Source organism: Castor canadensis, chromosome 17 (genome assembly GCF_047511655.1).
Source record: "Castor canadensis chromosome 17, mCasCan1.hap1v2, whole genome shotgun sequence".
NCBI classification, from domain to species: domain Eukaryota; kingdom Metazoa; phylum Chordata; class Mammalia; order Rodentia; family Castoridae; genus Castor; species Castor canadensis.
In genome coordinates, this window is record NC_133402.1 from 44,445,945 (window position 1) to 44,506,892 (window position 60,948).

General features: G+C 38.8%; 1 protein-coding gene across 3 annotated transcripts; it reads left to right on the forward strand.

Annotated features, from left to right (window-relative positions):
• Positions 1 to 6,162: 6,162 nt before the first annotated feature.
• Snrk (SNF related kinase) lies at positions 6,163 to 55,989 on the forward strand. 3 transcript variants are annotated; one of them, XM_074059956.1, is made up of 7 exons: positions 6,163 to 6,302; positions 18,786 to 18,847; positions 22,285 to 22,976; positions 44,095 to 44,236; positions 48,554 to 48,766; positions 49,720 to 49,854; positions 52,168 to 55,989. In XM_074059956.1, the coding sequence occupies exons 3-7, from the start codon at positions 22,388 to 22,390 to the stop codon at positions 53,384 to 53,386; spliced, it is 2,298 nt and encodes a 765-aa protein (XP_073916057.1). In that variant the 5' UTR covers positions 6,163 to 6,302; positions 18,786 to 18,847; positions 22,285 to 22,387; the 3' UTR covers positions 53,387 to 55,989. The 3 variants fall into 3 exon arrangements, with proteins under 3 accessions (XP_073916057.1, XP_073916058.1, XP_020041892.1); XM_074059957.1 differs by lacking the exon at positions 6,163 to 6,302 and adding an exon at positions 6,413 to 6,435; XM_020186303.2 differs by lacking the exon at positions 6,163 to 6,302 and adding an exon at positions 6,639 to 7,067.
• Positions 55,990 to 60,948: the final 4,959 nt, after the last annotated feature.

Here is a 60,948-nt window from a genome sequence, read left to right on the forward strand (position 1 = left end):
TAGGTTCAGATGTCCCGTATTCAGATCTCCCCTGTATTTGGAGATGTGGGCTTGGGTGTAAATGGAGGCGAACTGGAGGACTTCACACTGGCTAACAAGAAGAATATGAAGAGCCACTGCTCAGCTCCAGCAGATGTTAGAAATTTAAATCCCAAATAACAAAATCTTTCATCTTTCAGGAGAATCTAGAAATCTTGGTTTTATTTTTCAAAATTAAGTCTTGCAGGAGGCAAGACTATGACTATTAGTTTTCTAATGCTGCAAAATAAATGCCCACCTATTTGGCAGCTTAAACAATACACATTTATGATCTCATACTTCTATAGGTTGGAAGTCCAGTGGACTTGACTGGGTTCTCTGCTTAGTGTCTCACAAGGCTGAAATCAAACTGTCCACCAGACTCAGGTCTTATCTGGAGGCTCTAGGAAATAATCTGCTTCCAATTCACTCAGCTGTTGGGAGGATTCAATGTCTTACAGCTCTATTTCCTGGCTCTTGGCTGGGAATCACATAGCTTCTAAGGACTTCACTGTAGTCCTTTCTATGTGGCCCTTCTGTCTTCAAAGCAGTGACACAGTGAATCTTTCCTATGCTTTACTGATGAATTTCTCTGATGTCCCCTCCTGCCAACAAACCAGAAAAAAAATTCTCTGCTTTCAAAGGGCTCATATGATTAGAGTAGGCCCATTATGTAATTTTTTTGCTACGTTATATAATCATAGGAGTGACATCTCATATAAACAGTTTTCACCCACATTCAAAGGGGAAAGGGATTATACAATGATAAAACAAGTATCATTATCATTTAGAAAACTGAAATCATGTTATCTAAAAATGACAGAAAAAATTAAAACATCAACCTCAGAAATAACTTTGTGAAATCCCCAAATATTAGGAAATTCAACAACACACTTCTAAATAACCTATGAGTCAAAGAAAAATACACACACACATACACACACAGGAAATTAGACAATACTTGAAATGAGTGGAAATCAAAACAGAACCAAATTCATGGGGTGCAGCTAAGCAAGATTTCAAGGTAAACTCATAGCTTTGAATGCCTGATTCAGAGAGAAGAAAGATCCAAAAGAAGAGAAAGTTAAACCCCAAAGAGATAAGAGATAATAATAAATGCCAGAGTGGAAATTAAAAAAACAGAAAACAATAGAGAAAAAACAATGAAAGCAACTGTTGATTCTTGGGAAAGAAAACAAAATTAGTAACTCTTTAGCCAGAATGACCAGATAGAGTATAAGCATGGGACAAAAAGAGAGGAATAAAAGAAGGTATATCAGCATCAATCCAACAGAAATTTAAAAGGCTTATAAGAAAATGCTATGAGCAGTTTGTGGCAACAAATTAGACATCTTAAATGAAAGATGTATGCTCTGAGAAACAGATCATGTGTCAAATCTAATTCAAAAAGAAATAGAAAACCTGAATAGACTGATAATAAATAAAGAAATTGAATTAGTGATTAAGAGTCTTTCCATTCAGAAAAGTCCAGGTCCAGATAGTTTTACTGATGAAGTCTACCAAATATTTAAAGAAAAAATGACATTCACAAATTTTTTCAGAAAATACAGGGACATAGTTCCTTCTGACCTTTGAGGCCAAATAAAGACATTACAAAATACCACATTAATATAAACAAAAAATTTCTTATGAAGTGCTAACAAGTCAAAGGTAGCAACACACACACACAAAAATGATCTGCTGGGCACCCATGGCTCTCAGCTGCAATCCTAGCTATTCAGGAGGCAGAGATTAGGAGGATCACTGTTCAAGGTCAGTCTGGGGAAATAGTTTGAGAGACTATATCTCAAAAAGTACCCAACACAAAACAGTACTGGTAGAGTGGCTCAAGTGGTAGAGCACCTGCCTAGTAAGCATGAGGCCCTGAGTTAAAAACCCTGGTACTGTCAAAAACAAAATTGATATCAAAAAACAACAAAACCAACCAACATGGATTTATCTTGGGAATGCAAAGTTGGTTTAGTAGCTGAAAATTAATGCAATACACTCTTCATAATAGAATAAAGGACAAAATCCACATGGTTGTGTCAATACATGCAGAACAGGCATTTGGCAAAATCCAACATTTATTCATGATAAAACTCTCAACAAACTATGCATAGAAGGCAATTTCATCAACTAGATAAATGGTATCTACAAAAAACATACCGTAAACAGCATACTTAATAGTGGAAGACTAAAGACAGTGTCCATAGGTTTGAAAACAATGAAAAAATGTCTACTGTCATCCTCCCCTTTTTTTGGTGGTACTTGGGATTGAACCCAGGGCCTCGCTCTGCCACTTGAGCCATACTCCCAGCCCTCTCACCACTTCTTTTTAACATTGTATTGGAAGTTCTAGACAGTCAATAAAGAAAAAGAAATTAAAGGCATCCAAGATTGGAAAAGAAGAAATAAAATTCTTTATTTGCAGTTATAAAATGATAAGTGGGATGTGAAGAGGGTATGGGGTACCAGAGAACGCCTGGCTTTAACTAGAGTAAGCCAAGTAAAATTGAGATCACCCTGAGCTGGGATTTGAAGGGTAGATAGGAACTCTAGAGATTGCAAGTGTAGGAAGTAGAGAAAAGAAGTAGTTTTTATTTCCTGGCAGAGGAAAAAGAATGGGCAAAGACTTGGTGGTGTGAAAAAGCAGTTCCCTTTCCAAGAACTGGGAAGGTCGAATGTGAATAGAAAGAGCAGAACTGGGTGTGGTGTTTCATGCCTGTTATCCCAGCATGCTCAGGCAGGAAGATCTTGAGTTCAAAGCCAACCTGGGCAAGATAGTGAGTTCACACCAGCCTGGGCTACATAGCAATTCCTTGCCTCAAAAAAAATAATAATGAAGGAAGGGAGGGAAGGAAGAAAGAGAGGGAAGGAAGGAAGGAAAAGAAAGAGCAGGAAAGGAAGGCAAGATTCAGAGCATGAAGAATTTGGTTGATGTATTGAAGTCTTTGAACAAGGAATTAAGCAGGATTTATTTGTTAGAGGAAAAAACTGGATATGCTTCTTTTGACCTAAAGCAAACTTTGTATATTTTGGCAACATTATTTTGTACTCATTAAAAACATTCATTAATATACTGCTTGCTGTGTACCATGTACTGTTCTAGTATTTTATATAAATTCACTTAATCCCATCAACAGTGGTTCTCAAACTCTAATCTGCATCAAAAGCACCTGGAAGCCTTTAAACAGAGAACCTGGAATTTCTGATGTAGTAGACCTGAGGTGGAGCTGAAGAATTTGCATTTCAATCCAGTTTCCAGGAAAAGCTGATGCTGCCAATCCAAGGATCACACCTTGGGGAACCACTGCTTTACATCAACTTTTATTTATTTTATTTTATAAGAAAAATACCCTTCTTAACAGCTTCATTCCCATTTTACAGAAGGGGAAACAAACGGAAGGTTATGCAGCTTGCCTAAGGTCATACAGCTTTTAGCAGTGGATCTGAGATTCAAAGCCAAATGTCTGGCCCAATGCCTGATTCACTGGTTGCAAACCGCAAAGTTAAATTCTAGCATTTTCAATTCTTGTGAGCAACCATTAAAAATATCACACATACACACACACACACACACACACACACACACGGCCTTAATTATTGACATCTGAGATAAAAGAGTTTGGGGGGTGTTGATGGAGTCTTTGAGGAACTCTAGGCTATTCCAATGAAGTATTATTTTGCTCTTATTGGGAAGAATTCAGGATTTAGAAATGCACAGCTATTAATGTACAAAATGACTAATTAAAAATGTCAAAGAAAAAGCACATTGAATAAAATATCACAACTCAAAATGGAACTTTATGTGAATATTCAATATCTGTTGTTTTAAACATTTTATCAATTATGAGAACTAACAATATCTAGTGAAGATAATCCTGTCACACATGTTGCTTTTGAGGGTCCCAAGATAAAAATGGCAATTCTTTCAGGAATCTGCTTGATTTCACATCTCTATCTAATTTGTAGCACCTCCCCTGGTTTCCTTCCAATAAACAACTTCTTTAAATTGGTGGCATTATGTTATTTCTGAGATCTGAATCACAGAGACTGTAACAAGCCGGCATGCTCCATCTTGTCATTTTGTACAGTGCTGTACATCTAATTAAAGATTCTTACAGGTCCATAAAAAGACTTAACATTAAAAAAAAAGCAATGTGTGTTAGAGAAAGGCTGAAGACAGATTGGAAAAGGGGTTTCTTCATTATAACAAGTAGATTTGCTTAAAACCAAAGTAAAGTAATAAACTTATTAATTTGTACTTGAATATTTTTAAATATTGCCCAAGCATAATCAGATCATGTTAACACATTCATGGTGTGGAACTGAAAATGGGTCATGTTCTTGCCAGTAGCACTTTAGTATCCCAAGAAATACTGCAGATGAATAAGTGATTTACCTGTGGCCTGCACTGTATCTTCCTCAGTGCAGAATTGGAGCTGACTTTATTTAAATCAATTTATTATTTTGCCCCTCTTCATTTATTGTTTTGCTCTTCTTATGTTCTTGTTTTCCTTAGAGGATTTATTCAACGTCTGAGTTACACAGCACCCATAGAAACACCCCATTTTTTAAGGGCTTATAGACTACGGTCATTATTCTGTGGTTGCAGTTTTTTCTTAGGGGTTACAGACCTGGGGGTGAAGACCTTTAACCACTGGATTTCCCTTGGGAAACTATTAGAGTGGTATTTTCTCCATTTAGTTGGCTACCAGGTTTCCTGACTAGTGTTATCTCCCTGAGGGGAAAAGTGAATGGAGTGAATGGTCTTCCAGCCACAAAGGAATTAACTCCACAAATCCAAGTTAGGAGCTCTTGCTTAATATGTTGATAAATTAGAATTTGCATGTCAGATTGAGATTATTCTTTCAGTATCTTTTCAAATTAGAGTGATCCCAGAGGTAAGGCCTTGAGGAGCACAAGGCCTAGCACGAAACCTTCTCTGGTGTACACTGTTAAGGCATTAGGGTAACTGAAAGTCCTTCCATAACACAAAACCTTGCTATTACCCAGAGAGTCAAAGGGTTTGCACATTCCAACTATCTGCCCTGTTTCCCAATCATCCTCAGGCAAGCAAAGTTGAATCTGTCTAGAAGAAGAGGCTTTTAACATTGGCAGGTCAAGAGGGGCATTTGCTAAAGCTTTCTAGATTTTTCTGTCCAGTCAATTCAGGGAAAGTTGGGTGTCTAAATAGCTATTTTTGCTTGTGTCTTTCTTTGCTAGGAGTCTTTTCTTAGGGTGTAGGTTCACAGAAGCCAGAAGAGAAAGGGAATAGCAGGTTGGAGAAAAATGACTTCTGGTTTGCTGGAGTTCCTTTTCAGAAAACCTAGAGCTGATTTCCATGGTCCACCATACTTCCAGGAATAAAAGGCCCCTCCACCCTGACCCGCCATTGCTAAGTTCTTTTCCTGTGCCCCCTGGCCTGGTAATCATGCTCCTGAACCATGCAAGGCCAGGGTTAATGCCTGGTGTGTTTTGGATCCCTGAATTCCCACACCTGTCTCCTTTTTTCCCACAGTTTCCAGAGGCCACCTAGTCTGGCCAGTGCATCATTCAGATGTTGGGATTTTCCCCTTTTGCGTAAAGTGCAACAAAATAAAAAAAAAATTCCTTCAAATTGGGCTCCTGGAGAGAAGAAACTGTAAAAAAAAAAGTGTGTGTGTGTGTGTGTACTCACATACATATATATATCCATATCTCTCTCTATCTATCTATCTACACGTTCATATATACATTTAATTTTTTTCCTGTCCTTGCTTAAACCTGGGCGGGAGATGGGGTAACCTTTAAAGGGTAAATAAAGTGCATGAGGCTCCTTGTGCCCCATACCGAAATGCAGTCAGGTGCAGACGCTGTCCCTTCCCTGAGATTTCCCCTGACAGCTCAGTTACTTATTGTCCCGTATCCCTGGTGTTTCCTTCGACACCACACAGTCCCTATCCTCCTCGGGCGCTTGGTCTGCTTCCTCCAACCAGTGCACCGCAAGCTCGCTGGAGCTTACGCTGCTGCCAGGATGCACTCCAGCAGCTCTCCTGCAAGGATGCACTCCAGCAGCTCTCCTGCAGGTGCGCTCGGCCCGGACCCGCCCACAGGCCCGCCCCGGCGCTTACGTCACAGTGACGCGCAGCCCGCGCAGGCGCAGCTCGGTCCGCACCCCCCTCCCCGCGGCTGGCTGCCCGCTCGGTATTATGATTAGCGCTGGGTGCGGGGTTTCGGCGGCCGGGAGGGAGTTGTCGGCGCCGCGGCCGCTGCGGACGGACGCTCGCCTGCCGGCTGAGGTAGGGCGAGCGCGGAGCGCGGCGGGGCGCGGCGTCCGGGGGGCGGGGGCGCGGGGCTGGCCTCGGTCGCCTCAGTGGCCACCGCCGTTGCGGGGCTGGACACCCGGGCCAGGGCGCCCGCCTCAGGCGGAAAGTAAGTTGCGCGCTCCGCGCTTTCCGCGCGGGTTGCAGCGCGCGGCCCGGAGGACGCGGGGCCCGAGCTGCGGCGGCCCCGACTCCGCGGCGCGGCGCGGCCTGGCGGCGGGGCGGCGGCGGGCCCGGGCGGGAGCCGGCACTGCGGCGGCGGGCGGCGGGCGCCCGGAGGCCCTGCCCTTGCGGCCGCGGCGGGATTGCGGCACCTCGGGAGTCACCCGCATTCCCGCGCCCCGCCCCGAGCGGGCCGAGTGCGGCGCCGACCTCCCCGCGCCCGGGTCTCTCCGAATTTGCCTTCTTGCAAAAGCGATTCTAGGGATGCGGCCGCAGACGGGGTTCCTCGGTCAAACTGCAGCTTTACAATAGAATGGGGGATATCGTTGTCTGGAGAGAAAGGGCAACGGGGTGAGGAAGGAGGAGCAGTGCCATTCCCGAGGCAGAGCTAGAATTTTTCGAATTGGGAAACCTACGTGCTTTTCCACAGTCATCGCCTGTTGATTTCTTTCTGGACCATTTTACAAAAGCCCTCCTCCTGCCCTTTGCTTGGACTTGGGATCCAGGAAGGTGGCAGCCTTTGGGGTTCCTGGAGCTGTGCTGGAGCAGTTGGATCGGATACAGTCGAGTAGCTTCATAGTAAGTTTGGGTCAAGTGCATATTGGGAGAATTTAGCCTGGGGTTCCTAAATCTATAGACGTCCGAGGTTCTAGGATCTTCCAACTGTCAGATTACTTCATTCTCCAAGTTTGAGGAGCCTGGGAAGCTCACTTAATGCACTAAGCATTTTCTATGCCTTGCAAGCAATGGAGCTGGAAGTGGAGCCTGTTGAGTCTCCACCAAATTCCTGCCAAACATTAAAAGGCTCAGTTTGAGATTCCTGGAGGGACTGGGTCCGTATATCCCAAACAAGTCTTTAGCTTATCAGAATCTATATCAATGTACTCTAAAGCCTGGGTTGTCAAGGCTTATGTAATCAACTTGTTAATTTATAATCTTGTTACATTGCTTTCCAGATTTATAAAATCATTCCCTTAAGGAAATCTGCCTTCAACGTCTGCCTAAATATTTTTCTTGGAATTGGATTCCTGAAGAGGAATGTACTGTACAAGTGGTGATTAAACCGTACTAATTAGACGAGGGTCTTTTTTAAAAGAACACCAAAATACATACGAATTCTTTTATCTGGCTGTGTAATTGTCCATGTGAGGAAGCATCCCCAATTTTACAGAACTGGAAATGAGAGAAATTGCATGACATTTCCAAGGTCACATATTGATAGTGTGGAAAGTCAAGTGTGCAGTGCTAACTTTTCTTAATACATCTTCAAGGCTTTTGAAGCCAGAAACTACCACTTTCCAGTTTTTAAAATTAGCATAATCAGTTATTTTGTGCACAAATTACCCTCACCCTATTAGTTTTTTCTTTTTCCTGTTCTGAGTAAAATTTTCTCAATAAGAAACATTAGTCTAAAACTAGAACTCCGAAGTTGTATTAATTTTTATTTTTACTTATGTATTTCTAGACCAAGAATACAGATTTAGTCACAAAATCCTAAAAGAAAAGCCTTTAAATGTCTTTATTTAAATTGAAGGGCATTCATGATATATTTACTGGTCACAGAAAATATTCATCTAAACTTCATTGTGGGTGCTTCCTTCATATTGAAAGTGAAACTAAATAGAAAAAAAGTTATTTTTGGAGATACTGAGCAGCCATGGTTCTCAAAAATGTCATAAATAAGGCATGATTTCTTCCCTCTATTGCTTGCTTTAGAGGGTACAAATGAACTTCCACAAGACCAGAATTTTGGTAGTTAAAAATGTGGATGTTTGCTTAACAACCACAAAATAGAATTTTTAGCCAAAATGCTTTTGTAAGAAAACTTTGTCAGAATATAGGTAATTTCCACTATGTGCAGGTGTAATGTTAGAGCCACTTGGGTGGAAAAGTTGAATAGATTGTAGGAGTTTTGAAGATAAACCGAACCTTTGATCATTTATTCACGGACTCTTTATCTGTCTATTTTTGGGCCCTCAGATTGAGGTTAGCAGAAGAAAAGTGAATAAAAAACGAGTTCCTCGCTGGTGTATGCTTAGAATCTATTGGGGAACACCAAGGTAAACGGAAACATTGGGAACCTGCAGAAGCAGGAGCCAATGGCAGTCTGACTTCAGAATGCTTCATAGAGGAGGTGATGGTTGAACTGAGCTTAAAGAATAGGTAAAGAGTTCCCAGATGGGGAAAAAGGGAAAAGGCTTAGCGTTCAGGGCGATGAGAAGATAAAGTCTAGTGGTGAGAGAAGAACTTAAATCCAAGAGGGTGAAAGAGAGGTGAAGAGGTAGAGACAATGCAGCTTTTCTTTCTTTCAAGCATTTGATAAGAATGGAAATTCCTTCCATTAGTTTTGGGGGATTTTGATGGGTTTTTGGTTTAATTGGGAAGATCTAGTGTCAAATCTCTTAGGCCTAATGGCCTTCAAAGTGAGCACTGGAAGTCTGTTGTCTGCTCTGGATAATCTGGAACTATGTTATTCATACAGATGAGGGTCATAGCCTCATCTGCTTTTCTGCATAACTGCTTTGGGTTGTGGTCTTACATCCTTTGGGAAACCATTTCTTGCTGTTGGTAGGGAAGGAACCTGCCTAAAAAAGATTCCTGCTCTGCCCTCCGTGAATGTTCATTTCTCTGCTATCACTTCCAGAGCCTCCTGCTAGTCTGCTTTGGCACCTCCAGCATTTGTCCTCTGCTCAGGTGGGCTCTTCGATGACAAATCAACTTTTCTTCCTTTCGTGAGCTGTGCTCTCCAGTCTGCTGCCCTGTGGCTACTCAACAATTTCTGTTAAAGTCAAAGGGCACACATTATCTGTCCATGGGACATAATGCTTCAAGTTCTGGAGTGTGTCCAGGTTCAAAGCAAGATTGGGTCTGTCTGTACATCTAAATGTATACCCCTCAATTACATATTTTGCTGAACCATTTAATGTAGGTTATGAAATCACTGTTCCAGAAACATTGGCTAGACAATGTAACACAGCCTCACTGGACCTGAATTTCTCAGTTGCTGACATAAAGTTTACCTTTTTAAACCCAAAATACCAGCAGCTCCTTGAAGGCAGAGGCTACTTTGGTCTGTGCCTTCCCAAATTGGAATAGTGCTTGGTACAGTCTGTTCACCTAAGCACTGACTTGAAGAAACTTTAAAAATATCTTCTTTAGTTTGTTGATTTTTATGAGCCTATTAATAGAAACCATACCCATTTTAATACAGCTAGTTGGATTTAAATTGTTTTTTGATCATACTATTTTAGAGCTCTCTTGCACTCTGCCTAGCATGTCATACTCAGGAAATGTTTTTCCCCATCCACTGTGCTATTCCTACTCTGAGAGAGTAGTACTGCTAACTCCCATTCTCCTCCAGAGTCATTCTAGACTTCCCTTTTTGCCTCACCCCTATGCTTCTCAGATTCTGTTTCTGAAAAGAATCTCCTCTACTAAATCCGCCTCATCATTTCCCAGATTCTGACAGCCCTCAGATTTAAGCCTTTCAGTAATAATTTACCTAGAGATACTTCTAGTTGTCTCTTTACCTATCTCCCAGCTCCAGTCCTGCTTTTCTGCTCGGATCTTCACTGTGCTGCCAGAGTTACTTGTTAAAAGTATCATCTCTGATCGCCATTCCCTTGCTAGGATTCTTCTTTGGCTTCTTATGCTGGTCTTAATTTGTTCACTTAATAAAATGTGTCTGTGTTTTGGGTAGGTACTATACTTGACCGGCCCTCGGATTCAGAGCGCACTGAATTTGTCATGTGGTTTAACGGGGATGCAGGTTACTGACCCATAAACACATGTACATGACTCCGTAATTTCGATAACGACGGCATAGGATCTGCTGCTGTAAACACAGGGCACTGGTGTGTGCAGGGAGGTGGGAAGGGCATGCAGACTATCAGACAGTGACCTTTAAGTTGGGCCTTGCGCATGAGTAAGGGCCAGCTAGACCTGAGAAAGGTGAGTTTGTTACTTGCGTGGAACACAAGGCCCTTTGGGTATCTGGCCCTTACTTACCGGTCTGACCTTGTCTCATATGCATGTATCACAGTAAGCTCTCTTACGTTTCTTTCCTGGAAAGCCTCTTTCCACTGTTACAGTTTTAGCTCTTAATACATGCATGTATGTGCACACACCATTTGCTTGGGATCCCGTCTATGAACTGAAGGCAGGTTTAGGGGAAAGAATACCTGCTTCGCATGTCTGTAAGAGATTGTGAACAATTTGAGTGAGGGACCTTCCTAGTTTATATCTGGTAGAGGTGTTTTAGGGGCCAGTTTGTGAGCAATTGGTGATAAGAAGTTGGAGAACTACATTTATAACCCCTTTCAAATACTGGAATCTTCTGGTAGGAGACCAGTTCTGAAAAGTTTGGGGGAAGGGAGGCGGAATCTGTGGGTAGTTTTGATCCCACTCACACCTTGTTACTATGTATTATCCCTTAGCTTTCGCAATAACTGTTCAAGGTGGTGATTATCTATGTTTTATGGGTAAAGACATGCCTATTCATAGATAATTGAGTGACTTTTCAGGCCATAGATCCTGTGTTCCACTTTCCATTGTTCTGTTGTCTTTCTCTGCCTGTTTGCTGAATAAATGAGTCTTGAAGTTCCTGATGTGAACATCTGTGGTGAAGATAGTAAGAAAAGCTGACCATGTGGAAATGTGGAATCTTAGGACTACCATTCTAGTTCCCTCTCTGGTGTTCCCTACCCGCAATGTACGCACACGCCTCTTAGGCCATTATATTGTCTTTTACTTACTCTATGTTTTGTAGCTGGGGAAATACTTGTGTATTATGTCAGACTTTCTTTGTTGTGTGTTGGTTCTATATTAAACAGATAATATATTAGATTTTTTTAAATAACGTTTGACAGTATGACTTATCTATCTAAAGTTCATTTAGGATAGTATACTAACTATTCACAGATGGAGTAGCATACTGGGTTCATGGATCTCTTTAAAATGGTCATGGTATTGTACAGCCTTTTTATTTAGCCGTGAACAAAAGCAGAGTGACTGAACTTTAACATGAAGTTTTGCTTTCTGTTTTACTTCATTTTCTGTAGGTTAAATAATTCTCTATTGGCAGAAGTGTTATGAATAGTACTTAAAGAAGAATGAGAATATCCCATCTACGGTTTCAGGGCTTGATTTTGTCCTTTGCTCCCCTGTTTGATAAGTATGTCCTCAGAAACAAATGGAAAGAACATCATTTTGCCTTGTACATTAAAATTGAAGTTTGAGAAAGAATAAAGTTTTTAAGAAGTAGATAGAACCTGCCTGAATTTTATCTGAATTGCTCACCTGATGTTGGCTTGTGAGGAATCTTGCCATTCACAGAATTGTATGCAAACAATTACATGAAGTTATTTTCAAGTTGCCATTTCCATTTTTATATGGCCAATAATTATATCAGCCTGTCTTTTGAATGGTTATTTGCCTTGTAATTTCCTTTCTTAACTTAAAGTTTTAAAACATTTGAAAGTTTTTAACAGTTATTTGTTAATAATGTTTAGTAGGTGAGTTTTTGGTGGCACTAGGGAATTTCCTCTGTTTAATTGATCGTGGTGGGGCAGTTAACTCCCATAGCATATCAGAATTGGAAGAATACCAGAAATGTCAAAAGAGATTTATTTAGTTGCTCTGAAAATTAGAAAGGCTTAGGCAAAAGAAGCATTGTACTATTACAGGAAAAAAAAAAAAAAAAAAAAGCAAGGCAGGGGTGGGGGGTCAGTAGGGCCTGGAGTCCATTACAGTCAGCTCTTCCCTGCGTATAGAACAAGAGGCAGAGTAGTCCTTCACCTCTTTGGTTCTGCTTTCTCATTTGTAAAGTGGGTATGATGCTTCCATTACATCACTGGTTGTGAGGAATTAAATGATGTAACAAATGTAGAAAGCCCAGTACCTACATAGATTCCCAGTAATTAAATTGTTTACTCGTTCTGAGTCCTGTATTCAACCAAAACTAGAATTCACATGGGCATTGTGTCAGTTAACGATTTCTTTAGTGTTTGAAATGAGACAAAGAAAAACCAACTGTGGTATTGCTGTAAAACTCATTTCTGTATGCACTTACTGAAGTTAGTAATAGATTTTTAGGAGAGTGGTGTGTATATGGGTGGTAATGAGAGAGATTAATCAAAGTAAAAATTGGTGTTTTATAGAACTTTGAAGTAAAAACCAGACTTTTAAAATTCTCTAATGGTCTTGTTTCTGTTACTTTCATATTAATACCTAAAGGATTTTCTTTTCTTAAGACCTCTTGTCAGCACTTTGATGAAATGCCTTTCCTGTGTGCATTTTTAATGACACTTTGGTTAAACTTAAATATAATTCACAGGTAGATATATGGTGAATTTTATAATGTGGCAAATTTAATACTAGTTTTGAGAGGGTAAATGGTAAGCCATCAGCATTCTCTTTAACCTTATAAAATTTACTTCACTTGTATCCCAAATCATAACTTCACCCAACCTGGGTGGAGCCATCCTTTCCTGAGCCAGCTAGGCGTATGTATTCTTTCTTTGCTTCCTCTGTGTACTCCACTTCCTCACTGAAGGAAGAGCCTCAGTCTATGGGTCGCCTCTGTTCTTGGCCATGCTGCCTATCCTTCCTTAGTTCCTCTCTTCATCCCTTGTCGCACTTGAACTAAGCTAACTTGTATTTATTTCTTTCTATATAGGTCCCATTTCCTTACTCCCTTGTAAAATTCTAAAGGGCAAGAGACTATGTTGTGTACCTCTACAGTTAGGGCTTCAGTTATTTGTTAATGACAGTGACTCAATGTTCCTGTTCTTCAGTCCAAAGGAATTGCATACCTTCTCCCCCTGGGGAAGCAAGATATTTCATCAAATGTAACTTGTTTATTAAAATGACATAAATAGGCATTAGACAGTGCAATTCTTAGGAAATTGGTTTATTTCACAGATTTCTTAATTGAAAAGTAAATTGAATGATTATGTACAGAAAGTAAAAATGCTAATAACCTTTGCCTTTCTTGGATAATAAAAGTAGCACATATTCACTGACAAAGATTTTAAAAAGAATGGAAAAGTATAAAGAAGAAAAAAGTATAATCTTACTCATTTAACATTTTGGATTTTTAAAATCCGTACAGTCATACAAAGTATGTGTTTAAAAAATGAGGATGTTGTGCCATGAGAATTTGAGTATGAATTTTTTAATGTAACATTATGTTGTGAGAGCTTCTGCATGAGGTTAAATAGGGGCATGGTGTTAGTGTTGAATATACGCTGTCGTCCATTTAACCATTTCTGTATTGTAGATTTTTAGGTCATTTCTGGTTTTTTTGGCATATTGTCACTGAACATTTGTCCACATCTTTATTTTAGACATAAATTTGAGTATTCCCTACCTGAAATGTTTGGAACCAGAAGTATTTTGAATTTTTTTCCCGATTTTAGAATATTTGCATGTGTGTGTGTATGAAATAAATGGGACCCAAGAATAAACACACAGTTCATTTATGTTTCATATATATCTTATACATATAACCTGAAGACTACTTTATGCAGTATTTTTAATACATCTGTTCATGAAAGGGAGTTCCATGGTATGGAATTTCCTATTGTGCTGCTCAAGAGACTTCAGATTTTGGAGCATTTCACATTTTCAAATTAGGGATGCTCAACTTGTAGTGAGATTATTAAGTCAAGGATATTAATTATGTTAAGGTTTTTGGCACATATATTCTCAACTTGCTTTTCAGAACGTTAGCATAGCTAACCAGATTAAGAAAACACCTAAGTCAAAGTCAGCCAATATTTTAGGTTATGGATTTTTTCTTTTTTTTGTTTCAGCATTCTTTTTTGACCATTTTTAAATGGCCATCTTCATCCCAAATCAAGGCAGGGAGGAGAGGGGGAGGAAAGAAAGGGAGTTTGGTAGTGTTCGTGAAAGTTTTAGAAAAGAAGAGGTTTAGATTGTTAAGTTTTTAAATTTTGTATAACTTCTTCCAATTTACATTGTTTTCCTGGGAAAAATAAGTAATGGTGGGTTGACTTTGTTTATTTTGGGGGAATTTCTGCACATCAGCTTGTGTTTAAGTCATTATGTAAGTTCCTTATGCAGGGCTATTGCCATACTAATTTTTAATCTCACCCTTAGGTAGAAATGATGATATTCTTAGTATTTTTCATCACTTTAACAAGAGGCAGATTCTGCTTAGGAATTTGAATTTACCGTCTTGTGTTGCTGGCCCAGCTTTTGTGGCTTGGATGTTAACTCTTACACAGATACTAAGTAGTATTCTACGTCAGTTAATGAATTTTCTGACTCCTAACTACATTTCAAATTTCTTGGTATGTTGTGACCTGTGGCTTGATTTACTTAGAGGAAATAAAGGTCACGTAAGCTAGTACTTCAAGGATTCATCAGTTTTGGCAACAATCACTGCCTTGAGAGACTGGAGCAGGCTTCTCAGTGTGACATGGCTAGTCTTCTCAATGGCAGACGGTCCATTAAAATTGACTACTTGGGAGAAAATTGAGAACATACTTGAGGAGACAGTTACCTTCTCTTGGAAAATGCTTCCTTAGAGATTTGGAGGTACAGTTTGGCCTGTGAGGATTCTGAATTATGAATAATTGGCTAACCTTTAAATTTGTAATGCCATTTTGATTCCATCCAGTGACTGTAGCCTGATAATACATGATAACTACATAGTAATATTCAACTAGTCCAGTGAAAAAAACTGGATTCTTCTATAACTTAGGGCCTTTTGATATGTGGGTGTTGTATGTGTATGTGTGTTGTGTGTGTGTTTTAAGTCATTCATTTATAGCTTATTGTTAATTTCTAGGAGGAGGAGACCTGCTAGTCTAAAAAACTGGGATATTGTTTACTTTGAATATAGAGAGTGGAGACTGCATAATAAGGTTGTGTTTATTTTATTTGACCTGGTGGTTACTGATACTCCTGGAGAATTTACTGTCTTCCTTCTAGTCTCTATACCACTTTTATTATAGGTTAAAATTTTAGTCATAAGATCAAGTTGGTAATACTCATTGAGAGAGAGTTAGTTCCTCCACTTAAGGTAGCTTTTCTGTAGATGTACAATTTAGTCTGGTAGTCCTGTGGGTAAGGATTACAGTTTCCACTTTTTGGTATTGTAAAAGATACCAGATAATTTCCATGTGTAAGAAGCTTAATTACAGTTTTAGAGTGGCTTTGCAAAAACTTGGCTCTTGGTTGTCTGTGTTATATGGAGAGTATTGGCATAGTGTTTTTTTAGAAGTATTTAGTATTTTTGAGAGGTTTTGTATTTTGGAATATTGATAGTTTGATTTGGAGGATAGTTTATAATACTCCAAACAAAATGTAAAGAGTGTATGTATGTAGCCTAATTTTTGGATGTAGCCTTTTTTGTTCTGTTCCTTTACTTTCTCATGCCATGGATTGGTCCAGAGTAGTATTCAGTTTGTTGGTCAGTTTACCTCTCCTAAGGGAGAAGAGTGAGCAGGAGACATTTGTTTGACATACAGACCAAATTGCAATGGTGGTGATGCAACAAAAGGCTAAAAATGAGTTTTAACAAGAATAACAATGAATTCCAAATTGACAAGTTTAACAGAGGCTGGTTCTACAACTGTTTTCAGCAGCTTGCAAAATATGTGTAGGGCCACCCACACTTCCTTCCTCTTCTCCAGCCACACCCACATAAGTTGCTTCTGCTCTCTTTAGTTGGGAGAACATCAGTATATTCTTGCAACACATACCAGTGCTTGTTTCTCAGACATAAATTTCCATATTATAAACACTCTTGGCTAGTTGGTCTGTTTCATATAGGTCCAGCCTAGGTATATATACATGTGTGAACATGTGCTCAATGAGAAGGCTGGTTTAGAATGGCCTATTTCAATGGTGTTTGCTGTTTAAAGAGATGCCATCTTAGCTGTGTAGTTGTTTAAAATAACGCTTTAGAAGAACTTAGTATATGAGAAAATGTTCATTGGAAAAAGTAGTTAGCAAACTTAATGACCATATCCTTAAATAAGTACAGTTGTAAAGGATGTGTACTTAGCCCTGATGAGATGTCATCCTTTATTACATTAAGGTTTTTTCCCTTGTGCTTGTTTACATTTTCCAAACTTTATGAAGTGAACTGTATTAATTTGTTCAACTTGTTTTTGGGGGAGAAATATTTTTTAAACAGTTTAAAACCTCTCTTTCTACCTGACACCACTCCTCCTTGCCCTATGTATTATCCCAATGTATTTTTAAAAATTGTGTCTGGGCTTATATTTACATGGAAAATAATGGAAAGCTATGTATCAGATGTTAATAGATGCTATTGTAGATGATGTAATGGATGAGTTTTCTTTTTGCCAAACTGTATGTTCTAATTTTGTCTTTCCCTAAAATAGGTACTTTTTCATAATTAAAATAAAAATACTAGAACAAGGAAAGTACTATGTTGAGTGAAAAAAATTATAAAATCATACATAGAATGACCACACCTTTGTAAAACAAAATAAACTGCGTATAAATATTTGTAGATTATCCCCCAAAATGTTAGCAGTATTGATCTTCAGTGCTAGACTTATGGATACCTTTTTATTATTTAGGCTTTTTCCCATTTTCTGTAAGGATATATAACTTTGATCTGGGTGTGGCAGTTTACGGCTGTAATCTTAGTACTCAGGAGGTGGAGGCAGTAGTATCTCAAGTGTGAGGCCAGCCTGGGCTATGTAGTGAAACCTTTCTCAAAAATCAGAATAAAACAATAAAATTTACAAGCAAATACTTAGACTTTTTGAGATATTTTATTGAAAACTCATCAGATTTTAGTGCTCAGCTAGAGACATTTTCTTTATCTCAAAATCTTACAGCACTCATTTTTAATTTGATATATTTTAGGAAACAATTTTTATGAAAGCAAAAGAGGTACTAGTTCAGCGAATTTTTAAAGTAGAGTGAACCAACTGGAAGCATTTGTCCTTAGGAACTGTAGGAGTACCACCATTAACAGTGGTGGTGATGGTGGGTGGTGGTGGCAGCTAGTGCTCATTAAGTCTTATTCTGTGCTGGGCATTATTCTAAACACTGTAGCATATTAACTCATTTAGTCCTCACCACAGTCTATGAGAGTAAGAGAGGGGAGAGGGAGAGAGGAGAAAAGAGAATGTGTGGGTGTGTATGTTTATTTGGAGACAGGGTCTTGCTGTATAGCCCAGGTTGGCCTTGAACTTGAGATCTTCCTACCTCAGCCTCCCAAGTTCTGGGATTAACATCTGGGGAGGTTGTGTTCTTGTTACTAACATTTTCTAGTGAGGAAACTGATTGTACAGAGAGGTCAGGTAACTTACTGAGGTCCTGTGGCTAGTGGTTGGTGAGCTGGGATTCAAATCCAGTTGGCAGATACTTGTGTGATATTTCAGTGTTGTGGAAAGGCCTGCAAGGCTACCTTAGTCAGTATTCCCCTCACTGTGCCACAAACTTGGAAATAAGTGATCCATTCATATTCTCTTTGTTCATCAGTTAGTTCATCTTTACTATTAAATGGTAGGCCTCTAATATGAAGCATCAAAACTCTTTTCTGCTTTGTCTGATAGAGAAGTTCTCATAAAGACTAAACTCTTTCTTTGGCTACTGTAGTGGGTGTTTCATTAGCTAATTAGGGGCTCCTGGGACTGGGACAGGCTTAAAGTCAGGTTGAGCAGGATTGGAAGCAGAGAGAGCCACTTGCCAAACATGGAGAGTTCACTGTGCCTACTTTACAGGCTCATAATAAGGATTCAGCAGATTGTGTGTTTGGGGCCTGTTACTCAGGAGGCACTTAGAAAATGGCAGATGTACTGTTGTTTATTGTTGTTATTTTTTCCTTCCGGTAGAATAATCTTTCTGGCCTGTCTACTTGGAAAAAAAAGTCTTTACTTGTTCACTCTAAAATTCCTGTTTACTAAGGGTTTCTTTAAAGGGATTGTGATGAGGACTGGGGATTAACTCAGTGGTATTGCACTTCCCTAGCACATTCAAGGCTTTGGGTTCAATCTCTTGTACTGGAGGGAGTGGGGTAGTTGTAACTAACAAAAGGCAGAAAGATTAGTAGGGGAAGATTAGGTCAGTCAAGATGCTTTTGATGTTTGGCTAGAATCTTCTCATAGATTTTGATTTCAAGCAGAGTTTTCTTTTTCTTTTTTTTTTTTTGTGGTACTGTGGCTTGAACTCAGGGCCTCTTGCTTGCTAGGCAGGCGCTCTGCTGCTTGAGCCACTCTACCAGCCCTTAAGCAGAGTTAAAACAAATAGAACTAAACTGAAATCTTTCTCTGTATTTTCTTTTAGGAGAAAGAAGCAACTAACAAAAAACAGCAATAACAAGGATTATTCAGTATGCAGTTTTCAGGGTAAGTATTAGAGCCTGCACAAGTTCACCTTTACTTTACATAAACCACATCTGTTTTTTTTTTTGTTTGTTTGTTTGTTTTCGTATTTTAAGAGATCATCGCTTATAAGGATTTTTTTCTCTGAATGTTCAGTTAATCGTAATGTTCTGCTTTTAGGTGTATAGTTTAATTGGAGTTTCGTTTCACTACAGGCTAGCTTGTCGTTGTGAAGAGGCCTGTTAGATTCTTTTTCACAAACTTGCTAGTAGATTAGAAAGTTACTTCATTTTTGAACTTTTGATGGTACAGGTCTGGGAAGAGAAACATCAAGATGTTAATAGTGATTATCCTTGGGTGTCTGAGACCTTGAAAAAAGCCTTTTTAAAAAATTTATTATTTTTATTATAATGCTTAATTTAAAAAAATCCTCAGATTAATTTGTCATGTCTGATTTATATGCCACTTTCCAGGAACATACCTAAACTAGCGTTGTAGAGGCAAAGAACAAAGATTGTGTAACCTGAAGGAGCCTGTTAAGACAAGCCAGTAGAAACTAGACTTGAGCAGATGGGGCACAAATGGCTCACACCTGTAATCCTAGCTACTTGGGAGACTCAGATCAGGAGGTTTGAGGTTTGAGGCCAGTCCAGACAGGGAGCTCACAAGACCCCCATCTCGACCAATAGGTGGGTTTGGTGGTACATGCCTTTCCATCCCAACGAACATGGGAGGTTGAAATCAGGAGGATCATGGTTTCCAGACCAGCCTGGGTAAAAAGGAAGATACTGTCTCCAAAATAACCACAGCAAAAATGGTTGGAGATGTGGCTCAAGCAGTAGAGCATGTGCCTAGCAAGCAAAGTCCTGAGTTCAAACGCCAGTACTGCCAAAAAAAAAAAAAGGAAGAAAGACACTTAGACTTGGATAGAATTTTAAGAATAATTACTGCCCTTATAATTAATTGAAGTTAAAGGTTTAAAGATAGTTTTCTGCCCTCTGAGTTAGCATGTAGTTTTTACTTTTGAAAATTAAATATACCTGAATTAGCATTTCTTTGGGGGAACTGCTGTCTAAATATAGAGAAGTCTTCTAATTTGTATTTTCTTATTAATCCTGTCATTGAAATTACTAGCTCAGATGATAAGGATAATGCAGAGTAGTATAAAAAATTTGCTTTTTTTTTCTGACACCTGTGTATCATACTGGTCTTCTGTTTTAAAAATCATGTAGAAACAGGATTAGTCATTTTGGTTCTGAAATCAGTTTACAGAAACAGCACAGCAGAATGTTTAATAGCATTGACTTGTGGTGTCAGACAGCCTGGGGTTGAATCCAACTCTTCTACAGTATAGCCTGGGCCAACTTGCTTAACATTGGCATGCTTCAAAGTGGGGGCTAATAATCCCTATCTCTGAAAGCAGTTGTAAGGATTGAAAGAACATTCGGTATGTGACGGACATGGAGTGCTCATTCAGAGAATGGTGGTGGTAGTAGTATTTAATTTAAGAATTACTGTAATTCTTAAAATACAAGCGTTTTCTTCTTGCAGTACTGGAGATTGAACTCAGGGTCTCACTCTTGCTAGGCAGGCTCATAACCCTTGAATATAAAAACATGTTAGTAACCATGTTGCTGTTGGCTTTTTAAGCTTATATCATTTTTGAGGTGTCCCAAATATATGATTCAGATAATTTCTGAAGTGATATGAATATGGAAATGACTTTATGCCTCTCTTATAGTTGGTATTTTAATTCTCAAATGATTGTAAAGAGTGTGGGCTTTGAGGACTAGGGATGTTGTTCAATGGTAGACCACTTGCCTAGCATGAGCAAGGCCGTGGGTTTAATCCCCAGCCCTTCCTGCCCCTCCCCCAAAATCCCACAAACTGAAATTAAGTATGGGCTTTGAAATATAAATGAGAGTTGAGTCTTAGCGTTAGCACTTCACGTAAGTCACTTGTACCTAGAAGAAAGTCTGTTTGCTTCACTATAAAAATGAAACTAATGCTGATCTCTCAGGTTTGTCATAGGCCTGACACAATGCAGGCTGATTGATTTTAAAATCCTAATGCCTACAGTAGATTTTCAGAAAGTGTTAGCTTTTTTTCTGTACTTTGAAGTAAACATGAAACTTAAAGGACTCTGATACTAGTGTTTTAAAAAATACTAATATATATTAATATTATTTAATAGTATTAGTATGTAAACTTTAGTTCTTTTAATATTCTCACCTAAGTGGATTAAATAATATAGGTGGTTGCTCTTAATAATTTGTAACTGAAAATACAAAACTGGGAGCATTAGAAAAGGCTTCACCCAAACCGATGGATATGCACTAAGGGAAACAGCTAGTCTTGAGAGGTTATGATATTCCTAACTGGATTTTGTTTACTCATTCCTATTGAATTTTGGTCAGAAAAAGTAAAGTGGAAGTTCAGCTTGTGAGATTTAAAGTGACATTTCAACTTTATAATTTTATACATTTGTTTGTTTTTCTGAGTCATGTTTCTGTGTTTGAGTTTACATTATAAAGGATGAACATTTTAAATGGGATATGAAGTTTGGTCTTGAAAACCAAAGGTCTTTAAGACTTAAATGGTCTATAAGAATGCATGTTTGTTTATTCTTGAAACATAAGCAAGTCATGGTGTTTTATATTTGAGAGTAGGAAAACCATAACAATAATAGGCACAAAGAGTGAGTGCTAGCTAGTCAGCTAGCAGTGTTCATTAAGCATGTTCTGTGTCCCAGGTTTTGTCTTAGGAACAAGCATTTGCCTCATAAACAATAAGAAGAAAAGTTGCATCCAAAATGCAATAAAGCAGTATTGATTCTCCATATGTAAATATTGTTTTAGGCTTTAGAAGAGGTTAAAACAAAACAAAACCTTAGAGTAGAGGTCCTCAAGCGCCTCCCAGTCTCAGGATAGGAGAATGGTACATCCAGATCCCCTATATGCCATGTGGAATGGAGATGTCCCAAGACACTTTGGAGACACAGAAGAGAGAAAGTAATTGTAGCTGGGAAAGTTAGAGAAAGCTTTGCTGTAGGGATTTTCTTGCACTTAAGAAATATTGCTAGTATTGGGATAGCAGGAAAAAATTGTTGTATTTCTGTCTAAATGCTTATTCTTTGTGTTTTCTCTTTCTTGTCAACTCTTGCCTTGTTTTGTAAGACACTAATTGAAATTACTTTTAGAGAATGTTTATTTTTTAAACATAGCTTATCAAATTTATCAGTTTATTTTTGACATCACCAAATTTGCTTCTAATTAACTATGTATTATAGTTTGCAAAATTTAATATGGTAAATTCTCAATCTTCACTTTATATTGTAAGATTTAAATATAGAAATAGGTTTTTATAAATGACCTTGAATCATTTTATGTCTCAACTCGGTGTCTCTTAAATGAAAAAAAGAAAATATACAGAAAGTTAATTTTGTCTCTCTTATTTTACAGATGTCCACAGCAACACTGAAAATGAATTTCTTATTTTCACCGTTTACTCTTATATGAGACCATCCATTTCAAACAGTCTAAATATTTTTTCTTTTGCACCAGCATGGCAGGATTCAAGCGAGGATATGATGGAAAGATTGCTGGATTATATGATCTGGATAAAACTTTGGGTCGAGGTCATTTTGCAGTGGTTAAACTTGCCAGGCATGTCTTTACAGGTGAAAAAGTGGCAGTTAAAGTTATTGACAAGACAAAACTGGACACTCTAGCCACAGGTCATCTTTTCCAAGAAGTGAGATGCATGAAACTAGTGCAGCATCCTAACATCGTACGCCTTTATGAAGTTATTGATACCCAAACAAAACTATATCTAATTCTAGAACTTGGAGATGGAGGAGATATGTTTGATTACATAATGAAACATGAGGAGGGTCTTAATGAAGACTTGGCCAAGAAGTACTTTGCTCAGATAGTTCATGCTATATCTTACTGTCATAAACTCCATGTGGTTCACAGAGACTTAAAACCAGAGAATGTAGTCTTCTTTGAAAAACAAGGTCTTGTAAAGTTGACAGACTTTGGTTTCAGCAACAAATTTCAACCAGGGAAGAAGCTCACTACAAGCTGTGGATCTCTTGCATATTCTGCTCCAGAAATTTTGCTTGGTGATGAGTATGATGCACCTGCAGTAGGTAGGTAACCTCTTGTCCAATATTTGCCTGCTTGAGTTCTACCAGCTAGTGTTCATTTGGTTAAATTAGTTGTTTATCTAAAAATAACTTCAAAGAGAATTTCCATTAAATGCATCTTAACAAATGGGTTTGATGAATGCTATCTATCCCTAAAGTTGGAAATTCGTTTATTTTAACCCTTTGATGGGCAAAAGTCTAACGTCTGTTTGTCAGCACAAAGGAAATTTGAGTAAAGTTGTTCATTGTGATTTTTTCTTAAGGTCTGAATTCTTTTTTTATCTTCTTAACGTGTTTTTTTTTCTGGTGACCCCAGCCATCTCCTTCCTGTGAATATCCTTTAACAATCATTTCAGATCCATATTGGAGAGGTATTATAAGTGAACATTGTCGTGCAGTGTTAAGCATTTAGATATTGGAATCATCTTTTAGCTGTGACCTTGAATAAGTAATTGACCTTTCTCTGACTATTTCTTCATCTGTAAAACAGAATAAAATCAGATACAAGCATATCATTCTTGTTATCTTGTTTACTTTTCACAGAGACTTGTGGTTGTTATTGTCAATCTCATTGTTCAGAATTAGGAAACTCAAAATCCAAACGTGACAAAAAAAAAGAAACAAAAGACAGAATAGGAAACTGAATACAGAGTACCTGAAATCTCTTGGATTATGGAATAGTGGTAGCCCAAGGCATCGTCTGCCCTTTCCTTTACTCCTGATATCTTTTTTGCTCTCATTTATCAAGAGTTACTTATGGTGGAAGCGTTTCCTGTTTTTCAGATTGTATCAGTTTTGTCCCCTTAGTATCATATCTGTTTTGAAGGTAATGTAAAAAATTATCTTTAATTTTTGTAAGGATTTGTTGATCTGAAGGTGCAGTTAGTTTTTTAATTTTTTTGTTTGGTCTTGAAAAATGTGTGCTAATGTTACATACACATGATGTCTATCTATAATCTTGTAGATAGATTTTTCCACTTGCAGTCTGATCATTTGGAATGCAGATTACAGAAGATTAATGACAAAAGTTGCACTTAACATCAAAGGTAGTTGATGTTATATTGAATACTTTTTATGCTAACACTGATTTTCATGTTGGATTATTGTGTTCTAGAAAAGAAATGGTTAATGAATGGTTTCTGCCTCTTATAGATAACCAGGTTTCACTGAAGTCTTACATTAGAATATTTGAGCCAGAGATTTTTTGATTAGTGGAGCCATTCTAATCAGAAAATGAAACCAGGAACTTACAGAAGAGGAAACATAAATGAACAGGAAAAGACTTGGCCTCATTAGTGCAAAGAAAGGCAAACTAAAATCACAGTAATACACTGATTCATCCTTTTCACATTGAGAAAAACTGAAGTTAGACAAAACCAAGTGTTGAAAAGACTACATCAGGAACTCTTGTATATTTTAGGAGACAATTTGGCAATAGCTTGTAAAGAAAGAGGTGCCTATATTGTGACCTAGAAAATTCTGCGTATGCACTCTAGAGACATTCTTACTGGTGTATTCAAGAGATTTTCATATACACATACACATACATACATTTACACATATTTGTAAATACATGCTGTACACATCTAGTTGTGTGTGGAGGTGCTGGGATGGGACTCCAAGGTCTCCTGTATGCTAGGCAAGCATTCTGTCACTGAGCCACAACCCCAGCTGAATGTTTTAGACAGCCTTGTTGAATATACATCAGGGAAATAAAGTGTTCAGCATTCATACTGAATTCTATACATTGTTGAAAATTAGTGAAAGGTGTTAACATGATTATTTTTTCAGAAGCATAATATTCATTGGGGAAAAGCAAGTTGGCAGAGAGTATGTATAAAATAGCATTTTTATAAAAGTTAAAGCATATAAAGCAGTATTATATGTTGTTTAGGGGTTTATGCAAGTGTGGTTAGCTGACGAATGCATGAGAGCAAAATAAGTAACTTGTGAGACAGGCATAGCTATAGAGTTTCAATTGTATTTGGTGATATTTAGTCTCTTAAGTTGTGTGTTCAGACACTTGTGTTCATATACAGGTGCTCATTGTAGTGGTTTGTTTTCCCTTACATCTTAAATATTGCATAATAAAACTTTTGAAAAGTTACAAGAAGAGAATAAGAAAATTAGGTGAATAAATAGCTCCTTTGTGTTGGTGAGCAGATTTGGGTAATGTTCATAGGTAACGTCTTCATTTTTGTTATTTGTATTTATTTCAATTCATTTGTGTAATAATGTGATTAAAATACATAGTTGCTTTAAAAAACAAAACAAAAACAAATGGACAGTTATCTTTTCTTGTGGTGCTGGGCCTTACACATGCTAGGCAAATACTCTACTACTGAACTACATCCCCAGCCTCTTTCTGTTAATACTCTTAGTTTATTGTACCAAAATAAGTAATTTTTCGCAAAATATGCATAAACAAAAATTAAAACCTGTGGGCTGGTGGTGTAGCTCAGTGGTAGAGTACTTGCCTAGCATGTGTGAGGCCCTGGGTTCTATCCTCAACACCACACACACACAAATTGAAATCTGTCACTATATTACATTCCTGATGTTGCTAAATAGAAAGATGATTCAGCTGTATGAGTGTTTTATGGTATTCTGTTCCTTAGCTTTCAGACTTAGGTCAGGAATTGTCCATTTTAATCTTTTCAGAGAATCAGATTTTGATTTCACCTATTGGCACACTCTGTTTGTTGTCCATGTCATTATTTTTTCTCTCATCTATATTTCTAGCATCTTGGAATTTCCTTTTTCTTTTTTGTAGTGCTTTGAATGGAAGCTTATATCTTTAGTGTCTCGATTTCTAACAAATTCATTTATCACTGTATGTTGCTCTCTCCCAGTCTCTGAGGATGTTGTAGGGGTCTCACTGTGCAGTCATTGTTTGTTGTTGTTTTGTTTAACCCCAAAGTTATTTAGAAAGATTTGTTTTTTTTCTAATCCAAAGAGGATAAGTTTATTTTTTCTTTTAGCTCACTGTTTTTAATATCTAATTTTAGTACATTGAGGTTAATAAATAAATACTGGTTTTTGATTTAGAAATACTTTTAGAAAATATTTTTAGATTTTCTTTGTGGCTTAATACATAGTAATGTTTACCATGCTGACTGATCTTTGTATGACTAAAGTATTTGCATTTTTGGTGCATTCAGAGTTTAAGATTATTCATTATGCAGTTTATTCCTTTTCATCCTTATATGTTGTTATATAATTAAGATTGTTCATTATGTACTTTCTTAGAATCTTTATATTTTTTTCTGATCTGCAATCTTCTGTGATAGTTATGCTAGTCTCCCCAATCTGATCTGTGAATTTTATAATCAGTTTTTTGCTTGATAGATGTTCTTTTCAAGCTATATAAAATATATAAAAGCTTAAAATTTATTTTACATGATGAACTGCACCTTTTCTCAATATAAAACTGTTCTTATTTGATGCTTATTCAGCTGTAGTTGAATTCTGTTTCATCATTGTTTAAGGTTTAGCTCTGTTAAACAATGCGTAGCTATATATTGTATGTAATCTGTCAGTCTTTTAACTGATGTGATTGGTTCATTCGTATTTATTATCACTGGAATGCATGAAGTTATTTATGGTTGTTTTTTATTTGCCTTATTATATATTACCTCTTCCCATATTTTGTTAATTATTCATATTTTTACTGCCCCCCCCACCCCACTGTAGGATGTTTTCTTTGCATTATTTTCCATCATTAATGCCCACAGTTAATCAGTATCCATACTGTTTTTTTCCTACTCAGTAATTAAGAACTTTAATTTGCTTTTACTTTCCTTTTGGTAATGAAATTTTGTTTTGCTTTTGTTTGATTACAATATATACATTTTACTTAATTTTATAAATTTCTTAGCTTCCCTGTTCTTCACTTGGGTTATTTTTTTTCGGCTTTGTTTTGTTTGAATTCCTTTCATGGGGGGCGGGGTTGTGAAAAAATTCCCCAAGTCCTTGTCCATCCAATGTCCTTATATTTGAATGATAATTTAGCTGGCTGTAGAATTTTCAAAATCCTCTTCCCAGCTTTGAAGATACATTTTCACAGATATTTTTGTCTTTTTTTTTTTTTTTCTAAAGTTGCCAGTGAGAAGTCTGATGTGAGACTAATTTTGTTTTCTAAATTCATTGATCCTGTTGTATATTTTTTCCATATTTTAACACTTCTGGAAGTGCTCCATTAAGTGGGTTTTCTTAAGTATTCTTTCTTCTGTTTGATGATCTTGATTCCTCTCATTGTATTCATTTTTCTTAGGTACTTGGGGATATTAGTGTTTATTCATGTTTTTGAGATTTTCAGATAGCCTGTGAATACCATGTCTTGAGTATTGTAGTTTACTTTCAGTAGATATGGACCAAGTGGGAAGACTGGTTTCTGATCTTATTGTGTTTGATGGACATGGTCCTTCTCTCTCTGTTCTTAAAGCTCACAATCATTCCTCCTGCCTGGAAGACATGTCTGCTTAAGTATGCTGGTGCTAGCGTTTAGTTAGGAGGTTGGAGACATTAGACCTCAATTAATTCCGCTAATGGTTGTCTTTGTTCAGTTCCTTCCTATTTGTACTCTGTGCCTTTTGAAAGCACCAGAGAAGTTCTTACTGGGTTTTGGGGTCCTGCTTACTTCTTTTAGTCTAATTGTACCTACAGTCTCCCATTTCTGCTTTGTCTAGAGATTTGGGGAGAAAAAGAGTGGCTAGATTATGCTCAGGAAGCTGTTGATTCAGTCACCTCTTTGGGATTCCAGGGATCTGTATTGACTCTACCTCATTAGAAAAGAAAGGCAGTAATACTGTGTGTGAAAAATCATAGAATCTGCCCTTGCAGTCTTTTGAATTCCTGTGGGAGAGATCACAGTGCAGCAGTGTGGACAGTGGAGTGGTCACTGCTGCTAGTTATGTAAGATTACCCATGGAAGAACAGACCAGGGAATGAACCTGTGCTTGCTGAACCAAGGCAGCTTCACATCTGTCAGGATAGATGAGGCTGTATTGAAACTGACCAATGCCTTGCTGGTGCTGAGGGGTAGTCTGCTTGGAGTGAGGCTCTAAGTCAATTTCTGGGGAAGGTGTGTTTTTGTTTCTCCCTCAAAACAGCATTAGGAAAAAGTTTACTCTTTAAAAAAACCTAAACTATGCTTTAACTTTTTCTTCATTGTAGGAACTAAAATGGGAATACTGAAAGATCACAGACTTACAACTTTTTAATAGTTGTAAAAGGCTGACATTGTTTTACTTTTTGTTCTACCTGTCTAAATTTTTAAAGTTTATTTTCAAGTTAAAATGAATTAAATTTGATATTGAGAACTTTGTCATCTCACTTGAGAGTTGGAGTCTTCCTGGGATGATGTTATAACTCTGAAAACCCCTATATGAGATGTTCCTAGTTCATAGACAAATTGTGTCGTAGATGAAATATCCAGTCTCTACATTAGATGTGAAAGAAACCTGAATTACTTAAAACCTGGTTCTACATTAATATAATGCAAAAGTTTGAATGTACATTAAGCCCAGGGGCAGGGGATCCTGTATATACCTTATAGTATTTCTGAGATGGCAGTTTCGGGCAACTACCACTTATCAACAGTGCATGTAAAAATCATGTCAGTGTTCTACTCATCATTCTTCAAAGACTTCCTATTTCAGTCAGAATCAAAGCCTAGGTCCTCACAAGTGGCCAGGATGCACAGCCCTCAAGATTAGCTTCCTCATTTCTCTCACTGCTTTCCCAGTTGCTGCCTCATCAACTTCAGCTCTACTACCTCCTGACTGCTGGTCACACTCCAGGCCCAGGCCTGCTGCAGGGCCCCCTGTCCCTCTGTCTAGTCCGGTCTCGCCCCAGATTCTCTTGCCCACATGCTACCCCTCCAACAGTGTAGGACACAGCTCTGCCTGTCCTTCTGGAATTTTCTAGGCTCTGTTACCTCCAATATGTAATAATAGCCCTGTCTTAGGGTTGTTAAGGGGATTCCATGATTGAACGCATGTAAAGTGCTTATCATAAGGCCTGGCACAAAATCAGCCTTCAGTACATTGGATGTCTCAGCACTTCCTCCTATGGCGAGATCACAGAGGGCCTTGTATTTCTGTGTTGCTGTGGCTGCTGTCTCAGAGGAATATTAATGTTAGATCCTTTCCGCCTCTTGGTGAGGGAGAAAGAGTATCTGAGGTGCTCTCTTCTTTGGAAGTCTGCCCTCAGGGGAATTTCTGAGATGTTGGCTGCTGTGGGAAAGCTGGGACGAAGGACAGGCCCAGGACCTTTGCTTCTGTGCTTCCCCTCACATGTTTTTAGCTGTATTCAATTTTCAGAATGGTAGCTATTTATATTTGGGGAACGAGGTTAGCTTCTAAAGTAGGGATCTTTTTTAAAAGATGTTAGCTAAAAAAGATGAAAGTTGCTGGTATTCGATAACTGGGTAGTCTCTTAGAATTTCAGAAAAACTTCAAACCACTGAGAACGGTACTTTAATGCAGAAATTTACATAGAAACTGAGTCTACTTATATTCACTTTAGGTCATAGAGTAAAACACACTAAGGAAACATTAAAAATGTTAAAATTGCTTGGTTTTGTTTGTTTATTTTTGTTGTTGGTTTTGAGTCAGGGTCTTGCTATGTAGCCCAGGTTGTCCTTGAACTTGCCATCCTCCTGCCTCAAGTCTCCCGAGTGCTGGGATTATAGGCTTGCATCTGTTTTTTTTTTTTTTTTCTTTCAATCTGGAATTGAGTCCAGGGCCTCAAGCTTGATAGGCCTAGGGAAGCACTCTACATTTGAGCCATACCCCCAGCCCTTCTGTTTTTGTTTTTGTTTTTGAGGAGGGTCTTACTACCTCTGCCAGGCTGGCCTCAAACTAGTGATCCTCCTGCTTCCATCTCCCAAGTAACTGAGATTACAGTGTGTACCACCACACCTGGCCTTTTCAGGTAGAAATGTAAGCCTTTTTAAGAAGAAAAAATAGTATGTAAAACAAAAAAATTAGTGGTTAGAGCAAACTTTTTAACACAACAAATGTGGAATCCTACTGTTCGCAAAATGTGTTCCTGGACAGAATGAACTCCAGATGTTGGAGTGATTTTAGTGTTTGTAAGAACAATGGGAGGATAGGTTTGTTCACACAGGGCTGCTCTCTTGATCGCTTTCTTGTGCTCTCTCTTATGGGCTTGGCAGGATTAGTTAGTGATGGGTTGGGTCTTGGTTTCTTGGGAAACCCTGTTCCATCAGGAAGTTAGGTGTGTGGGTCTCAGTTTGTCATGATTCTAGCTGCTTGAGAAACACTTTCACAGTCATTTGCACACAAAGTATAGCTTAATTTTTTTAAGAGCTGTGGCTTCTGTCAGTCAGATCCTCGAATGTTAGCACTAACTTTGGTAGAGAAAGACTAGATAGAACCATACAAAGGAGCTAAATTAAGTAGCAGACACTGGATGGTAGAACTGGTTTTTCTTTACAACTCTCATGCAAACCCGGTGCTTCACTGATTTTTCCTTATTTCCATCTTCTTAATAGAACTCTTGTTATATAATGCATTTGACTTTGGAAGACATTTATCTTACCCAGTTTTTATTGATATATTATCCTTTATAGGGATGTATTAAAAAAGTTACGTCCAATATGGTGTAAACAATGCTATTTTAATATTCTTAAATTTTAATTTAGATTTCTTTTAAACTCTGAAACCCAGGACAAAAATTGTAGGACCTTAGCATTTGCAGCACCATGTCTGATGCATAGGAAAATAAGACTTAAGGGAGTAAGACCCTCCTCACAGAGAGATGTGAGTCGTGATTTGCCTGAGAGGCAGCTAGGCATGCTAGTTTGTTGGATAAAAATAAAGGAGGGGCTGTGGATGGCTAAAAAAAGAGGATGATGAAGCTCTGAGGGCACATGCCCTGATGAACTGTTCTCTGTGGAATTAGATGATGCCAAGCCAAGCCTACCTCGCCCCAGATGGCCTGCTTGGCCCACTTGCCCCCTCTACCTCCCTTACCCCTCCTTGGTGAAAAGAAAGGTCCTTGAGAGAAGGGACTATGTTTGTTTACATCTTATCAGTGTCCCATTGCCTGGTAAACATGACAAGCTCCTAATGTTTACCTTGCAAATAAATATTACAAAGTTCAACTAAAAGGTCAAGCTCAGTATTTTGAGTTTATAATCCTATCTACTTGGGAGTCAAGAGAAGGGAAGGATTGCTGTTCAAGACCAGCCTGAGCAAAAAGTTCAGGCTAGATTGGGCATAAAGTGAGACCCTATTTCAAAAATAACCAAAGCAGCTGGGTGCTCGTGGCTCATATCTGTAATCTTAGCAATTTCATAGGTTGAGATCAGGAGGATTGTATTTCAAGGCCAGCCCAGGCAGGGAGTTTGAGAGACTCCATCTCAACCAATAGCTGGGTGCGGTGACTCACACCTGTCATCCCAAGCTACACAGGAGGCTAAGATCAGGAGGATTGTGGTTCAGGTCAGTCCAGACAAAAAAGTTATATGAGACCTCATCTAATGGAAAAAACTGGGCATGGTGGTGCATATCTGTAATCCCAGCAACTGTGGAAATCTTTAGGAGGAACATGGTCCAGGCTTTCCTGGGGAAAAAGTGACACCCTAACTACAAAATAACCAGAACATAAAGGGCTGGAAGTGTGGATCAAGCAGTAGAGCACCTACCTCACAAGTGCAAGACCAAGTTCAAATTCCAGTGCCACCAAAAAAAAAGATGAACTAAAATGAAATTTTCCATTATTAGTCTCAACTTTTTTTTCCCCAAAGTTTAATTTGTGATCAGTCTGTATCTTTGCTCATGTCTTAGCTTCTTTTCCTTGCCTTTCTATGTATATTTATGCTGCCTAGACTCTGGAGGATCTAGTGAGAGCAATCTTCAGAGAGATGCAGACAAACATATGTTTTAGTTCCGTTTTATAGATATTTACCGGCCACTATGAACCCTTGTTTGGATCTGGCCTGGAAAGTTTATGGGGTGAGTGAAAAGTGGACCCACGACTGCTTGACAGAAAGTAGTTTTGAAATAAGCACTGGAGTGTAAAATACAGGTCTCGGGTAGTGTCCTTATTTTTGTGCCTTTTGTACTTGACTAACTCCTTATTGTTATTTCATATATTAGATCTGACATTTTCATTATTTTAAATTTCCTAACTGTGATATGGGTAGAAGATAGTAATAGAGAATTGAGGTAAGGTTTATAGATGGGGGTGTTTCCAGAGGGAACATCTAGTATACAGTATTCTTTTTATTTTTTAAAGTCAGGTAGACTTAACTTTCAGGTATCTGATGTAAAATCCATTTTGTATCATTTACAGCATTTATGTGTATAAACTCCACTATATTTGGAGGTCCTTGTTAGAGTTTAAAAGAGATGTACTGTGGATTGGGAGCTCCAGTAGATGGAAGAAAGCCCTCAAGATGATGTGATCCATTGCCACATTCCAGGGTGTCTTAGTTTTGTATTCAGTGGTAATTACTTTCTAGAGGACTGAAACTGGCTTAAATTCTTAAGAGACTATTGTAGAATGTTAGTCAATTTATATACAGTGAGACAACTCACTGAACTTATCAGTCAAGTACAAACATATTCTTACATCAGTGTAGCTGAGTTTTTTTTAATTTTACCTATTTTTCAGTGTCATTATATGAAAGAGCCTCTTTTGTTAGAGTATATGTTGACTGGTTTGAACTCAGGGCTGTGTGCTTGCTAAATAGGCAACAGGCGCTCTACCACCTGAGCCACCCTCTAGCTCTTTTTGCTCTGGTTACTTTGGAGTTACAGGTTTTGCTTTTTGTCCAAGCCTGTGTGAACTGCAGTCCTCCTAGGTTATGCTTCCTGCTGTCACTAGGATGACAGATGTGCACCACCATGCCCAGCTTTTGTTTTGTTTTGCTTTTGAGATGGGGTCTCACTAACTTTTTGCCTAGGCTGGCCTCAAACTACAGTCCTCCTGATCTCAGCCTCCAAGTAGCTAGGATTATAGGTGTGGGCCACCAGTGTCTGGCTTAGGTTTATCCTTTTAAAGAAACATTTGTAATCTGTTGAAACTTTTAGGTCACACTTTATGATTCTTGTTTGAATTTCTGCTTTAGCTCTGGAAAGGTTCCTCATAATCTGGGATTTCAGCTCATCTGTTCATATTGCTCCCACGGCATCCCCTTCAGTCTGCTGAAACCGTTCTACTCTTTCCTGAGGCAGAACATTCCTGCTTCTTTTACCTTAGTTTTAATTTTGTACTCGCTCATTCCATTTGAGAGTTGAGTATCTTGCTGTCGGTTCCATACAAGTACCGCCATCTTATCACGGTATCCAAAAACAACTTGATAAATACTTCTTGGATTTACCATCTAACTTCAATGTGAAAATGACTCCATTCATCAGTAAAGGCAAGAATAATGGGTAGAGAACTTCACGGTCCCCTGACCCTCTAAGCTTTGACTCTCCCAGCTGTTGTCAGTGGGAGGAGGGGAGCACCATTTTCATATGATCAGGAGGCTTTCCATAATTATGCTTATGTTTCTTTATGTGGAGTAGATGATCTTCAGAATCCTTAGCTGTCAGTGTCTCTTACTAATTAGAGGATTGCTTATTGACCACTTTTTTTTAAGATCAGTTCTTGAGTTGTTCTAAATACAGCAGAGCACAGAAAGCAACAGGTAGGTTCCTGGGTAGCTGAAATGGACAAAGCTCATATGTTTTGTTCTTTGTGATCATTCAGGGTCTCACTCAGATCCCTGGTTATTTTACATGAAATTCTAGCAAGTTCAGTAAATTCATGTTTCCAGCTGTCAGCCAATAGGTGACATAGGGACCTCCTTGAGACTGGCACACTGGTAGCAGCAGGAAATGAGAAAGATCAGGAAATCAGAAATGAAAACTGAAAACATGATGTGTACCTTGCTTTGCTACTGAGTCCAGGCATTTAGCAATGCTTATGGGTATTCTAGAGGCAAGGTGAACTGTGCACCACTCACTATGGAAGCAGTTCTAAATGGAGAATCCTTAGTAGAAGATAAGATGGAGCCATCTTCCATAAGCCAGGTGGTACTTTCTGTGTGAGTAAATGAACAGATTAGTTATGGCAAGGTCCAGGACAAAGGGCAGGGGTGTTGTCTCTCGTAGAGTCTCCCTTCATTGCCAGCCTCTTAGGTCTCATTACAGTTCGCTCACAGCATCTACCGCAGTGCCTGGTGAGTAGTGGTGTCCACCCATTTGTTTAGTGTACATGTCAGTGTCTGCTCTGTGGCCCTTTAGCGTAGGGAATCTGCCCCAAGAACACCTCTGTATCTTAGCATGGTTCTTCAGCTGGCTATTCTAAGTGATGTAGGAAAAAAAATAGGCTCTACAATTTAAAATTTCCCCATTTTCAGAGGGCATCAGAGGAAGAATAATTTAATAAATTGACTGGAATAATTAAATATTTGGAAAAGAAGGAATGATAGTCCCCTTCCTATATTATGTCAGAATAAATTCCAGTATTAAGGCTTTGTATATGAAGAATTGAGGTGGGAAAAGGTGACTTTTCATTTGACCTTAGCCTTCTTAAGCAGAAACTGTAAGAAAAAGGGTGATAGATTTGATTATGGTTTATGGGTGTGACATGAATATAATTTTGAAACAATTATGCAAACACTTTGGGGAAATATTTATAATACAGGAGATTACTATTCTTAATGTAAAAAGGCAGAGCTCTTACAAATCAATGCCAAACTCCCTTATAGACAAATGAAAAGAGAATTTAATTAGATTTGTTATATAAGTAGCCAGCAAAGAAGAAAAGTTTAATCTTAAAAATAGTTAGAGTATTTAGGACTTAGTATAAAACTATAAATAATCAAGACTGTATGGTATTCATGAAAGAATAGACATATTAGTAGAATACCATAGAAAGTCCATAAATAAACCCACACAGTTGATTTTCAAAGGAGAAAAGACAGTTTTTTTCAGCAAGGTTGCAGGAATAATTAGATAACCATGTGCAAAAGAAAAGGGCCTTGATTATTACCTAACTGATTTATAAAAACTCTGCCTGCATCATAGATCTACATATAAAAAATACAACTGTAGAACATCTAGATGAAAGCAGGAGAGCTTGGTAATATTAGTTTAGGCAAAGATATTTTAGGTATAATAAAGGCATGATCCATAAAATAAAAATTAAGTAACTGGGTTTTATCAAAATTTACTCTTCTTGAAAGTTACTATTAAGCCATAGACTGGGAGAAAATACATGTAAATCATACATCTGTTAAAGAACTTGTTTCTAGAATATGTAGGTATTACTCAAAGCTTAGTAATAAATTAAAAGGCAACCCAGTTTGAAGTGGGCAAAAGATTTGTACAGTTTATCAAAGCAGACATAAAATGGTAAACCAGCACTGTAGATGTTCCACACTACTTAGTCATTAAGGAAATGCATTTAAACCATACCCATGGAAATAGCTAAAATTTAAAAAAGTGACAGTACCATGAAGTGACCAGGAAGTGAATGGAGCAACTTAAATTCTTCTCTTTCTGGTGGAAATATAAAATCAAACAACCTCTCTGGGTGATTTGTCAGTTTTTTGTAAAGATAATAATCATACCCAGTAGCAACCCAGCAAACTCACTGCTAGGAATTTACTCAAGAGAAATAAAATTTTATGTAAGTGTAAAAAACTTGTACACACATGCTTTTAGTGGCTTTATATATAATTGCTCCAAACTGAAATAAGTTACAGAATATCTGTGCAATGGAATATTACTTGGCAATAACAAGTGATGAACTACTAACACACGCAGCAACATGAATGAGTCTCAGATACACTACTGAAAAAAACGAGGCTGCAAAGACTCTTTCAAGGCAAAGCTTAGAAGGACATAAAATAAACCTTTGGTTGTCCTGGACTGCGTGAGGGTGGAGGGTTGACTGCAGGGAGGCACAAAAGAACTGTTGTATAAGACTTTTTATGCTTTGATGTTGGTGGTAGTGACATAACTACATTTGTCACAACTTACAGAAGTGGACGCTAAAAATGGTGAATTTTATTATATGTTAATTATACCTTAAAGTATTTGAGCCGGGAATGGAGTTCGAGACCAGCCTAGGCTACATAGCAAGTTGCAGATCAGCCTGGGCATGTAATAAGAGTCTGTTTCAAAATGCTTAAGCAAAATGAAAGTTTAAGGAAAAATAATCAAGGCGGTATAAATTAAAACACATCTTTTTATTTTCATCTAATAGGCTAATATTAAGGATTATCTGTGATACTGGTGAGCGTGGAGCCTTCCACCAAGCATTAGACATATACTACTTTCATAATCTGAAAAGTAAATGGTAACTTTACAAACAGGAAATGTGTGGTTATTTTTGAAAGAACTTTCCAGCTGAAGTTTTAATATGAAGAATAATCTAAAGGTTATAACCTTACCTGGAATCAGCCAGGTTGTGTGTTTATTGTAATTCCTAGAAAGATTGATTTCTTTAAACTATAGGAAAATAAATTGTATACATTTTAAAACCACATTCAAGTGTTAGGCGTGGAGAACCTGCCAAAACAAATATTTCAAGAACTGAGATTTTGAATTTTAATCTTATTACACCAGGTTTGTTAATTTAAAATTTATTTCTCTTTATTCTCAAATTGAGGAAGTTGAGAAGTCTCCTGACAGATTTAAACATTTCAAGAAATCTAGGGCAGTGCTGTCTTTTCTGTTAAAAGATGAGCCTCATTTGTCTTTGTTTCCCTTGTGCCCAGAGAGCTTTCTTTTATTAAACATTTTGTGCCTTTTGGAGAAAATCCTGTTTAAGTCTTAGCCAAGAGTTGCCATATGTAAGTAACTTCTATTAGCTGATATTTTAATGGCTTGTATATTTGTCTTAGGTTAGCATACATCAACCTTATGCAAAGAGCTCAGTGTTTTAAAAATCAATGTAAGAAAAAAGCAAAAGACTCCACTAGCTATTAAACAAAAGCAGAGTTAGTGCATATTTCTAATTTGTAAAGTGCTGGTTATACAGTACTCTATTCCTGTTGCATTTGACTGGTTAGATACATACAATTGGACTAAATTTGTACTAAGTTTAAGCATTTCTCCTTTCTAGTTCACAGTTAGACTCATAAAATTAATTGCATTGTATTTGTCCTAGTCTTACAGGAAATGTGAAATATGAAGTCAGTGCTTAAAAACAAAATGTAAAGTTACCATGTATTAAGTTACTAGTGGGTCTTCCATTTGAGGAATATCTGTGTTGAACTTGTTGTAAGAGCATGTGCTGCATTTTACCATGCTGTGGACCTTGTTTTCACATTTTAGAGTGCTGCTAATATGTGAGCATTTAGACTATCTCTAGCATTATAAGATTGGACAAAGGCTAGAGATTTCCCCGTTGGGCTTGCAAAAGGAGGTAGTTGGGTATTTTTTTTAATCTATGAATTTGTAACTGATTCTTCACTGAAGTATTTGATCAGCTTTTGTTTTTTGTTTGTGCTTTTTATTTACCATGCTGGGGATGGAACCCAGGAGCTCCTGCGTGCTCTACCTTTGAGTCTCACCCCCATACCCTCACTGAAGTATTTGGAACTATCTTGAGGGTTTGCTCAGGTTGGGTGGAAATTTTGAGGCAGCCAGAGTGTCCAGATGGTGGCTGTGGGCTTTGATGTCACCCTCACCTCAAGAACACACAGATCTGTCCTGAAGCAGGGAAATGGAATGAAGGGTGAGATGCCAGCAGCACTGTCCTGTTGCTTTCCCTACTTCATGAGTACAAGATCCACTCCTTAGACAAGGTAATAGTGAGACACTACCAGGAGAAAAGGTCGATCACTGGTTCATCCAGAGACTTTGTGGACTCCATAACCTTGTTTTTTTACTTTATCACATTTTATACCTGTGTTACAGATTTTTATGAAACATTGGTGAGTTTAACATTTGAGTTTTCTTATTTGTGTTAAAAATTAAACCAGTTCTTCCTCTTGCTATTCATGCTCTGGAGACATTGATCTATGGATCCTTAAGGGAACCTTGCAGAACCAAGTGTACATAGATCACAGGCTGAAAATCACTGTTTCTGAGGGTAGAGAATATGTCTAGGCTGCCTTCTATTACCTTTACATTCTTAAGAGGAAGTTTCTGCTTATTCAGGTAAAATACCTGCATATTTTCTCATAATATTCCATTAAGCACAGCTAACGTTTCATTACTTTTTATATATAAATAAATGAGTGTTCTTGTAATTCAAATAACACAGAAGTATAGTGAGTATAAAGCCCTCTCTTCTCTCCCTACTGGTTCTGCTCCGATACTATAAGCAACAGTTCTTACCAGTTGCTTCAGGTTTTACAGTGGTAGAAGGAGCACTGTATACCCAGACACTATCACAGAAATTACCAGATGAGTTGTGATGTCCACATTTTATAGAAGAGAGAACTAAGACACACAGAAGCTGGGTGACTTAGCCACACAGCTAGGCAGCCATCATAGGATTTGAACCCAGGATTCTCTGAAGCTTTAGCCCAGGCATGCATGCTCTTTTTATGAGGCCATGCAGAAGGAAACCACTCAAGTATGACATTTTAGTTATCTTATCTTTCCCCTCTTCATTTGTGAAGTTCATTTCCTGACTTACAGTACCAAAACCAGGCTTGCACCATGATTAATGAAGGAATCTGACTTGGAAGGGTGTCTGCTGTTTGTCTGGTTTGGATTTGTGTGAACGTGTGCTGTCCCACAGTGATTGATAACTCTTTGACTTCTTGAACTTTTCCCTCTTTTCTTTGACTCGAAAAAACAAGTTTGCACAAGGCCCCAAATAGCTGACAAAGCAAACTACAGCCTGTCTCCCTTGATTACCCCCTATAATCTTCTCTGAGCATTTCTTAGTCTCCATTCCCTCTTAGCTTTAGTTTTTGAAGAATGGGAATAACCACTACCTGCCCAATGAACTCTACAACTATGCTTTGACTGCCTTTTGGGGGACCCCACTCAAATCATATTTGCTCAAGTTTGTGATTCACTCGATTCATCAGACTTGTGTTGAGCAGGCACTAGCTGGATGCAGGGGATGTATTCTGCATCTAAAGGCTTCCAGGTGATGGAGGAAAATAGGAGAATACCTGTAAAGATAGCTCATTGTGATGAAATTGATATTATCAGGTGCCCCAGGTCTCCAGGTCAGAAGGCAGTGTGAGGAGACCTCAGGAGAGATGAGGATCAATGGTGGGAGCCCTTGAGGAGTTTAAGTATGACAGAACTGACAATATCTCCTTGACTTGGAAGTCACCGGACCTCTACAGTGAAGGTTCTGTAATTATAGACTGACTAGGTGTGTAGAAGTACCATTGACCAGGCTAGAGCATTGACGGGGACAAATAATTTGGGGTAAAGTTGATAAACTTAGCTTGGTCAGTATTGAATTTTGAAGTTACCAAGGGACATTTAGATGAACTCAGGTCTGAGAAAGAAGTGTGTAATGGCAGGTTTGAGATGGTCACATTCATTCTTACTTCTGTTGAAGGAATGTTTCCCTGTGAAGTAAAACCTCATTTCTAAGTAGAGTACTGATAGAATCAGGGAATTAGAGGTATCCTAATGCATGTCTAAAAGACTTGTCCCATTCTTCATTCCTCTTTTGCTTCACTCTTGGTTTTGTTTTTGTTGTACAGTACTGGCAATGGAACCCAAGGCCTTTCACATGCTAAGCAAGTGCTCTGCTACTGAGTTACACTGCCCCACCTTTTTCTTCACTCCTAACACTGTTCAAATGACCTGACAGTTTTGCTTTCTAGTCATGTTCCATAGGACTAACCTCTGACCTTGTTTGAAGCAAGAATCTTTAGTAACCACACCTCTGAGTGATTTTGGATGCAGACCAGTGCTTACTGTGTAAGTAGGAGTTCAAAGTGGTAAACCCTAGGCTATTAGGTTTCTGAATATCATATCCAAACTTTTAACGTGAGTTCGTAGGACCAACACACTTCTGAAATCAGTAGTGGGTACTCTAAGAAAGCACTACTTTTCACTTTGGGTCACATGTCTTGTTGCTAGTGACCATAGTTGGAACTGAGAAGTGATTACATAAATTTTAGCAGCTGTAAGTGGAATTGTAAAAGGTACCCCTACTTCATCTGTAGTGGTTTTAGAATATTCTAGTTCTGTTGCTTCTTTGTTGACTCATGGCTGTTCTGTCTGATAAAAGAAGACTGGAATAGAAAAAAAAATAGAAGTTACTACCTAAAACTTAACTTCTAATTTTCCCATTTTTAGTTATTTTTAATCCCCTTTCTTTCCCTTACTATATAAATAATTAACTTTAGAAAAAATTTTTTTAAGGAAACCTCTCAGTAGTCATGATACCCCTCCCCCTGCATTTGCTTTTTTCTCAAATAAAGGACTAGTGTATTCGTTTTTCTATTTTTTTAAATCTTTTGTTGGCCTGCCTGAAATGGACATTGTAATATTAACTCCACCTCCAACCCAGAAAACAGCATAATTATATCATATTGTGATAAATAGACCTACTGAGTGTTAATAGGTGAGAGTTAGGACTTGTTTGGGATCTTAGTTGTAGCTTGAGAGTACCAGTAAGAGGGATCAGTACCTCTCATCCTTCATACCATCAAAGACTTCACTATCTCCTTGTTCCCATATGTCCATAACTTGAAAGATTTCTTAATTAAATCAATTGTGTTTATGAAGTAATATTTTATTTTTCCATTTTTATTAACCAGGGGCCTAAAGCTGAGTCTGAAATCAAAATACATGCTTAAGACAGTAGTATCAAATTATTCAGATGCTTGATATTTATTAACTTGTGTGTAGAATTCCCACTAACATTTTTAACATTCCATGGTTCTCACATCTTAAGCTGAGACTGTGATCTATACCTTGGGTGATTATAGTTCTATTAAATTTTTTTTCTGTTTTTTCAAATGAAAGAAAAATTCACTGAAACTAATTTTTACTAGGACTAGTACCCCCTCTCTCCCATTTGTGGGGAAATGTAATAGAAAATTATTGGTGCCATTCTTAGAGGCCTGCAACACAGGCATTTTTAAAATAAGTTAAAGTAACGTTATATATTTGTTTAGTGGCTTGTTTACTCATGGTCATTTTTGTTGTTGTGAGACAGACTCTCACTGTGCATCTCAGATTGGCCTTTAACTTAGAGCTTGTGATCCTTCTGCCTCAGCCTCCCGTGTGCTGGGGTTACATGTGTGAACCACCACACACCTGGTTAATGACCTGTTTTTGTTTGTTTCTTTTTACTCTCTTTCCTTCCTTGGAATGAAAGAAGTAAAACTATTCAAAACAAAAAAAACGAAAGAAGAAAAATAAGGCTAGAAAATAAATATAGTCGTTCCTTGGTGTCCACAGGGGATGGTTCCAGTATACTCCCCCCATATCAGAATCCAAGATTGCTCAATTCCTTTATGCATATATGGCATAGTATTTGCCTATGACCTACACATCCTCTTATATACTTTAATCTCTAGATTACTTAGGCTGTGGTGTCAGGGAATGTGGGAAGAAGCAGTCTGCACATGTCCAGCACAGATGCAGGTCATTTGCCCTTTCTAAAACTTTGCTTTCTTCATTGTAGTGTTCTTTTTCTAGTTGAAGTGCTTCAAATTATGCCACTTAGCCTAGCAAAGAACTCTGCATAGAATTTTATTTCTAAGTTTCTCAACTTTTAAGCATTTCTGTCCAGAAATTTTGGAAACAGTGTGTCACTTTTCTTATTTTTTTACCCTTTTAATCATGTGTCAGTTTATAGCAAGCACAATGTGTTGGTTTGCTTGAGCAGACAATCCTGAAGAGAATATTTCCAAATAATTGGACTTTCTTGTTGCTTGTAAGGTTAATATTTAACAGAAAAAGAAAGTGCTCTTTAACCGAATAAGATTTTGGGTAATTACTAGTTGATATTTGTATTATTTGTTATATTTTTAGTACATCAGCTTTGTGTAATTGCACTGTCAGATGTTAATATCCGTTTAGCATAGAGAGAAAATTTGAAAACCCGTTTATCCAGTTAAAGTGTGAAATGGTAGAGGAAATAATGTAACTAAACTCATTTCATAAAGCTGTTTTGTAGGATTTATATGAAAAGACATGAATTTATTCTGTATCACATACATATGTATTAGTGGTTAGGCATTATAGTATTAGTAAACATCGTCAGTATTTGAACAATGGAAGAGAGTTTTTAAGTGACAGTTTTAATGTTTATGTATTTTTGTTATAAGTCATTTAAAATCTTCTCTTTGTTAGAAGGGAAACAGCCAAATGTATAGTATAAATAAAAAATTGGTATTTTCATAAGTGACATAAGTGGACATTGGTGGAAAGGTGAAATTTACCATACAGTTTCTAGAATATAACTTTCATAAAATGAGGAACAATATGCAGTAAAGGGCAGATCATTGTAATGGTGGTTCAGTGGTGGCTTGGGACTGGAACAGATGACTCAAAATAACACATTCAAGTTGTACAAAGAGGGTTTAAGTTAACATCAACTATACATAAATGTCCCTTAAAAATCTTAGTAAGGTGCTGCTAGAATTGGGGTTTTAAATTCTTTTCACTGGCTATTTAAAGAGTATATGAGACTAGCTGTCATTACTCAGGTTGTTTTATTTTAAATGAATGTGACCCTCTGAATTCCAGAATCAAGGGCCAGAAGTGATAATCAGTGAGTGGAATGGACTCCTGAGCCTGGTTGCTGCCTTGGGCAGTAGGTCAAGTAATTCATGCATCCAAGCAGTGCTGGACAGACCTCCTAGGGATGCTGCAGAGCCAAGGGTTTGGACCAAATGATTCTTGGGTCCACTTCACCCTTGTTTATATAAATGTTTTAATTTTAGTAGCTTTTTCTGTCTGTAGCTTTTTCTGTTTATTTCACTAATTTCCATTGATGCATCCTTGGTAAAATTTATTGTACATATAAAAAGTCACATTGTGTATAACTATTGGGTTTCTGTCTTTGTTACCCTTGTTCAGTCTGAACCAAGGAAAAAGATGTTATATTAACAAATTTTAATTCTAGCATGGAACCGCCATTGTCTTGGGTGTTTTAGGTTCACATGAAAACTGCAGTTAGGGGCTAAGAGGTATGATGACAAAGGTTGCATGGGCTTTTCCTTCATTCTTCTAAGCCTATGTGGTCTAGAAAACTGCTTGAATTGATTTTTTTTGTTATATGAATGTTTATATTATCATGTCTGTATTTTCATTTCTGAAAATGAATTAATTTGTGACCCCTTTCAAAAATACCTATTCTCATCTAAAAAAAAAAACCATCATTTTTCTGTCCAGTTGGTGAGTTTGCTTATTAATAACAAGAGGCAAGTGTTGCTTGTTATCGTGGGTATCAGTCTGTTGCTGGAGTGGAGAGGTCCTCAGCTGCTAGCTAACTAGTCCAGCTTGGCACTTGGGGTAGGAATCCTTATGCTTAATAGCAGGAGTTTGCCCAGCCTGTGCTGGAATACTTTCAGTGGAAACTTACTCCTTTTCTAGGGTCTTACCTGCTCTGTGGAGTAGCTCTCATGTTTTTAAGTCCAGAGTGAGCCTCCTGGGCCTGATTCTGCCATGTTAAGTTATCCATGCCCCCATCTTTTTCTTCATCAGCAGCCATACTTTACTTGTATTTGAGCTTTATGTTTCTCATTTATAAAATAACCATGAGTTACACGACCTGGTTACCTCACCAGGACTGAGGTAAGAACAACTGAGATAATTGTGACCTTAGGCAAAATCCCCTTCATGTCTGAAAATACTAACAGCTTAGTTTAACTGTGCTATGTCTTATAATGGGAAAAAGGGCAATGTCTTGTCCTTTGGCTTGGGAGCCTGGTTAGGTACTTTCCTGTTGGCATTCTTGCCATTCACAAAGGAACTAAGTTATCTCTTCATTGAACATTCGCTGTGTACTGGCACTTAGGTGAATTTATTGAGTAAGACTGTTCACTGCCCGGTTGAAGCTTAAGTTTTCTTCCCCAGATATTTTTACTTTGAGAAATAATTGCTTTTGACTGCTTAAAATAAAATAGTATTAGTTAGCCTACTTTTACTCATAATGATTTTGGCTTTCTAACAAGTTCAGTGTTTAAAAATATGTCTTTGATTTATAGATATATGGAGTCTGGGAGTGATCCTTTTCATGTTGGTGTGTGGGCAACCACCCTTTCAAGAGGCCAATGATAGTGAAACATTGACAATGATCATGGACTGCAAATATACAGTGCCATCCCATGTGTCTAAAGAGTGTAAAGAGTAAGTAAAAAGTGTTTGCAAATCTTAACTTCTATTAAAACCATAAGTTGTAATGAGTTCTATCAAGAATGTCTACAGTACCTTCACCTTCCAAATGTCTTGATTCATTTTAATTTTTGAGTTTAATACTTTTATTGATGGTAAGAGTATTTGGATGGGATTATCTCAGAATTTGATTTAAACTTTAATATTAGAGTATAATGTATTCGTTTCTTACATACGCTTGTTTTCAAGAAACCCATCAAATGTCTCTTCAGCCTCCAGAAGTGGTGGTTAAGACATTGCCATGGGAGCTGCCTGTCTCTGCAGTTGAAAAAAGCAAGACTACTTGGAATTGTTTTAGTTTCAGAGAACAGGAGCTTTTCTTTGCTGAACAGACCATTGGCACACCATTTTAGGATGTACATAGCATGTTAAGATTTTATTCACACATTCCTCCTACCAGTGGACTCAAGAGCCGTTTTGGTATATGTGACTTTGGAAAGCCAGCAATGAAAAGTATACTAAAGTTGCTTATTTGTAATTTCAAATATTGTACAGTACTAAGGTACATAGTAAGAGATAAAATAAAATAGAACTGTTGGAAGTTTAGTATTTCATTGACATTATGAATGGTGTTTTTAAATGAACCCAGCTGAGATTATAGCCACTAATTAAGGAATTTTCTTTGTTTGTGGGTGTGTGGGTAGAGTATTGGGGTTGCAGTTAGGGCTTCCTGCTTCCTGCCAGCACTTTTTTTTTTTTTTTGAGATAGGGTCTTGCTTTATGCCTGGACTGGTCTGGACTGAGATCCTCCTATTTATGTTGCCCCATGTAGCTGGGATGATAGGTGCATGCCACTATGCCCAGCCATTCGTTGAGATGGGGTCTCACAAACTTTTCCTCCTCTGGTTAAGTTCTGGTTAAGAACTTAGGTAAAATTTTTGGATTCAACTACTGATTTCTTCATTTACAAGTGGTGTGAATGGTAGAATATAACTTACAAAGTTATTGTGAAAATTAAATGAATTAATATATGTAAAGCTTGTTGCTCAGTCTATAGCAAATAGGAAGTAGTCTGAATATTGACGATGGTAGCGATCATCTACCCCAGGAAGCTGTCTGTGGATATACATTGGATGCATGTTAGATGTTTGTATTTGAAGGATTATCTCCTCTTCCCCTACTGACAGCTTTAAATCAAGTAACGAAATGAATACCTATGTTATCTGTTATCCAGATTAAGAAACAGAATAGTTACTAATACTAGAAGTTGCTTATTTATCTCCGTCCTATGGGGATTAGTTTTAATAATTATAGGACCATTCAGATTTTACTTTTTCTAGTGTCAGTTTTGCTAAGTGATGTATTTCAAGAAACTTGTCCTGTCCGTTTTATCTAACTTTCCAGTTTATTGGCCTGAAGTATAATGTCCTTTAATTATATTTTAAAGCTGTATAGGATCTGTGGGATGTTGTCCTCCGGTGTTGACAATTTACGCCTTCTCTTATTTTTGTTTTGGTCAGTCTCACCAGAGGATTGTTGGTTTTATTAGTTTATCAAAGAACTACCTTTTGCTTTTATTAATTTTCTATTATACTTTTTGTCTTATGTTTTTTCTTTTTTTCTTTCCTATGTTATGTCCTTCTACCTACTTCCAGGATCTAATTCTGTTGGTTGGTTACTCAGCCCACACATTTTTCTGTATTATAATATATAAGGCTATAATTTGCCTTCTAGTATCAGTTTAGATTTATCCCACTAGTTTTGATTTATAATCTTTTTTTGTTACTCAGCTCTTATTTTCTGATTTTGATGCATGAGTTGTTTACAAGGTTGTTTTAAGTTTCCAAATGTATAATATTTTACTAATTAGCTTTTTGTTACTGATTCCCATGTTAATTGCATTATAATCCAAGAATACAGTCTATGTGCTTTTTGCGGGGGAGTGGTACTGGGGTTTGATCTTGGGGCCTCATACTTTGTGATACTCTCCCAGTCTTGTTTTTTAAATTTTTTTCAAATTGTTGAGGCTTGCTTATGGCTTATCATGAGGTTAATTTTTACAGTCTTATTTGTTCTAGGAAAAAAATGTATGATCTGTAATATATCTCTAAGACCAAGCTTATTGTTTATGCTGTTCAAAAGTATCTGCATTCTTTCTGAGAACCACTATGATGGTCTTTATTGTTTTATTCCCAGAGGTCTGTCAGTTTTTGCTTTGAGTGTTTCAGAATAATGTTATTGGGTATTTTAAGTTGAAAACTGTTGTATCTTTCTAATGAAATTGAACCTTTGTGTCAGTTTGTATCAGAGGTTGTGATAATAATGCTTTTTGCCTTAAATTCAGTCTGTGCTGTACGGTTTTGGTTAGCATTTGTGTGCTGTGTAATTTTTCATTTTACTTTACAATTTTCATGATATTTTTTAACAGCCTGAATCTGGGTCTTTCTTTAATCTCACCTGATCATGTTTGTCTTTTAATTCAAAAGCTTATTCCATTTATATTTATTGTGAATCTTGATAAATGTATATGTATTCTATCTTTTTGTATGGTTTTGTCCTACTTTTTTCAGTTTAAAAGTTTTTATGCCATCCTTTTTGGGGGTTGTTGGAGTTTTTCTACCTCATTTGCCTTTTTTTCTTCTTGAGTAGCTGGGAGGTGATAGTCTATAGTGGTGATTCTCCTATGTACTTTAGCACATCATACCTTGTCATGTTTGTATTCTTAATTTATTGGAATCCACAGTTAATCCTTCTCACCTTTATCTTTATTGTCTTTTTTTTGTGGGACCTGGATTTGAATGCAGAGCTTTGCACTTGCAAGACAGGCAGTCTACCCACTTGAGTCACACCTCCAGTCCATTTTGCTCTGGTTTATTTTGAAGATGAAGTCTCATGAACTATGCCCTGGCTGGCCTTGAATCTCAGTTCTCCTGATCTTAACCTCTTCTACTTACTGTGCTTAGGATGTGTTACATTCCTGGTTCATGATTTATGTTCATTTATGAACTTGGAAAATTCTTAGCCACTATCTTTTTCTCATCCTCTTTATATTAGATGTTTTCACTCTGTCTTCCTTATCTTTTAATCTCATATTTTCCATCTCAGTCTACAGATACTAAGGATATTTTCTTGACTTTATCTTTCAGTTCATTAATTTTCCTTATGTCTAATTTTAAGTTTGTCCATTGAGTTTTAGTTACAGTGATTCTCACTTTCAGAAGCCTTGCTTAATTTTTTCTCAACTACATAGTGTAAGTTTGTTCACTTGTCATAGTTTCAAGCTTCTCCTTCAAATGTCTTGAACATTTTAGCACAGTTATATTCTGTGTCTGAACGTTTCAGCATTTGACGTATTTGGATTCAGATTTTGTTGTATGTTCCATTGTTTCCTTGAGTTGTGATATTTTTCTTAATAGTACTGCTGGAGCTTTGCATTCCTGCAGAAAAGATTTGTGGATTTATTTCTCTGGTTTCCCAGGAGTACTTCTACCTGAAAGCACTTTAACTTCACTATATTTACCATACACATAGCATTATGTTGAAGCACAAATTTATGTGAGGACCATCTCGCAGTCACAAGGTTTTAGAAGGAATTTACCCACCCTACATCCATAAGTGTTGAGGTGCCCAAGTTTGCTCTTGACCTCTCTTGACCACTGATTTCTTTCTCATTTTTTGTTAACTCTCACACTGAGCTGGGGTCCTCATTGCACCCCCTTGCACCTCTTCAAGAGTGCCTATTTTATTGCCCCCCTTAGTAGGGCCCACATGTTATATTCTGTTATGTGCACCCAGCGTAGCCTTCAAAACCAAAGTAGTAGTGACTGATTAGGCTGAAGGCTAGTTTTGTTATTCATCCCGGAAGGATCCTGCTTTCATTCTTTTTAGTTTCTAAGTTTTCCTTATTTATTTTTGCCAACACAATGCTTTTAAGTAAAATATATTTCCAAAAATAATATTACCTGTTATTTTAGTTGTTTTCATCAGGTGGGTCATTCATTCTTCCTAAAACACAAGTTGTCTTAGACTCTATTTTGTGTGCCATTGCTGATCCTTATATCTGGTTCTTGTATGCCACTAAGCCAGCAGTTAATTTAGGAACAGATGTTGATACCTAGAGTTAATTTTAGATTATAGGGAATTATGTTTGTATGTTTGACTTATAGGTATATCTGGAGGTTGTGATTTTTTTATTTTATGAATGTGATAACACTCCCACTTAATTAATGAGCCTAATTAAATTGATGGTATATATGTAGGAAATAATTTTTATTAATGGAATAATCCATCATTACTAATTCTTGCTTAATCGTGGAGTATCTTCCTTTCCAGCCTTATCACACGGATGCTACAGAGAGATCCCAAGAGAAGGGCCTCTTTGGAAGAGATTGAAAACCATCCTTGGCTTCAGGGAGTGGACCCTTCACCAGCTACAAAGTATAACATCCCCCTTGTGTCCTACAAGAACCTCTCGGAGGAGGAGCACAACAGCATCATTCAGCGCATGGTGCTTGGGGACATAGCGGATCGAGATGCCATCGTGGAGTACGTCAGGGCTTGTTAGTTTAGGTATAGGGGCCACAGGTTTAGGATTCCTGGGATGGGTTCTCATTAGTCTTCAGAATAGAGTTCTAGCATCCCTGGCCCCTACTTGACACATACTGGTTTCTTTGGTTTGGTTTTGTTGCAGTAAACAAGTAAGCCATTGCTGGGTGGTGTCAGTGAGTGCTGTGGCCTTTCCTATGTCTTATAGAGGTAGATTAAAATAGGTTGTGTAGTGTCTCAGTCTGCACCTTGTCTGTAGCACTAGCCTCTTCATCCCTGGGCCTTGTGGAATTTTCCGAAGCACTCTTATGGTGTGTCCCATGACAGGCCAGATGTGGGAAGGTGGGCAGGGCCATGTGCCTTGTTAGGTGATTTGCCACCAGCACCTAGCCAAACAGGGTGCTTGTTGAGCATTACTTTTTAAATGAAGGAATACATAGATTTTATTCAAAGAGGTTAACGATGACATGCTCTCAGTTGTATTAATAATTCTCCAGTGCCTAAAATGCCAATAAGTGCAAAGAGTGTAAAAATATAAACATTTCTCTGCTTTTCCAATTGATACTAATGCTTCAGTATGCATTCATGTAGCACAACTTCATCATTTCTAATGTTAAGCTAGTTTAACAAGTACAAACAGCACTTTACATACAAATTAAATTCTCATATGACATGTACACTCCTGAAAGCTTTAGAGTCTTTTCTTACGCATCTAAAATTGACATCCAGCCCAGCTGCTATCAGCATTTTGTATTTATTCACGAAAATGTATATTCAGTTGTTTAGAATTCAAAAATGACCTAAATTAATAGTTTTTCCTCTGGTTTGCATAATTTTAAGGCTTCCCAGTCGTTGAACTTCATTTGCTTGTACATTTTGTTTTTATAATCAATTCTTGTGAAAAACAAACCTGTCTAAGTGGCTAATATTTGCTCTGACCTTGTTTTCCTTAGAGCCCTGGAAACCAACAGGTATAACCACATCACAGCCACTTACTTCTTGCTTGCTGAAAGGATCCTAAGAGAAAAGCAAGAGAAAGAAATACAGACCAGATCTGCAAGTCCTAGCAATATCAAGGCCCAGTTTAGGTGAGAAAAATACCTACACTGATTTTAGTAAGTTAACATTTTGAAATAGTGAATTTTTTTTTTTTAATGCTTCCTAACTCTGGAATGGAAGGATACTAACACTGATGACAGCCTCACTAAGAGGCCACAGGCCACAGCTGGGCTTCTCAGGTGCACATGTCACCCAGGTTGCCTTCCCTTCTTGGCTCAGTGGGCAGAGGGCCTGCGTCTGTTGGCCTGGCCAGGAGACCCGTTTGGAGCCAGAGTGGTTGCCAGTTATTTCCATTAAACTTCCAAGTCTGACACATATTAAGGTATTATTTTCTTTTAGATTTTATTCTAGAAACAATAGTGAATTCTCCCTCGGTTCTTTAAAATAAAGAGGGCATTTCTGTGGTATGACTTCTCAAGATTTCAGGGACTGGGCAGTCAGTTCAACTAGTTGATTTATTAGCTGTTTGACCTTGGAAGGTCACCTAACCTCTCTGATTTAGCTGCCTAAACTGTAAGATGAGATGATAATGCTGTTTATCTCTGAGGTTATAGTAAGGGATAAATGAATTAAGTATGTGAAGTGCTTAGAATAGAGCTTTGTGCTCGCTATCATTGTTAGGAATATTTTACTACACTTTCTTAGGTGAAGTAGTTCCCCCAGATCCTGGCTGCCAGAGTAAAGCCTGCCCTGGGGGTTAACCGTCATGGTCCCAGCCTGTCAGCCAAATCACTGTCTTCAAGCATGTGTGATATTTGCTGGTAACTTTCCCAGTATGTGTTGATTTCTTCATCTGCAAAAAGGAGTAATCCTCCCACTTCATGGAATTGTGGGCTTCAGTGAACTAACCCTGCACAGCTCTTAAAGGAGCAGCGGTGTCATTGTAAGCCATCCTGTCAGTCTGATTTGCTTATAAATTTTGTTACCATTTTTTCTTCTCTCATTAAGACATGATTTTCTTACAGTGTTATGGCTATAAAGATTACTTGTTTACTCTCACTGTGTTTCAATAAATGTGTGCTATTAAATAGTTTGATTTTTCACACTAATAGCCTTTGGTTGAGGAAGGCCTAGCTGGAAGAGTGCTCACTATCATGCTGCCAGTCTCGTTTCTAGATGTGGACTGTCAGTAGATTCTGGCTTTAAGTTAGGGGTGGAGAGGGGAGAAGAGAATTGCTGGCATCCCATCTGGGTCTCCCCCTCCTCCTCCTCCTCCACCTCCTTTTTCTCTAGCATTGATTGACTGCAGTTCACACCTCTCAACACCTTCCCCTTCCCCCCACAGAGCTTTGCTCAGTGCTGGGGGTGTTTTGAGCAGTTATCCTAGGAATGGCTCCATGGTGAGACTCTGCAGGCCCATGAGGACTTGTATGACTCTGTCGGCTGAGGGCAGATGACTTTCTAGGGCATTGCTTGACCTCAGAAGCTTTACTGAACATCACCTGTTACACACAACCAGCCGCAGCTATAGCAGATGGCTCACTCCTTCTTTGAGAAGGAGGAGGAGACTCTGAGTTGGGGAAAAGATGTCTGTTGTAAAACCCTTACCGTAGGCATTTCCTAAAGCTATGGATTTAATTGGGTTTTATTTTTAGGCTAACAAAATTGGTGTGAAATGAAAATGTCACAGAATGAAAGTGGCTGTTTTAAATGTCTCTGGCATCAAAGTAGCCTGTGGTAGCCTATGACACTACTACTCCCCCAAGTTGTCCTCGTTGCCTGCCACACAACGTTCTTATCACTTGGGAGACTCCAGAATGGAAAAAAACGTGAAAGTTTAAATATTAGTCAATTTTACTACCTAATGCTCTTCTGTGGGCATTTAAAAATGTACTTATTTATATTTTAGTGAGTTTTTAAATTGGAGATTTTTGTGTACCAGTTACATACCACTTTTTTCTCTAGTATTCTCACATTTAAATCCATTAAGCTATTTCTATTTGTTTTTCATAAATGCCAAGCTTTATACCATCATGTAAAATCAGCAGTGGAAATTTCAGGTTGTGCTATAAGATCCAAAGAGTGAAGTATGTGTGATGTTCAGGTTTTGAAAAAGTGTGTGCTTTTCCAAATGTTCACTTGTAGTGTAAAGTTTCTGTGTAGAAGAGATGGAGTTGTTCTTTGCTCTGTTTTCTATTCTGACAGCTGTGATGAAGTTGCTGTTTGGCCATGTTCCAAAACCACATTTGCCCTTCTGTGTCCTTGCTGATGTTTACCGGATGTGGAATGGGTTTGCAGGGCTGCTGCTTTAAGTGTGTGCATTTTGTCTTAGTAAGTTTTTTCAGATGACCTTTTCCAACATCTCATGACTACATGACTTTTCCCCCCAATCTGTTATACAGGCAGTCATGGCCAACCAAAATTGATGTACCCCAAGACCTTGAAGATGACCTCACAGCCACTCCTTTGTCCCATGCCACTGTCCCTCAGTCTCCTGCTCGGGCCACCGATAATGTACTCAATGGCCACAGAAGCAAAGGCCTGTGTGACTCAGCTAAGAAAGATGACCTCCCTGAGTTGACTGGACCAGCACTCTCCACAGTGCCACCTGCAAGCTTAAAACCCGCAGCCAGTGGACGGAAGTGTCTCTTCAGGGTGGAGGAAGACGAAGAGGAAGATGAGGAGGACAAGAAACCCATGTCACTCTCAACGCAAGTGGTTTTACGTCGGAAGCCATCTGTGACCAACCGTCTGACATCAAGGAAGAGTGCCCCAGTCCTCAACCAGATCTTTGAGGAAGGGGAATCAGATGATGAGTTCGACATGGATGAGAATCTGCCTCCAAAGCTGAGCAGATTAAAGATGAACATTGCTTCCCCAGGGACAGTTCACAAACGCTACCATCGGAGGAAAAGTCAGGGCCGGGGCTCCAGCTGTAGTAGCTCGGAGACAAGTGATGATGATTCTGAAAGCCGGCGACGGCTCGATAAAGACAGCGGGTTCACCTACTCCTGGCACCGCCGGGATAGCAGTGAGGGGCCCCCTGGCAGTGAAGGGGATGGCGGGGGCCAGAGCAAGCCGAGCAACGGCAGTGGAGGGGCGGACAAGGCCAGCCCCAGTGAGAACAATGCCGGCGGGGGCAGCCCCTCCAGTGGCTCAGGCGGCAATCCTACCAACACATCGGGCACCACTCGCCGCTGTGCCGGCCCCGGCAACTCCATGCAGCTGGCCTCACGCAGTGCTGGGGAGCTCGTGAAGAGCCTCAAACTCATGAGCCTCTGCCTTGGCTCTCAGCTGCATGGCAGCACCAAGTACATTATCGACCCCCAGAAGGGCTTGTCATTTTCCAGCGTGAAGGTCCAGGAGAAGTCCATGTGGAAAATGTGCATCAGCTCCACAGGGAATGCAGGGCAGGCCCCTGCAGTGGGCAGCATCAAGTTTTTCTCTGACCACATGGCAGATACTACCACTGAATTGGAACGGATAAAGAACAAGAACCTGAAAAATAACGTGCTCCAGCTACCTCTGTGTGAAAAGACCATCTCTGTGAACATCCAGCGGAACCCTAAGGAGGGGCTACTGTGCGCCTCCAGCCAGGCCAGCTGCTGCCATGTCATCTGACTGCAGCCTGGCCACCTGCTCGGTCCTGCTCAACGCCAGGAGGACCAGCTCGCTTCACTGTTTCCTTTTGGTTTTACCCTTTTAAACTGGCCGCTATGAGCAGTTATTTATTACTTTTCATTTGTCCTCCTGATGATGTGACAATGCATGGTCTTTGTGCATGCTGCTAGACATTTTTCTTTTCTTTTCCAGCCGAAAAGTCTACTGTGTAATTTTTTACATTAATTTTAATGTGGATGATCAGGATTAAATTAAAATGTATATTTGGAACCTAATATAAATGGAGCACTTAGAAATTTGATGTTCTGCACTTAACCTAGAGAGGAAAAAATGCTTTTGTTTCCTTGTGAAAGATCCAAATTCCTGTCCTGACCTTCTGTGATACAGAAACTCCGTGCTCTGAGGCACACTCTGTGGTGTCCTAGACAGAACCAAAGCAATAACGTGGTGATGCCAGTGGGCCTGGGAGCAAGTGTGTTGCTGTACCCAGCTGTCCAGGGCCTGTGCAGAGCAGAGGAAGCGAGCGTCTGTACTGAGAACCTTAGAACCACGGTTTGAACATCCCCACACCTGTTTGTCTTAAGCTATAGTGTGAAAAAAGTTTGGGCTCTTAAAATTTCACTGAAAAAGATTTTCTTGTTTTTGTAATAGGTGAGATGAAGTACTTAGATTTATAAGGCAGCTTCCCCGTAGTGATGTTACAGCAGACAATCTTTTGTAATGTGATGAAGTGAACTAATGTCTTAACTCTACTTATAGAGTGTACGTCTGTCTAACAGAACAAACGGATGCTGTGTAAATTCCTTCCTGTAGGGCACACTGCAGGGTTTCCTTCGCAACCTGTAGAGAGAAGAAACTAGGGCGTACTACAGAAGCAGAGGCGCGGTCACATGCTGGCAAAGTCAGAACTCCATGAACTAAAACAAAAAAAAAACTTACTGGGACTTGTGTTTTAGGAGTTGGCAATCAGAATGTCTCTTATTATTCCCATTCCCTTGCTGCCTTTTGGCTCAGCTAGCTATGAAAATTGACTGATCAAAATTACACATAAAAGAGTAGAATTCACACATCCAGCAAACACAAATGCATAAAGCCTGCTTCGTAACTTTTTTCCTTGGAGGTGTTTTTCACTTTGCCTTCCTGCCAAACAATAAAGAACTCTTACCTACCCTATTCCTGTACAAAGATGATTTTGACCAGATACTCATCTCTTGTGGCATTTCATCTTGTAGGAAGCGCTATATTACAGATTGCTAATTTTGGAAGGAGCCAGATGCTATTTTTTTCATGCTGTGCCCAAGTGGTCTTCACAGCCATGCTTAGCAACCTTGGTGATAGTGTGTGGCTGGGCCCTGGGCCCTTGTCACATTCTTCAGCCTCCCATCATGGCTCTGAGTGGCGGACTGAGGCACATCTGGTCGCGTAATTCAGAGAGCAGGCAGAGCACCAAAGAACTGTGTTACGTTGGTCACAGTTTCTTCAAGTGCACCCTGACTGCTACTTTAGGATTAATACATTTTACTCAGAACTCTGAATCTCACAGTATACCTAACTATACTAAGTACCTGATACTTAAAATACTTAAAAATACTTATTTTACTTTCTAGACCTAGGCTAGCTAGGTGTGTTTTAAGCTACAGCTCTAGTTCATTGTGATATTTATAACTGAAAGCTATGAGAATAGATGTGTGGGTGAAGCCATAGAACATATTTGCTTGAAATTCTTGAGCAGGGATCTTATAAAGGGCCAGAAATCAGATGTGTGGTTCACATAGATAGTGAGCGTAACATCTGTAGTAAACGTAGGAGAGAAGTTTCTAATGGGCATTGGCAATAAACTCTTTGTTGCAGCTGTTTTCCAAGTAATGTAAATACTTTTCCCTGTGATTATGTATAGCCTTGGAATGGCACCTTTTAACTAACCCGTATGTGTTTGGTTTCCACTGGTTTTTTATATTCAGATGTATATATGGTGCTCACTCTAGAATCAGCAGTGTTGACCATTTATGCTGCATAGCTGTATTATAGCCTTATTAGTTGTGTGTGGTTGGTTGACCCTCTGGGTGTACAGATGTCTGTCTGAGTGGTGTTTTACTCATCCGTTGAATAAGTGAATGATTGTGCATGTGTCGTATTGTCATAGTATGTCATCACATAAAAGGGAGGGGAGAAAAACCATTACATTAAGATAATATTGGACCAAACTACTTATTTGCTCTAAACAGTTACTTGTACCCCTTAACCTGTCTTCAAAAGTTGCATATAGTTACAGTAGTGTATAAATTAAATATTGTGGGAAATCAGTCTTGTATTTTTCTGTATGTGTGTATATATATAATTATGTACTTCTGGCAGTTCTATCTGTATTTAAAGATGTGACAATCTTGACACCGATTTTAAGAATAGCCGTGAGAATGAATTGAAGATAATCCCTACCACGTAAGAACTGATGTGCGTTAGGAGGGTACAGAATTATCAGCTGATTTGGTCAATTGCTTCCAATTCTGGTTGATTTTCCTCATTGTGTAAACATTGACAGGTATGTGGCAAACAGGAAAATAATCCAAATAATAAAGTGACATATTGGTGTTCAGCAATATAAACCGTGTCCCGTGTTGTATTTCTTCTCATATATGCATCCTGGTCTGGCCCAGCCAGTTTCCCACACGCCCTGCCACCTGCACCACCAGATGCGGCTGTAAAAACACAGTTACAACCATTCTTGCTTTAAACTCACCACTGCCGATATCGGATGGGCCCCAGGGTTGCTCATTGTTACACTCTCCATCTTCTTTAGGGCTCACTGCTGGGTTTCCTTTTAAACTCTGTAGGTAGAAGAAACTATAAAACTGTAGCTTCCCTCACTTGGCTAATTACCATCCTCCCTAATGAGTAAACTGAGGCATTAGAAGCCCCCATTTTCCACCTCCAGAAGTCCCCAGAAACTGATTCTAACAGCTGCTTGCATACTGACAACTTGGGTTCTGTCCCCTCTAGCTCCAGAAGGACTTTGCTCCTGTCATCCTCTCATGCATCAGCAGTCTTTGCTTTTCTACTTGACCATTCCTAACAGTAAACAAAATGAGCAGGACTTTGTTTCCCCATCTTAAAATGTGTTCCTTCTCTAGCTGGTGCTGCATTTCTGTATTCCTTTCTCCCACTCTTGGCCCTCTGATCTCAGGTTCTTGATACTGTTGCCCCTCCAAAATGCTTTGCAGTAACCTCCGTGTACAAAACCCAGTAGGCAGCTTTTAAAAACAGCTTTATTGAGCTATAATTCATATACCACAAAAGTCACCAATTTAAGTCATACAACTCAATGTGTTTCAGAACATTTGGTGCAAGTATTACCATAATCCATTTTCACCCACCCACAAGAAATCTTATGCTGACACCACACTTTCTCTTCAACCCTCCCCACCAGCCTCAGGTAGTCACGAAATCCTGTGTGAGATCTGGATGAGTTGACCCCTTCTGCCTGTAAATTTCACATCTTGCCAGACATCACTTCTGCCTTGCACTGCACAGTCCACTGGCTCCTCTGACCCAATCTTTGAATTGGGGCGATCACCAAGATTCACTTAGCCTTTTGCTGAGCTTGTTCAGTCTGACATTGACATGCTCACAGAACCCCAAAATACATTCAGCTCCCATCTCTCCCAAGACTCAACTTTCAACTATCTATTTGAATTTTCTATTTGGATGTGTAATCATCTCAATTTTTGTAAGTCAAAGCTCAGTCTTTCTACTGAAGTTCTTACTCTCCCAGTACTCTGCATCTGAATAAATGGCATCTCCAAACCTTCATTTGTTTTCTACCAGCCCAAAATCTTGGTTCTATCACATTCGATCTGTAAGTAAATCTTATTTGCCATTTAAAAGTGGTTCACTGCCTGCACTCTAACCTATGACCCCATCGTCACTCATCAGAACGACTGTAAATGACTCAGAATTTTCTTGCTTTTCTGCCTTGCCTTTCTGTGGTTTATTCTCTAGTCAGGAATCTAAGTGATTTTAAAAGCTAAATCGTTGTGTTTTGAAAGGTGTTTAATTTCCAAATGTTTGGGACTTTTCACATAAGTTTCCATTACTAATTTTGAGTTTAATTTTGACTTGGTCAGAACATATATGTAATTTAAGTCCTTTGAAACCTGTTAAAACTTGTTTTATTGTATAGCATGTAAATTGCCTGAGTGAATTTTTTGTGAGTGCTAGGAAAATGCTGTTCTCCAATGTTCTGCATGTCAAGTAGTTCAAGTTAGTTGATAAGTGTTCAAGTTTTCTGTATTCTGACTGCTTTTCTGTCTCATGTCAATTTGTGAGAGAGAAATATTGAAACTTCCAACTGTAATTGTGTATTTGTTTCCTGTTTTAATTCTACCAGTTTTGGTTCATGAAATTTGAAGCTCTCGGTAGGTACATACATACTTAAGTCTCTTGACGAATTCACCCCCTTCATTATTATTAAGTGTTCCTCTTCATAAATTATTTGTTCTGAGGTTACTCTGTGATACCAATGTAGCCAATACAACTTATCGTATCTTTTTCCTTCCTTTTACTGTTAACCTAATCTGTGTCTTTAAAGGTGTTATTTAAAAAAAAAGTATATATATATCATATAGTTGGGTCTTGCTTTTTTATCCAGTTTGCAAGTCCTTGCTTTTCATTGAAGCTTTTAACTAGTTATGTGTAGCGTAATTATTAATTGAATCTGAATCTATCATCTCTCTAGTTGGCTTCTGTTACCTGCTCCTCCCCCCCTCATTTGCTACCCTGTTACTTTGAGCATTTTTATTGTCCACTTTATCTCCCCTGTTGGCTGCTTTGTCTTTCAGTAGTTGCTGCAGGGTTAACATATGTCTTCATACAGCATGGGCTACCTTAAAGCAAAACACTACTTAATGTAGAATGTGTGCTTTCATTTTCCTCCTCCTGTTCTTTTTGCTACTATTGCCATCTTATTTTAACAAATGTGTAAATGTTCTATTTAAAAACAAAACTTAATGGCCATATTGGGGGCTTGAACTCGGCCCTTGAGCTTGCTAGGCAGGTGCTCTACAATGAGCTGTGCCTCTGCCCTTTTGCTTTATTATTTTTCTAATAGAGGGTCACTTTTTTCCCAGGCTGGCCTGGACCAGGATTTTGCTATTTACATTTCCTACATAGCTGGGATGAAGAGAGTGTACCACCGTGCTCAGCTATTGGTTGAGATAGAGTCTTGTGAACTTTTTGCCTGTGCTGGCCTTGAACCGTGATCCTACTGATCTCAGCCTCCTAAGCCATCATGCCTGGACTGTTTTTTTTTTTTTTCCTAAGAGGTTAAACTTGAAGAGAAATATCTTATGTACGTGTTTATCGTTCCCAACACTCACTTCTTTGTTTAGATCCAGATTTTGGTATTTTTTTCTACCTGTAGAATATTCTTTAACTTTCTTGTAGTGTACATCTGCTGGCAATACATTCTTTCAGCTTTCACTTGCCTGAAAAATGTATTATTTCATTTTTGAAGGATATTTTCATTGAGTATAAAACTCAAGGTTGGCTTTTTTTGTGGGGGGCAGCACTGGGGTTTGAAATCAGGGCCTCACACTTGCCAAGCAGTTGCTCTTGCCACTTGAGCCACTCCACCAGCCTTTTTTTGTGATGGGTTTTTTTCAAGATAGGGTCTTGTGAACTATTTGCCTGGACTGGCTTCGAACCACGATCCTCCTGATCCGTGCCTCCTGAGTAGCTAGGATTACAGGCGTGAGCCACAGGTGCCCAGCAAGGTTGGCTTTTTTTAAAAGTTCCAACACTGGAACAGAAAGCCTCACTCATGCTAGGGAAGTGCTCTAAAACTGAACCACACCCCCACCCTGGCACTGAATTTTATAATGTCGAATGTTGGATTTTGTTGTATTCATGGAAAAAAGTGCTGGATTGCCTTTTGGCTTACAGTTAACTTACAGTAAGTTGTTCCTTTTGGGTTTTATTTTTAAACTGTGTTGGACCAAATTCATAGCAATCTTCTGTCTAGGGCTAGTTTGGCTCACTGCTGAGCTCCTCTCTAAAGACCACCGAGGGCAGGGGTTTCCACTCTGGCTGCTATGATCGTGAGCTACTCCCAGCCTTGGATAAATGTCAAGGACTGTTCAGCTCTCTGGCGGTTCTGTCTTCAGCCTCGGTTTTCTTGCAAGTGCCGATCAATACACAACCAAAGACTGCACACTTTTCAGCCTGCCTTTCTCAGCTGCTTCCTCTCTGGCTCCTCTATGCTAGTTTGTTTTCATTGGTCTTCCTGTTCTCAGACTTCTGTAAACTCGGCACAACTACGTGGCATCTGCCTCCTGGCAGGAGTTAAGATGCTTTGGGACTCACCTCATTGTTTCTCTTCTCTCGGGGAGTAGCAGTCCTGTGGGGTCTGTGGCCCGTTATCTGGAAACTATTGCTTTATGTATTTTGTTTGGTTTTCTAGTTGTTTAAGGCAAGAAGGTCAATTGAGTTCCGAGTTCCTCTTATTCCATCATGGCCAGAAACAGAGGTGTAGAGCTCCCCGGGCCTCCCACTTAGACCCATTGTGCTAGCTACCTGTCCCTGCCCCCATTCTTCTCTCTCAGCTCACTTCGCTCTGGCTGCGGTGGTCTCCTTACAGTCCTAAAACAGCCCCTCTGGTACAGGCCTTGATTCGGCTCTGGGCTCACTTGCAAGACATGTTAAGTTTTACTCTTAGACAGCTGGAATGAGTAGTTCCCACTCCCAGGCCCTGGCCCCTACCTGAACAAGCCTTTCCAAGGGCCTGGAAATGCATCTTCCTTCTTGTGTATCATCACTGGGAAGGGAGCTCCCAAGGCAGAAGCCTGAGGGCTCAGCTGCCCTGGCGGAGGGGCCAGGCCCTTCCTCCAGGGTCTGCTGGAGGTACAAGAAACTTTAGCTCCTGTCAGGCTCCTTCTCCTCAAGTCACCCTTGAGTGGGGCATTTAAGAATAGATAGAGGCCTGGAGCCAGTGGCCTTCTTAGATGAGCTGGTCGAGCCACCAGGACCCACATTACCTGGCTGCTGACTGGAGCACAGGGTCAGGCAGTCCTTGCGGGCCATGGGGTTCTGAAATCTAGTAAGGACCAGCCTAGCTAGGGCCCGTGCCCTGTGACCTTTGTTGCTAGTTTCTTGCTGGAAGGAGGTAGGAGCTTCAGGGCTTAGGGCTGGGAACATGTTGCTCAGGAGCTAGGCAGGAGCGGTGGGGTGGAAGCTCTAGTGCAAGTGGTGCGAACTGTCCTAAAAAAACCGGCAAAAGGCAACTGGGGGGGTGGTACGGGGGACGCAGAGTCGGGGCCACACTGCGTGAGAACCTGGAAGAGTTACTTGAGCTGGATGTGCATTTCCTCATCTATCAGTCAGGGCCAGTGTGAGGAAGCTGAGGCCCAGAGGATACACAAAGGAGCAAGGGGTATCTTACCCTCCAGGCTTTTTGCAGGGCTGGGCATTCTTCAACATTTGCTTCTTGTTTTCTCCTGGAAATAAAGGTTCGTTCTCATAGCTGAGCATTTGAACTGCTGGTGGGGAGTGTAACAGTGTAGCCATGGGGA

What these genes read in the sequence shown, in the direction of transcription:
- Snrk (XM_074059956.1), top strand. Translation starts at nt 22,388, where the DNA reads ATGGCAGGATTCAAGCGAGGATATGATGGAAAGATTGCTGGATTATAT. An exon ending in GATCGAGATGCCATCGTGGA is followed by an intron (nt 48,767 to 49,719) that starts GTACGTCAGGGC and finishes TGTTTTCCTTAG; the next exon opens with AGCCCTGGAAACCAACAGGT. An exon ending in AATATCAAGGCCCAGTTTAG is followed by an intron (nt 49,855 to 52,167) that starts GTGAGAAAAATA and finishes TCTGTTATACAG; the next exon opens with GCAGTCATGGCCAACCAAAA.